The following is a 72089-nucleotide window of genomic DNA, read 5'->3' as shown; positions in this document are numbered from 1 at the left end:
TCCGTATCAAACAGTTAGCATTTCTATCAAAGGTGTTGGCTGGACCCAGAGACTTTGGCGGGCAGTGTATGCTACTCGTGTATTCTCTCCCACACCCGCCTTAACTAGTCAACTGGGTTGCGAGTGCATTGTGCTGGCATTCTGGTGGGCCCAGGCAGTATCTGTGTTTGCTCTGCTGTCTCTCTCCATATTGCAGTCCGGCGGCCATCTTGTGTGTCAAGTTGGCCAACCGATGGCTCAGCGGCCATCTTGTGTGTCCATATGCCTAGTGTAACCCTGCCCCGTGCCATCTCGGTTGTGTTGTCGGTTTTCCCTCCGGGATGACCATCTTGTCCGCCGTTCCTGTCCGTGCCTGGGGAATGGTCAATGACATGAGTTTGGTCACAGGGGTCTCTAAACAGTTTTAGTTGGGTCCAGTTCTTCCATATGCCTTTTCCTTTAATGTCTGGGCAGGCCCAGGTGTCCCACTTATTACACCATCGTATGGCCCATTCTATTTCGGGGCAAAGCCTGGGTTTGTCGGGCAGTGCTCACACCGGCTTCCTGCAGTTGGGACCTCGGGCAAGATTCTGAATTCCCCTGCCCTGTCCTTTTTTTGGCCTGTTTGTCAATTACAGATTTCCGCATCCCTTTCAATTGGGCGCTTAATTCTATCACATATCGCCAAATTTAGTGGGCCCACATCAGTGCCACCTGTGATTATTGACTCTGGCCTTTCTCGGTCGGTCATTAATTCATATGTTATTAGCCCGGTTCCCTGATGGCTCTTAATCTCATTAGTACGGCTGGCAGCTCTTCAGCCCATGTTCTGCCTGAGGCTTGCATCGCCTTAGCTAAAGCATTTTTGAGTGTCCTATTCATTCCCTCTGGGGGTGATAGGGGATGTGAAATTTTTGTCTAATGCCGAGTAATTGGCAGACAGTCTTCATGACCTTGTCTGTAAAATGCGTCCCTTGGTTGGAGTCGATCTGGAGGGGTAACCCCCCCCCCCCAAAACCTCGGGATTAACTCCTCCCTGAATATTCTGGCTACAGTGGTTACAGTGTAGCTTTTGCTCAGGAATACTTCTACCCACTGGGTGAATTGGTCTATGATGACCAGGCAGTACCTTTTCCCACGGGAGCATGGTATTGGCCCTATAAAATCTATCTGAAGGTGTTCCCAGGGTCCCCTAGGTCTGGGCTGGTGTCCCATCCTAACTTTTACGGGTCTCCCTGGGTTATGTTGTGCCCAAACCATGCATCTGCGGCAGTACGTGGCCACATCTCTCCCCATTCCCTCCCACCGCCACTCTCTCCCTAGGCTTGCTATCATGGCCTCTCTACCTGTATGGGAGAGCGTGTGGTGCAGTTCTGTGTACATGTTGGTGCTACCACCTTGCCTGCTTGCCTCCAGACACCATCCTCCCCTTTGATTGCTCCCTACAGTCTCCATTGCTCTCTCTCATCCTGCAGGGTGTCCTCCTGGAGCTGCTGAATTTGGATAGCGTCTTTTGCTAATTCAATAGTGGCTATTGCAGCCTCGTCAATGGTTTCCTGTTCCAGGGCTTTCTGAGCTGCTCGGTCTGCTGCCTGGTTTCCTTTGAATTTTAGCCAACCTGGACTCTGCTGGTTCCTTTTAATGGGCTTTTATTTTTATTACTACAGCCTCTTTTGGCCGTTCACTGGTACGCAATAGTGCCTGCATTTTTAATTGGTGTATGATAGGGGTTCCCCCCACTGCTCCCCCCTCCTTTTACCCCATACCACCATGTCGTCATGGACTACACTGAAAGCATATTGACTGTCTACATATATATTCACGGTTTCTCCTTTTCCTAGCTCCATTATTTTGGTAAGTGCTACCAGTTCTGCTCCCTGTGCAGACTGACTTCCATCAATCCTTCCAGACATAACTGTTTCTAACTTATCATTTACCACAGCCCATCCAATCGGGGCGACCCTGCTACGTATTTCTGTGACCCGTTCATGAAGAGGGTCTCCTCGGCTGTGTCGGGGCAGGGGGGGGAATATCTTTTACTCGTCCCCCTATCTTCATCCCCATCTATATCCACACAGTTGTGCGGTTCCCCCGTGTCCAGAATTCCCTCAGCTGGGTTTTCTCCCGTATCCCTAACTATTACCACAGACCGACTTGGGAGTAAAAGGATTGCTTCCCACTTTGCCTTTCTCATATTGGAGACAGCCCTCAATTTCCCTGTGTTTAGCATCTCTACTTGGGTGTGTTTAGTGTGTAGGGTAACATTCCCTGTCATTACTAAGGGCTCGCTGACTCTAACGGCCCAAGCAGCACAGTCTAAGGCTGCTATGCACCTGGGCAACCCGGTGACAACTGGCCCTTCTGTATTTGAGAAGTATCCCACGGGCTGTCTCCTGCTACCGTGGTCTTGGGTGACCACCGTGGAGTAAAACCCTCCCTCATTATTACAGTGCATGTGAATATCCTTGCTGGGATCTGGCAGCCCTAGCCCGGGGGCCGATATGAGTTGGGTTTTAAGCTGTGCTGCCCTCTGGTAAATCTAATCTCTTCAGAATGTTGCTCATCACCCTGTGAAAAATAGTGGGCTTTGGCAGGCGAGTCCAAGTGTACTGCCTGTCCCTTACTGTAAAGTGAATTTGTTCTGGGACTCAGGGTGTAACGGGATAGACCAGAAACTGTTGACTCTGTCTAAAATTGTAAATATCTTGTGCTCACCATTTAAAATAGTGGCGGGCTGTGCTACAATGGGTGCAATTTGGGGGTGAGCTTATTTAGTCCTGTATAATCAATGGTGAGCCTGAAGCTCCCATCAGGCTTTAGTACTGGCCACATCGGGGAATTAGTTGTACTTGTGGTTTCTTTCAGGATTCCCTGTCTCACTAGTCCTTGCACTATCTCCACAACTGCTTTTTCTGCTTTGGGTTCTATTGGGTATTGCCAGTGGGGCTTATGCTCCAGTCTGGGAACCCTTATTGGGTCTGTGTTAATTAGACCTGTATTTAACTTTGTTTCTGCCCAGGCTCTGGGTACGGAGGCGTAGATGGCTCCGAATCCCCCCTTTTCAAGGTTCGAGTCCCTACTGGTGGCCGTAGCCACTTTGTTTCAAGGTGACTTGTAAGTTTCCCAATCTCGGTCTTTCAACTGACCTGTCTGGGCCAAATCAGCTTCCCTTTTGCACAATCGATTAGAACTTTATATTCTTTCTTGAGATCATTGCCCATTACGGTGCCATCATTATTTTAGCATACATAGAATTTCATGGGGATAGATATTGTTTATTTCTACGAGGGTAGTTTCGTTTAGGTAAGCTGGCGTTTTATCCCCACCTACCCCAGTTAAGTGAATCATTTTATTTGTGTGGGGTAAGGGTAAGATTGTGATGGATACAGCTGCTCCTGTGTCTACCAGCATCTCAAATTTCCTCCCTCCTATTCCTGCGTAAATTTTCCCCTCCCCCTTACCCTCATGAATGGGGACAGCTGGTTGTCAGGTTCCGTGGTGTTCCACGTGGTGTTTGAGGGTGCCCCGTGCTTTTCCCAGCACACTGCTTCTATGTGTCCTGTTCTTTTGCAGTGGCTGCATTATTTTACATTGCTATCTCCTGCTCGTGGGGCCCTACACTCTCTGGCAAAGTGTCCCTATTGGCCACAGTTGTGGCAGAATCGGTTTATTCTACTCTCACCTCCATTCCGGTCGGCTGCTTTGTCAGGTCTTGCCTTTGTTGCAGGAGCTTCTGCCTTCTGCACTCCCCAACCTACTCAACTAGGTCTTCTTAATCCTGGGACATTATTACTCCCATTTTCAGGATGGCTTGGTGGGTGTTAGAGAGCCCATCTTTAAAAGCATGGCTGAATGCCTGGTTCCCCTCCAATCTGGGATCGCTTGCCCTGAGCATTCCTGATAGACCCTAAATAATCATTTCCCATATTCAGAGGCTCCTTCCCCTTTAAGTTGCTTAGTGGTCGTGATCTTGCTCCAGTTCATGGGAGCATTTCCTAGCACCCTCCAGATTTGCTCTTTAAAGTTGGCGAAGGCGCTTGCTGGGCATCTATCTCAGCTGTAAGGGTGACGGCATGTGTCCACCATCCTCTCCCATAGTCTCGGGCTGCTGTGGCTTCGGGTCCGTCTGCTACCTGTCTCCATTTGTCCACTGGGCAGGCTGCCCGGACCAGCTGGTCTATGTCCCACAGGTGTAGTTGGTGCCCTACCCATACACTATCCAGCTCTTTCCAGAACCTGGTGTTTGCACTCCAGGGCTGTAATTTGCCCAGGGAGGCCATAATTTGCTGCCTCTCCTCTGGGGTGAAAGGTTTATAATTCGCTTTGGGCTGTGAGTCTGTTCCTCCTCTGGTAACGGGCGCTAAGTTATACACTTGCACGGTTCGTCCAATAGAGGGAGCTGGATGGTTTTGTAGGAGGGGAGAGAGTCAATCTCCTTTTCCTCTTTTACTTTTTCTAATCTTCGCTCTAGCTCCTTTATCCTGTCCTCCAGCTCCTCAATTTGTTCTTGGCCTTTTCTCCATCTGCTCCATCTCCACCTACTTGTTCAATTAGGCCTGCTAACTGGTGCACTAACATTACCCTTACCTTTTTAGTTTTATTTCATTTCTGTTTATCTACCCACTGTTGTGCTAATGTCTGGGATAGATCCCAACCACTCTTCTACATTTGCTTGGTCAACCCTTGTCTGTCTGCCTTGTATTTCTCAATAAGAGAACCTGCAATATCCCCCTCAAATGGGGTGGCATGGTGGCTCAGTGGTTAGCACTGCTGCCTCACAGCACCAGGGACCCAGGTTCAATTCCAGCCTTGGACGACAGTGTGGAGTTTGCACATCCTCCCCGTGTCTGTGTGGGTTTCCTCCGGGTGCTCCGGTTTCCTCCCACAGTCCAAAAATGTGCAGGCCAGGTGAATTGGCCATGCTAAATTGCCTATAGTGTTAGGCGCATTAGTCACAGGGAAATGGGCCTGGGTGGGTTACTCTTTGGAGGGTCGGTGTGGACTGGTTGGGCCGAAGGGCCTATTTCCACACGGTAGGGAATCTAATAATGTAAAAAAAAACTTCGATCTGCCATTTAGCAGAATGTGTACTCCTGGATATTACCAACAGTAAAATGTACCCAATCCAGTGGGAACTTCTCTACCCCCTGGCCACTAATACTGTCCCAGCACCATCCATCCGGCTGTAGCAGCCTCCTAGCAAGGTGTGCTCTCTACCAGTGGGACGTCTCTACCCTCCCGGCCACCAATGCTAGTTGGTACCTACCGGTCGGCTGGGAATGCTGGCTCAATAGGGTGTGATCTACCAGGTCTCCTCTACCCACCCGGCCACCTCTACTGACCCAACACCTCCCGATGGGCCCAGAAACCTACCTCTAGCCTGGTGTGCTCTCTACCGGTGGGACTCTTTACCCTCCTGGCCACCGCCACTATTCAAGCTCTGTTGTTCTACGATGGACTGACAGGGTATCACGGTTACTCACAGTGTCCACGCTCCCTACCTCGGTAACCTGCGCTCCACTAGTCAGAGTGGTTTTTGGTCAAAGCGATCAGCTCCTCTTCTTCACCACATTGGAAATTACAACCACAGACAACACCCAACTTTTAACTTAAAGCGTTGTTCGCCTGACTTTGCCACTTGTGCTTCATAGCTCCGAGTGCCCTTGGCACCTCAATTTCCATCACGTTTGGGGGGGTGGCAACCCCTCTTAACAAAAGGTTTAGGGCAGAGTCTTTAAGACACGCACAACCTTGTCCTCTGGCTGTTACAGCACAAGCAGCAGGTTCTTACAACAGTTAGCACAGTTAAACACTTATTCTACACAGACATGCACTTAAAATTTTTAACTCAGTACTGGTGCAAATTAGATATTACAATCAGTATACCATTTAAACTGTGTCCTTGGCCCAGTCTGACTCTTCCCGATTGCAGATACAAAATGGTTCTTACCCCAGTTCCCCAATCAAGGCCTTCAACCAGGGCGCCAGTAATAAGAACCCTGCTCGCAGCGCCAGTTGCTATGGGGAGAATGACCAGCCTCAGAGTCAGAGTCGGGGTTCAACGACAAGAGTTTATTGTACCAGGAAATACCGGAACTCCGGGGAGAGAAAGACACCAACAGCACAGTGATCAGCTGCCAGTCTTCTCTCAACCTGGAGCACATGGTTTTGTAATAATAGGTCAGTGATGAGGTTATTGTAACATGGTTTGTTTATGGTGAACATTGCAGAATCGTTAATAGTTTCGGTGCAGTCATTGTCAGTTCCAGAGTTTCAGTGCAGATATTGTCAGTTTCAGTGTCTGCGTGGAAGTCCATTGCTGTGGTATTGGTCACTAATCGCTTTTCCTGAGAAGGACGATTACTGCAGCCCTGGCTATTCGCACTCTGTATTGAGTCCATATCAAACTGTTAGCATTTCTATCAAAGGTGTTGGCTGGACCCAGACACTTCGGCAGGCAGTGTACGCTACTCATGTGTACTCTCTCCCCCACCCGTCTTAAACTAATCAACTGGGTTGCGAGTGCATTGTGCTGACATTCTGGTGGCCCCAGGCAGTATCTGTGTTTGCTTTGTTGTCTCTCTCCATATTGTGGTCCAGCGGCCATCTTGTGTGTCAAGTGGCCAACTGGTGGCTCAACAGCCATCTTGTGTGTCCGTGTGTCTAGTGTCACCCTGCCCCATGCCACCTCCCACTTCAAACTATAACCTGATATCGTGTGATTTCTGACTTTGTCTACCCCAGTCCAACACTAGCAACTCCAAGTTATGTGTAAACTGCAATTACCTAACAGCTACTCCTCTCCCTTTCTCTTTAAGTTATTCACACTGCAAATTTCTGATGAAAGGAAAAGGGCAAAACCATTTTCAGAAGCATGGAAAGCCATAGCCCAGGGGTAACTGTGGCCTTATGATCAACAGAGTTAGCATAATTTCCCATCATGCATGTCAGACTAACTTTATATAAACACCAGATCGGCTTACTGTAAAAGGAAGAAGTAAAATCAGACTGTTGACCAGTCAAGTGGCTGAGGCTAAAGGTTATTCAACCTCTGCGGTTGCAAAAAGGGATAAAATAGGACTGATCAAGAGGAACCATGGAAACAAATGTCTCCTGTTCACACGGGTCTCAGAAAGATGAGCTCAGAACTATGAGGATCTTGTGCAAGGGTGGCATGACATTGACCAGTCTTGAAGACGGGGAGAAACATCTAAAAGAAGGATCAGAGACATCTTTTATGAGACAGAGCATTGAGAAGAGGAGACCTGAGTTCAGAACATAGAGACAAATACAACTTGTTGGAGTGAACCAGCCAGTTCATCACGCATGGGTAGTATCTAGACTCGTCTAATAAATAGCATGTAGGTTGTGTGCTTACTAAGAATTAAAGAGTTACTAATAAACAGGAAGTTGTATTAAATTCTAATTTGGCTGTCCTTATCTGTCATGAAATTTGAGAACCCACTTCTATTCCTAGTTCTTATGAAAAGTTCTTTGCAGAGGCACAGTGGCTCAGTGGTTAGCACTGCTGCCTCACAGTGCTAGGGACCCGGGTTCAATTCCAGCCTTGAACGTCTGTCTGTGTGGAGTTTGCACATTATGCCCGTGTCAGTGTGGGTTTCCTCCGGGTGCTCCGGTTTCCTCCCACAGTCCAAAGATATGCAGGTTAAGGGTGGATTGGCCGTGCTAAATTGCCTATCGTGTTAGTCAGAGGGAAATGGGTCTGGGTGGGTTACTCTTTGGAGTGTCGGTGTGGACTTGCTTGACCAAAGGGCCTGTTTCCACACGGTAGGGAATCTACTTTAAAAAATGAATCCTCAATTGATGAGTGAAAGACTGAGAAACAGTGTATTTGCACCATTAGTAAGGAGTTGAAAGATAACAACTCATTGAGATCTGTGACCCAGACTGGTCCCAGAACTTTATTTCTCTGTTTTCTTTCTTTCCCCACCCATGTTATTCATGTCTTGTCTCTTTATATTTGTTTGTAAGTGTTAGGGAATTTTGACAAAGAGGCAGAATTTAAGTTATTGTATTAGAAATGAGCAATTTAATTGTTTTGTTAACATTTTTAAAAATTTGATTAATAATGGGTTTTTTTTTGTTTATGGAGAAGACCTTGTGTGCACATCTCTTTAACCTGAATCAAACAGATAAAAATCTGACAATTCAGTTGTTTCATCAAATTTTCCATTGCAGACAATTTTGGAATTAGTGGGATTTGATTGCAAATGAATTACTTCAGCAAGCTGTGACAGACTGCTTACTTAATGTCAGTCATGGATAAAGTTTAACTTCCTCCAGCTCAACAATGGGAAGACTGAAGCTATTATCTTTGATCCTTACCACGATTTTCAATTCCTTACCAATACTTTTAAACTCCCTCCTCATCTTCAATCGGGCTCATGGTACCGTTCAATCCTGAGGTGAGCTCCTTATTCCAAATCCTCTCCATTACAAAGACTTCCACGTCTGCATAATCTGCCTCTCTACCGTGCCTTGGACTCTCTACAGCTCAGGCATCTCCAGATTTACTAACAGTAGTGTTGCATTAACTACAGATTGAAAGGTGAGGTCAGAGATTTCATAACTTAAAAAACAGTTAGAATGTTGTGGAACTGTCTGCCAACATCTGTTGATAAAGTACACATTTACAGGACCTTCCAGAAAAGACTTGCTTGAAAAACAATGCATTGTAAAGTGAGTAGGGAACTCAGCCGAAGAGTTAATGAGACAACATGGCTTATGTGGGGTAAACACTTGATAAGTTATACCTTCTGTTTCTGTGCCAAAAAAGGTTTATGGTTCAAATTGTATGGAACGTAAGAGAGATTTGCAACGACTGAGCCAAGTGTTGTCACAGCGAGTCTGGACACAGTAGACAGGTGAAGACAGTTCAAAGGTCCAAAACTAGAGGGGCATCACTATTCGGTGTTTGAGAAAAGAAGCAATGGTTATGTGATAGTTAACCTTTATATACAGTGAGTACTTTAGATTCAGAATGCCCTGCCTGATAGTTTGTTGGAAGCAGGTTCAAAGAACCCTACAGAAGGAAATTTGTGATAACTGTGAGAGAGAAAAAAAATTGTAGTGGGTGAGTGGAATTACAAACATATGAATTATGAGTTGCTTGGCTACTTGAACCTGCTCTAACTGTAAATAAGCTCATGACTGATCTGTCTGTGTTTCAAGTTCCACCTTCCCACCTATTCCTGAAAGCCTTTGATTCCTTTGTCTAACAAGAATATATCTACCTCTATCTTAAAACTACTTGATTACTTCACACCTGCCATCTTCTGAAGCAGAGAGCTCCAAAGTCATAGAACCTGCTGAGAGGAAACAAATTATCTTTGTCTCTATCCTAAAAGGCAGCTCCTAATATTTTTAAGTAATGCCCCAAGTTCTAGATTCACCAACAATAGAGTCATAGACGGAAACAAACCGTTTGGACCAAGCCGACCAGATAGCCAAAACTGAACTAGTCCCATTTGCCTGTGTTTGGCCCATTACCCTCTAAACCATTCCTATCCATGTACTTGTCCAAATGTCTTTTAAATGTTTTAAATGTACCAGCCTCTACCACCTCCTCTGGTAGCTCATTCCATACACGCACCACACTCTGTGTGAAATAGTTGCCCCTTAGGTCCCTTTTAAATCTTCCCCTCTCAACTTAAACTTATGCTCTATAAGATTGGACTCTCCTACACTGGGGGAAGGACCTTGGATTATTCACTTCATCCATGCCCTTCATCATTTTATAAACTTCTGTAAATTTACCCCTCAACCTCCTATGCTCCGGGGAAAAAAGTCCCAGCCTATCCAGCCTCTCCTTCAAACTCAAACCCTCCAGTCTTGGTAACATCCTTTTTTGCACTCTTCCAGTTTAATAGCATTCTTCCTATGGCAGGGCGACCAGATATGTACAACTGTAACATTTTTAAAATTTTGATTTAAATTATTATTGTCAGATGTACCTAGGTACAGTGAAAAGTTTTGTTGTGTGTTGCGATAACATGACTCTTGCACTCAATGCTCTGACCCATGAAGGCAAGTATATCAAATGCCTTCTTCACCACCCTGTCTAACAACAATGACATTTTTGAGGAACTATATACCTGCACCGCTAGGTCTCTCTGTTTGAACAACAGGGTCGAGACTGTGGTGCTGGAAAAGCACAGCAGGTCAGGCAGCGTCCAAGGAGCAGGAGAATCGGCAAAAGCTCTTGGGCCCTCCCATTAAGTGAATAAGCCCTGACCTGGTTTGTCATAGCAAAATGCAACAGCTCGCCTTTATCTAAATTAAATTACATCTGCCATTCCTCAGGCCACTGGCCCAGTTGATTAAGTTCCTGTTGTATCCTCAGATAATTTCCTTCACAGTCCATTGTACTACCAATTTTGGTGTCATCCACCAACTTACTGACCATGCTTTCTATACCCTCATATATAAATGATGAACAACAGCACCGATCCTTGAGGCACACTGCTGGTGATGGGCCTCCATTCTGAACAACCCTCTACCATCACCTTCTGTCTCCTACTGTTAAGCCAATTTTGTATCCAATTGTCTAGCTCTCCCTGGATCCCACGTGATCAAACCGTACTAAAGGCCCTGCTAACGTCCATGTAGACAACATCTACCACTCTCCTTCATCTACCTTCTTGGTCATCTTTTCAAAAACTCAGGTGACAGTGAGGACTGCAGATGCTGGAGATCAGAGTCAAGATTAGAGTGGTGCTGGAAAAGCACAGCAGGTCAGGCACCATCCAAGGAGCAGGAATATTGATGTTTCGGGCAAAGGCCCTTCACCAGGAATGAAGGGCTTTTGCCCGAAACGTCGATTTTCCTGCTTCTCGGACCCTGCCTGACCTGCTGTGCTTTCCAGCACCAGTCTAATCTTTTCAAAAACTCAATCAAGTTTGCGAGAAGTGATTTCCCACAAGAGGAAGCTTACATCCAGCTTGTTAATTGTCTATGCTTCATTCAATCACACCTCGCTCTTCTAAGCTTCACTGGAAACAAGCCCAGTTCATCCAACCTATCCATCATAAGACAACTTTCTCATTTCATGAATCAACCTGGTATACCTCCTCTGAACTTCCTCCATCCTTCCTTAAATAGAGAGACCAAATCTGCATGCAATATCCGAGATGTGTTCTCACCAGTACCCGGTACAAATGAAGCATAACTTCCTTATTTTAACATTCAAGTAACAAAGGATAGCATTCCATTTGCCTTCTTAATTACTTGCTGTACTTGCACGCGAACTCATATACCCATCCAAATTCCTCTCAAATGTTGCTGGTACAATTGCAACCTTTAAGAGGCATTTGGATGGGTATGTGAATAGGAAGGGTTTGGAGGGATATAGGCCAGGTGCTGGCAGGTGGGACTAGATTGGGTTGAGATATCTGGTTGGCCTGGACAGGTTGGACTGAAGGGTCTGTTTCCATGTTGTACATCTCTATGACTCTATAACTCTTTGGTTTTCACCTTATCCCTCTGCACCTTGCAATACTGCAGTTATTCTCCATTTAAGTCATACTTTGCTTTATTACTCTTCCTCCCAAAATGAAATTCACATTGTCCTATATTTTGCTCCATCTGCCAGAATTTTGCCCATTCAACTCAACCTATTTATCCACAATTTCCTTCTGATCTTTTTGTAACATATTTTTCCATCCTATTGTGTCATCAGCACGCATAGCTACCATGCTTTTGCTCCTCTCATCTAAATCACTGATATAAATTGTAAAAACAAACTGAGTTTGATTAGATGATTTGGAGATGCCGGTGTTGTACAAAGTTAAAAAGGAACAGCGCTCCGAAAGCTAGTGCTTCCGATTAAACCTGTTGGACTATAACATGGTGTTGTGTGATTTTTAACTGATTAGATGAGTTGACCTTACAAAGAGCCAACATGAATCAGAGGGTTTGAATCCTTCTGTTGCAATCATTTTATGATATGGTAGTCTGAATGGGACAAAGATTCCACGTTCAACTCCTGCTCTTTTCTGCATTATTTAATTTCAGACTGTACACCAGGTTGTTAAAATTGGCCTCAGCATTGCAGAAGGTGGAGGAAAACTTACTGGCCTACCAATTAAAAATTGAGTTCACATCCCTTTCTGGAAGAATTTAATTTTTTGTAAGAATATTAAAACACTCTCCATTTATTAAATGCTTTAATTCAATCTATATGTTTTAAACAAGATATAATATTCAATCATGGCAATTTCTTTCTATGTCACTGCCTTTAATATTGTATTTTTTTAATTAAGAAAAACACATTTTGGAATGTCAAAGATTGTTTTTTAACCTTCCAGTGAAATGTCCTGGGACAATGTATTATGTTAAATGCACCGTATAAATAGAAATTCTTGCTGTTCTAAGTGAGTGACAGACTGCAGCAACAAGAGGGTAATGCCTGTATTAATTTCACCACTTACCTTGTTAAATATACCACAGAATCCTGAATCAACATGGTATACCTCCTCCAGTGAAAACGAGCAACTGTTGTCAAGTAGGAAGTTAGCTTGTTTATTTATACATTTTTTTTGCTGATTATATTGAGAGTTGCTGTTGCTGGGAAACAAAATTCCTTCCCAGTAAAATCATCATGCACTCCTAGAGTAAAGCTCTCTCTACACTGTCCTGGTCAAACACTGCCAGGACAGGTACAGCACTGGGTTACATATAAAGTTCCACCCTGCCCGCCCCCCCCCACCCCCCAATCAAACTCCCAGGATAGGGACAGCACTGGGTTACATAGAGTGTAAGGATTCGTACACACTGGTTTCCCCCCCACTCCCCAAATCAAACACTGCCAGGACAGGTACAACACTGCGTTACATATAAAGATTCCCCCCCCCCCCAATCAAACTCCCAGGATAGGGACAGCACTGGGTTACATATAGAGTAAAAGATTCATCCACACTGGTCCCCCCCACCCCCCCAAATCAAACACTGCCAGGACAGGTAAAGTAAAAAAAACCCCAGGAAAACCCACTGAGATTGGGTTGAATCATCATCTTCATTGTCCCCAGTGGTTGTGGAGATTCCACCATCGAGAATGTTGAAGACTGAATTCGAAAGATTTCTATAAAAGATGAAATGTACAGGAGATTGTGCACAAATATTGCTGAAATTTAGGTTAAAAAAAAATGGGTGGCCCGGTGGCTCAGTGGTTAGCACTGCAGCCTCACAGCACCAGGATCCCAGGATCGATTCCAGCCTCGGGCGACTGTCTGTGTGGAGATTGCACATTCTTCCAGGTGCTCCGGTTTCCTCCCACAGTCTAAAGATGTGCGGGTCAGGTGAATTGGCCATGCTAAATTGCCTATAGTGTTAGGTGCATTAGTCAGAGGGAAATGGGTCTGGGTAGGTTACTCTTCGGAGGGTCGGTGTGCACTGGTTGGGCCGAAGGGCCTGTTTCCACACTGTAGAGAATCTAATCAAATCACAGTGTTCCTTCTCCCAATATAGGGACAGCACTGGGTTACATATAGAATAAAGATCTGTCCACACTGGTCCCCGCGCCCCTCCCCCCTCAAATCAAACGTGCCAGGACAGGTACAGCACAGCGTTACATATAAAGTTAAGCTCCAACCACAGTGTTCCCTCTCCCTCCTCCATCAAATACTCCAAGGTAGGGACAGCACTGGGTTACACATAGAGTCAAGATCCGTCCACACTGTTTCCCCCCCCCCCCACCAACCTCAAATCAAACACTCCCAGGACAGGTACAGCACTGGGTTACATACAGAATAAAGCTCTGCCTACACTTTTAAACTAAAAATAATGTTCCCTCATCAGACACTCAAAATACAGCTACAGCACTGGGTTAGATTGAAACTCCCTCTACACTGTCCCTGTCAAACACTCCCTTCACATTGTTCCATTTAACACTCCCAGGATCGGTGCAGCAGTACTTGATATTGAGTAAGAACTTTCTATACTGTCTCCATCAAACAATCCCAGGCCAGTACAGTACAAGTTAAAACATTAAGATCCCTTCACTCATTTCACACAACGTGTCTGAACCGATTGTCAAAATGCACCTTTTCCCCACTTTCCACTTTGCCTCTTGGATAATTTTAGTGAAAACAAAGGACTTTGGTCCAGGGTCCTGTAGATTCATTCCACACTCAGTCAACACAAGAAGAGTTTTGTCCTAGCATTCTGGGTCGAATTTGAAACCAAGTCCTAGGAATGAATTGCGAGTATGTACCAACCATGCCCCCCCCACCTCATTTCTAATTTGATTCCAACATCTTTGTCCCATTACGTCAGCACTGGTTCTCTCTGGGTTCCAGCTAGTTTTGTGATTCTATTATTTCTTCTTCCATTATTTTATCAAAAGATCAGATCCCTGGAGTCCTCCCTCTGCACACCTCTGCTGGTTTGAAGGCCCAAGGTATAGTGTGCAACCTGTGGCTACACTGTCTCTTCTCGTACCTGTAGGTTGGTTTGAAAGCTGTCTTTCATGCATATGACAAGTGCTTTGTGCAATATCTGGCTTCAACCTATCCTCCCAAATCTTCCTCTATCTCTCTGTCCTCTTTGTTTGTCAATCGGTGTTGATTGGGAGGCCACGTACACTGTTGTACAGATTGGCAGTTGCACAAATTATTGCTGTTTATTGTGCACAGGATAAAGAAGAGTCATGTGTTCTGCATCCTTGAATGGCAGTTTTTCATTGCAATAGTAATGCACCACCTCTGGAATACTGTCAAAGAGGGCACTGTTCTGATTCAGTGTATACTTATTGTCCTTGGTCTGGGCCAGAATGATGTGAACACATCCTTGGCTGGTCCTGTACAAAGTAGACAAATCACAGGAGTTAATATCAGTACCATCAAGATGATATGAAATAGAAGCAGGATAACAACATTCACCCACTCAAACCATTCAATAAAATCACGGCCGATCTGATTATGACCATAACTCGACTTTCCTGCCTGTCCCCCTCTTGCAGATCAAAAACCGGTTTAACTCAGATTTGAATATAATTTCACTGCTTTCTGTGGAATTGTAAAATAAAACCATCAAAGAGGCATTTATATCTCAACTCTGGCTTAAATGGGAGACCCCTTATTTTTAAGCTGTGCCCCCCCCCTTCTTGAACTGCTGCAGTCCATACAGTGTAAATGCCTCTTAAATGTTGCAATTGTACAAGCCTCCACCACTTCCTCTGGCAGCTCATTCCATACACGTACCACCCTCTGCGTGAAAAAGTTGCCCCTTAGGTCTCTTTTATATCTTTCCCTCTCACCCTAAACCAATGCCCTCTCGTTCTGGACTCCCCCAACCCCAGGGAAAAGACTTTGTCTATTTATCCTATCCATGCCCCTCATAATTTTGTAAACCTCTATAAGGTCACCCCTCAGCCTCCGAAACTCCAGGGAAAACAGCCCCAGCCTGTTCAGCCTCTCCCTGTAGCTCAAACCCTCCAACCTTGGCAACATCCTGGTAAATCTTTTCTGAATCCTTTCAAGTTTCACAACATCTTTCCGATATGAAGGAGACCAGGATTGCATGCAATATTCCAACAGGGGCCTAACAATGTCCTGTACAGCTGCAACATGACCTCCCAACTCCTGTGCTCAATACGCTGACCAGTAAAAGGAAGCATACCAAAAACATTCTTCACTATCCTACACTTTCAAGGAGCTATGAACCTGCACTCCAAGGTCTCTTTGTTCAGCAACACTCTTTAGGACCTTACCATTAAGTGTAAGTCCTGCTAAGATTTGCTTTCCCAAAATGCAGCACCTCGCATTTATCTGAATTAAACTCCATCTGCCACTTCTCAGCCCATTGGCCCATCTGGTCCAGATCCTGTTGTAATCTGAGGTAACCATCTTCGCTGTCCACTACACCTGCAATTTTGGTGTCATCTGCAAACTTACTAACTGTACCTCTTATGCTTGCATGCAAATCATTTATGTAAATGACAAAAAGGGAATGCTGGATGAGTAAAGAAATTGAGGCTTTAGTTAAGAAAAAGGAGGCATATGTAAAGTATAGACAGAATAGATCGAGTGAATCCTTAGAAGAATGTAAAGACAGTCAGAGTATACTTAAGAGGGAAATCAGGAGGGTAAAAAGGAGACATGAGATAGCTTTGGCAAATAGAATTAAGGAGAATCCAAAGGGTTTTTACAAATACATTAAGGACAAAAGGGTAACTAGGGAGAGAATAGGGCCCCTCAGAGATCAACTAGGCTGGGTGTGGAGCCATAGAAAATGGGGGAGATACTAAATGAGTATTTTACATCAGTATTTACTGTGGAAAAGGAAATGGAAGAAATAGAATGTAGGGAAATAGATGGTGACACCTTGCAAAATGTCCATATTACAGAGGAGCAAGTGCTGATGTCTTGAAATGCATAAAAGTGGATAAATTCCCAGGACCTGATCAGGTGTACCCTGGAACTCTGTGAGAAACTAATGAAGTGATTGCTGGGCCTCTTGCTGAGATATTTGTATCATCGATAGTCACAGGTGAAGTGCCGGAAAACTGGAGGTTGGCTAACGTAATGCCAGTGTTTAAGAATGGTGGTAAGGACAAGCCATTGAACTATAGACCAGTGAGCCTGACGTCGGTGGTGGGCAAGTTGTTGGAGGGAATCCTGAAGGACAGGATGTACGTGTATTGGGAAAGGCAAGGACAGATTAGGGATAGTCAGCATGGCTTTGTGTGTGGGAAATCATGTCTCACAAACTTGATTGAGTTTTTTGAAGAAATAACAAAGAGGATTGATGAGGGCAGAGTGGTAGATGTGATCTATATGAACTTTAGTAAGGCATTCGACAAGGTTCCCCATGGGAGACTGGTTAGCAAGGTTAGATCTCATGGAATACAGGGAGAGCTAAGCCATTTGAATACAGAACTGGCTCAAAGGTAGAAGACAGAGGGTGGTGGTGGAGGATTGTTTTTTTAGACCGGAGGCCTGTGACCAGTCGAGTGCCACAAGGATCGGTGCTGGGTCCTCTACGTTTTGTCATTTACATAAATGATTTGGATGTATGTCCACTTTGGTGGAAATTAATTTATCAAGGTGGTGGATGTTGTGTCAATCAAGCAGGCTGTTTATCCTCCATTGTATAGTATCAAGCCTCTTGAGTGCTGATGGAGTATTCCATAAGACCATAAGACATAGGAGTGGAAGTAAGGCCATTCGGCCCATCGAGTCCACTCTGCCATTCAATCATGGCTGATGAGCATTTCAACTCCACTTACCCGCATTCTCCCCGTATTCCATTACATTCCCGACTTGTGCTTCACCAATCATTGACAGGCTTTGGTTGGTCAGGCGGTGAATTACTCACTTTTGGATTTCTAGTCTTTGACATGGTTTTGTAGCCACAGCATTGATGTAATCCAGTTCAGTTTCTGGACAATGGTAACCCCCAAGGGATCAAGCTATTGGTAATCGCATTGAATGTCAAAAGGTGAGGGTGAGATTGTTTCTTTTTGGAGATTGTCATTGCCTGGAATTCATGTGGCATCAATTTTCCTACTTCTAGGCCAAAGCTGCCATTGTAACACCCAAACGTTGAGATCAGCTGTAAGTCTCTGAGACCTTTGATGGACACATTTAGTACCGTATTGGGTAGTGCTCTAAAGTACTGACTAAAGGTTGGACTATTCATTTACAACCATGATGAACACCATTAATTTGTTGGCACTGAACAAGTTCTGTCTGAGTGAGATGGATGTCTGGGATTTTTGTTGCCAAAATAGGATCACTTCTAGTGATTCTGATCGTCTTTGCATTAAAACAAAATAATCTTGTTCAAATCTCAGATTCTTTATTGGTGGGAGACCCTAATCACAGGCCAAGCATTTTCTAATACTTGAGATGACTTGTGACGGCTTCATATGGCATGTATATAGTCATTTAAAAAGGCAATGGATTCCTTTGTTACAGCCAGACACATGAAATGGAAAAGTGAAGAGGTAATGTTAACATCATACAGGACCTCACATTCCTAAGGAACTTGTATTCTGTACATTTCGTCATATCGAGTTCATGGAAACAATGAAAAATTAGTAACATCGATTCAATGGGATGTTACAAGTGAAAGGGTGCATTCAGTCACAAAGTAAGTTTACAAGGTTTAGTCATTTAGTAGGTAACATAATAGACTAGCATCAAGTGGTCCTCACTAACAACTTAGGGAAAATGTAGAAATAGGAGTCTGAGTCCATTAAGTGCCAAGGAAGTGATTGGATTGTCACGAAGCACTGATTCGCTCATCCTTCAGAGAAGAAGACCTGCTATCTTTGCCTATAATGTGGCTCTAGTCCCCACCCCAGTATGGTCAATTCTTAGCTGCTCCCTGAAATGTTCTAGTGAAGCATGCAGTTCGACCAAACCTCTCACCTTGACAAAATAGACTGAAATAATTCAAAAAGGTCCAGCAGAAAAATAGAGGCCTGCATTAATTGCCAGGCTCACCAGTAGCACTCCTGTTCTGAGAATTAATTTGAAGAAAAAAATTAAGATATTAGGCAGTTCACGTGAGCAAAATTGCACTGGAAAGGCTAAATGGGAGTCAGTTCTGAAAGGTAGCAAAACTGCAGGACTGATCAGATTTTCTGCAACATCTACCCTGACTTACACGTTGGTCAGTGAGGAAGCTTTCACCCTATCCCTTGATTTTACAACCATATCCCTTCGTAACTAAATAAAACAAAGAACGGCAGATGCTGGAGTACTGAAACAAACAAAAGCAGGTTTGAACAATGGTCACTGGACTCGAAATACTGTTTTCTCTTCACAGATGCTGCCCGACCTACCAAGTTTCCCCAGTAATTTATGTTTTTGTTTTCCTCAGTAACTACCCCTGGATCAACACCATAAGACCATAGACAATAAGATATAGGAGCAGATCGAGTCAGTTCCACCATTCAAGCATGGCTGAAATGTTTCTTAACACCATGCTCCTGCCTTCTCCTCATTGACTCTGTCCAGGCTTCTCAGTATTCCAGAAATTTCCATGAGGTTTCCCCTCATCCTTCTAAACTCCATACAGTATAGACCTAGAGTCCTCAACCGCTCCTCATGTGACAAGACTTTCATCCACAGAATCATTCCTGTAAACCTCCTCTGGACCCTCTCAAAGGCCAGCACATCCTTCCTTAGATATGGGGCCCAAACCTGCTCACAGTATTCCAAATGAGGCCTGACCAGAGCCTTATACAGCCTCAGCCATGTATCTCTGCTCTTGTATTCTAGCCCTCTTGAAATCAATGCTAACACTGCATTCACCTTAATAACATGCCTAATGAACTCACATCTCAAAGAATCTCAAATTCAGACTCCTAAGTCCTTTTGTGCTTCAGATTTCCAAAACCTTTTCCTGTTTAGAAAATAGTCTTCACCTCTATTCTTCCTTACCAAAGTGCATAACCTCACACTTTCTCATATTGTATTCCATCTGCTGCATCTTTGCCCACTCTCCCAGCCCGTCCAAATCCTTCTGCAACTTCTGTGCTTCCTCAACACTACCTGCTCCTCCATCTATCTTTGTGTCATCTGCAAACTTAGCCAGTTTCTTAGTTCAGATCATTAATGTATAACACACAAAGTTGAGGTCCCAACACTTATCCAGGCAGAACTCCACAAGTCACAGACTACTATCCTGAAAGAGAACCCTTTATCCCTACTCACTGCCTTCTGCTAGTCAGCCAATCCTCCATATATGCCATTACATTGCCCCTAATACCATGGATTCATCTTATTTAGCAGCGCCCTGTGCAGTACCTTGTCAAAGGCTTTCTGGAATCCAAATAGATCATGTCCACTGGTTTGCCTTTGTTTAATTTGCTCATTACTTCCTCAAAGAATTCTAACAGATTGTCAGGCATGACCTCCCCTCAATGAACCATGCTGACTCAGCCCTATATTACCATGCACTTACAAGTACTCCGCAATCTCGTATTTAATAATGGACACTAAAATCTTATCAACAACTGAGGACATGCTAACTGGCCTGTATGTAGTTTCTTGGTTTCTGCTTCCCTCCCTTCTTAAACAGGGGTCAGCCATTTTCCAGCCACTAGGGGCCCTTTCTGACTTTAAATGATTCCTGGAAGATCACCACCAATGCCTCCACAACCTCCTCAGCTATCTCTGGGGTGTAGTCCATCTGGTCAGGGTGCTTTATCCAGACCTTTCAGCTTCCCCAGCACTTCCTCTTTAGTGACGACCACTACACTTACCTCTGCCCCTAACTTTCTTGAAGTTCTGGTATGCTGCTGGTGGTCGTGCACTGTGAAAACTGATGCAAAGTACCTGTACAGTTCCTCTGCTATTTCTTTGTTCCCCAATACCACTTCTCTAGCCTCATTTTTCAGCATTCCAATGTTTGCTTTTCCCTCTCTCTTATATATCTAAAAATCTTCTTTTATTTTGTTTGCTAGCTTATCCTCATATTTCATCTTCTCCCACCTTATTACATTTTTTGGTTATCCTCTGCTAGTTTTCAAAGACTTCCCAATCCTCTGGTTTCCCACTAATCTTCACCACATTGTATGTATTTTCTTTTGTTTTTGTGCTGTCCCTGACATCCCTTGTCAGCCACGGTTGCCTCATCCTCCCCTTAGTACATTTTTTCTTCCTTCGGATGATTGTCTGCTGTGTCCTCCAAACTACTCCCAGTAACCCCTGCCATTGCTGCTCAACCATCTTCCCTGCTAGACTCCCCCTCCAATTAACTCTGGCCAGCTCCTCCCTCATGTCGTTGTAGTTACCTTTACTCAGTTTTAACATGGTTACATTTGATTCCAGCTTCTCCCTCTTAAACTGCAGGGTGAATTGTTTCATATTAAAGTCACTGCCTCCAGCGGTTCCTTCACCTTGAGCTGCCTAATCAAGTCTGACTCATTACACACTATCAAATCCAGAATTGCCTGTTCCCTAGTGGGCTCTACCACAAAGTGCTCTACAAATGTCCTTCCACTAGCACTGACTTCAACATTCCTCTGACCCTGGTGTGCCATCAATCTCCGACCCTAATCGCACCATCTTTATTGGTGTCCTAATCTTTCATCAAAACCACCCTGCCCCTAACCACGCATCATTTCATTGTTTCTGATTCTCTGCCCCTCACATCTAACCCTGTTCCATGCATGCCACTTGTCTGATTTGGGACTTGGACAATGATGTGAACACCTGTCTGCTTAATGGCTTGCTCAGAATCCCAGAGTGTCCTACTTCACCATTGATCCTGGGAACGCGAAAGAAATGCCTCCAAATCGCCCTGACATTTAACGTTAAAGAGCAGGAAGAGTTTCCTACCAATCATTCAGAATAGAAACAATATATTCATTAAGTTGCATCACAATACTTTAATGATGAGTTGGCATGGCAACAGAGATGAAACAAATGCAGCATTCTGAATCTCACTTCCTCATTGAATATCCTGCCCCATGTACCCAAACATCTGTGGATCAAGGATTAGCTCTGTTCAGTCACCTGAAAAGCTATGGTAGAAACTTGTAACCCTGCATAGACATCATCCACAAATCGAAGAGCAGCCAGTCACAAGCACACCCCAGTACTGCACACGGGTCCAGCCTCAGGAATGAGCAAACTCTGTTTAACTGCTGTTGGAACAAATTTCAAGTTACAAACTGATGCCCTGCACAGTTTTCTGAAGCCCCCCCTGAACACTTACTTTAAGGCAAGGGAATATTTGCTGTTTCCTGACTCGCTGTTTCGTACCAGGTAACTGGCCTCCTTGCAGGTCTGCAGACGAGACTCTGCTTCTATCCGGGTGATGGGGCCATGATACCACCTGCAGGGAAAGGGAAACACTCGTTCAAGCTATGTGAAGTCTCAAGGCTCATAGCAGTGGAGAAAATACATAGTATATCAAGAAGTGATGACTAGTTTACACTACTCTGGGGCCTTAAAGCTATGTTAATTGGAGGCAGAACCAAGGAAAGGAAAGGGATTGCACAGTTTGAAGTCAGAAAAGGAATGAGTTACAGTTGGGTATGGCACAACAATTTTATATTTCAGCACAGCGAGGATGAAGGAAAAAGGAAGAAAAATGTGTAGAATGAGTGCAGTTGTGGTCACTTACACTTGTTTTTCTAAGGGCATGCTTGGGTCCACCTTCTCTCCCATTTCGCTGCCCTCTGGGCTCTGTTGCCTCAGGACCTTCTGAGTCCAGCTCGGTTGCCGATGGTGGTGTTTGACGTTTTCTTCTTTGGGTGGAGATGACATCTCTGCAGAATCAAACTGGACTGAAAGGGGCAGACAGAAGGTTACAAAATCTATTAACGTATCCAGAAAGGGTCCTTATTTCCATATCTGCTTTAGTATACAAATGTGTCTTTGCAGAACAGTAGACCACATCCTTTTAGTTTTAGTTCATTTTTCATATGCTGATATCCTGATCTGAGAGGTGAAAGTGAGTACTGCAGATGCTGGAGATTAGAGCGGTGCAGGAAAAGCACAGCAGGTCAGGCAGCATCCAAGGAGCAGGAAAATCGACGTTTCAGGCAAACACCCTTCATCATGAATAAGGGCTGATGATGGGCTTATGCTTGAAATGTCGAATTTCCTGCTCCTTGGATGCTGCCTGACCTGCTGTGCTTTTCCTGCACCGCTCTAATCTTGGGTCCTGATCTGAGAGCCCTCTCGTGCTTCACCTGATTCTTTCAAATGTGAATTTTTACAGGTTACTTGACCTAGAGTCATGTTGCTAGATTTGATGCTCCCCTGCCAATTGAAGACAGGTTTGAAGGCAGGAGGCATATATCAAACCTAATAGATAATTTCCTTCCTGTCACCTATCCCGATCTGTCTGAAATTATGCAGCAGGTGGGAGAGATGGTGGGTAGCCCTTAGGTCTACTGAGTCCCTTAAGTGGACACTTGTACCCACGGCTAGAGAAACCCATTCCCTGAAGGAAGTACAACAGTTTGAGCTGTTTCGACTGGTGCCAGGCAATACTGGCGGAAGACTAAATATAAACAGAAAGAACTGTGGATGCTGTAAATCAGAAACAAACCAGAAATTGCTGGAAAGGCTCAGCAGGCCTGGCAGTATCTATAAAGAGAAATCAGAGTTAACATTTCAGGTCCAGTGACCCTTCCTCAGAACTGATGGTAGCTAGGAAAATGTCAGTCTGTATGCAGAAGATAGGATAGGTGGGGATAGAGCCCAAAGAGAGAGAAAATCAGTTGGATAATGATCTGGCTGGGAGATATTAATGGCTAACAATAGGCAGTGTGTACTGGCAGACTGTGTGATAACAAGGCCTGGTGTGTGGGGTTGGGGGCTAGGACATGGGAGAATTCAGGCCCTAAAATTATTGAACTCGATATTGAGTCCAGAGGGTTGCAGGCTGCCCAAGCGGAGAATGAGATGTTGTTCTTCCAGCCTTCGCTGAGCTTTGCTGGAACGTTGTGTTGGAAACACATTTACTTTCCACAAGTGCCCATTCAATTATTGATTTTCACAATCCCTGTAAAGTGGAAATGTCCAAGTCACTATCATTTCCTGCATAAAAAACATTCTTGCTCACAATCCTCCAGCAGCTTGTCTAAAACTTAAACCCATGGTGCCCAGTGCTTGTATGAACAGCAAATGGAAATAGATGTTCCTGGTTACCTTATGAAACCTGTCATTGTCCTGTAGACCTCCATCAAGTCAAATCTCTTCTCAATCTCTTTTGGTCTGAACAGAACAATCTCACTTTCTCTATTCCCACCTTGTTCTGTTTGGACTTGATAGGCCAAATAGCCTTCTTTTGTGCCATAATAGTTGTTTGGGCTGGACTTGCCAAGTTGCCTGTTGTCCCCCACCATCTAAAAGATCAAGGGAATCTATTCAAATTCCTGCCAACTGCCCTGCGGCACTTTTATAACCATATTGATAAATCTTCTCTGTACCCTCACAGCCTTTCCCAGAATGGGCTGACTGCACCTTTTCCAATTTCTTTTTGAAAGTATTGATTACAATTCTGCTTACATCATCCCTGTGGGCAGCAATTTGCCTGAATCAAAATCTGGTGAGGAAACACCAGCCCTTCCCATATACATGCTTACGTTTGGATATGACTGAGAGCTACATTAGCTGATCCTTTTGTTCTTCTGAACCTCTTGCACAAACAGAGCTGTTCTAACCACCAGAGCTTCCTGCCATACCTGCAAGTGCTTTCACAATCTGTTCCGTCTTCCACTCCCAGGGCTGCTCGTACTCTGCTGCGGGGCGTTCATCATTCTCCGGCAGGCAGCTGTCGATTGGCCTGTGGTTTCCCGTCTTCTCGAGGACAGAGTTCCCAACTAACTCCTGCTTTGACCCCATTTCCGTTGGTTCATAGGGACTGTCATACAACAGGGACTGCTTCCCGAGTGGGTCCTTTGATCCTCGCCTTCGGATTTCTGCATGGAGAAAGTAATCAGTTTGTACAGGAACTGAAAAACATGCTGGAGGGGAGGGGATCTGATCTGCTCAAGGATCAGATAAATTATTGCCAGTCTGGAAACTAATTGAACAACGCGTGTTCAATTAATGTCGGTTTCAAGGACCGTGAAAGGAAGAAAAAAAATAAAATGTTGAAAGAAACCTGTCACAAGCAATCTAAAACACTCAACACAATCAACATGAAAAGCAATTTTGTACTCAGTTAAAAATCACACAACACCAGGTTATAGTCCAACAGAGGTAAAAACAATGGCTGCAGATGCTGGAAACCAGATTCTGGATCAGTGGTGCTGGAAGAGCACAGCAATTCAGGCAGCATCCGACGAGCAGCAAAATCGACGTTTCAGGCAAAAGCCCTTCATCAGGAATAAAAGCTTTTATTCCTGATGAAGGACTTTTGCCTGAAACGTTGATTTTGCTGCTCGTCGGATGCTGCCTGAATTGCTGTGCTCTTCCAGCACCACTGATCCAGAATATAGTCCAACAGGTCTAATTGGAAGCACTAGCTTTCAGAGCGCTGCTCCTACAACAATCTGATGAAAGAGCAGTGCTCCAAAAGCTAGTGCTTCCAATTAAACCTGTTGGACTATAGCCTGGTGTTGTGTGATTTTTAACTTTGTACATCCCAGTCCAACACCAGCATCTCCAAATCAATTTTGTATTCTGCTTTGAATAGCACTCCCATTCCTCAGATGGTTATCAGAACCCTCAGCCCAGGTGGAAAGTACAGGTTTGCCATTTCAAGTGTGAACCTGCTTGGTTGTAATACCTGACCTAAATAGTTATTAGCACTACTACTAATTAGTTGCCAAATAGGTGAAGGAAAGGGAGGGTGGTACAGTCAGTCCAACAAGTAGACATTGCCTTCAAGAAGAAAGACAATAAAGGGCATACGTTAATTCTGCTGACATCAAGATACAAGGGAGAGAGCAAGCAAATGACATTAAGCTTGTGTTATATGATCAGCCATGATGTACAATGATGGAGGAGGCTCAAAGAGCTGAATCATCTACTAGGTGAGGTCAGCAGAGATGCCAGTGGCCAGTGCAAGGACACCAGCGACCGGCAGCTGGAGTGGGAACACTGGCAACCAGCAGCCTGGAGCAGGGACACCGGTGACCAGTGGCTGGAGTGGGGATGCCGGCGACCAGCAGCCTGGAGCAGGGACACCGGTGACCAGTGGCTGGAGTGGGGATGCCGGCGACCAGCAGCCTGGAGCAGAGGCACCAGTGACCGGTTGACCTGAGCAGGGACTTAAGAGACCAGTGGCTGGAGTGGGGACACTGGTGAACAGTGTCTCCGAGTGCAGACACCAACAACCAGTGGCCTAATGCGGGGAAACCAGTGACCAGTGGCCCGGAACAGGGACGCTGGTGTCCAGCGGCCTGAAGCAGGGACGTCAGAGACCAGCGGCCCAGTGCGGGGACACCGGGAATCAGTGCCATGGAGCAGGGAACGCAGTGACCAGTTGCACTGAGCAGGGACACATGTGACCAGTGGCCCAGAGCAGGGATATCAGTGACCAGCGGTCCAGAGCAGAGACACCGGTTACCAGCAGCCTGGTGTGGGGGTAACCAGCGACCAGTGTCTTAGAGCAGGATACCGGTGACCAGCAGCCCAGAGCTGGGATACCGGTGACCAGCGGCCCAGAGCTGGGACAATGGTGACCAGCGGCCCAGAGCAGGGACACTGGTGACCAGCAGCCCAGAGCTGGGACACCGGTGACCAGCGGCACAGAGCAGGGACACCGGTGACCAGCGGCCCAGAGCTGGGACACTGGTGACCAGCGACACAGAGCTGGGACACCGGTGTCCAGCGGCACAGAGCAGGGACACTGGTGACCAGCGGCCCAGAGCTGGGACACTGGTGGCCAGCGGCCCAGAGCTGGGATACCGGTGACCAGCGGCACAGAGCAGGGACACCGGTGACCAGCGGCCCAGAGCAGGGACACTGGTGACCAGCGGCACAGACCAGGGACACTGGTGACCAGCGGCCCAGAGCTGGGATACCGGTGACCAGCGGCACAGAGCAGGGACACTGGTGACCAGCGGCCCAGAGCAGGGACACTGGTGACCAGCGGCACAGAGCAGGGACACTGGTGACCAGCGGCCCAGAGCTGGGACACCGGTGACCAGCGGCCCAGAGCTGGGACACTGGCAGCCAGCGGCCCAGAGCAGAGACACCAGCGACCAGTGGCTGGAGTGGGGACACCGGTGACCAGTGCCTCAGAATGGAGACACCGGTGACCAGTGTCTCGGAGTGGGGACACCAGTGACCAGTGCCTTGGAGTGGGGACACCGGTAACCAGTGCCTCGGAGTGGGGACACCAGTGACCAGTGCTTCGGAGTGGGGACACCAGTGACCAGTGCCTCGGAGTGGGGACACCAGTGACCAGCGGCTAGAGTGGGGACACCAGTGACCAGCGGCCCAGAGCAGGGACACTGGTGACCAGCGGCCCAGAGCTGGGACACCGGTGACCAGCGGCACAGAGCAGGGATACTGGTGACCAGCGGCACAGAGCAGGGACACTGGTGACCAGCGGCCCAGAGCTGGGACACCGGTGACCAGCGGCACAGAGCAGGGACACCGGTGACCAGCGGCCCAGAGCTGGAACACCGGTGACCTGCGGCACAGAGCAGGGACACCGGTGACCAGAGGCCCAGAGCTGGGACACTGGTGGCCAGCGGCCCAGAGCTGGGATACCGGTGACCAGCGGCACAGAGCAGGGACACTGGTGACCAGCGGCCCAGAGCTGGGACACCGGTGACCAGCGGCACAGAGCAGGGACACTGGTGACCAGCGGCACAGAGCAGGGACACTGGTGACCAGCGGCCCAGAGCTGGGATACCGGTGACCAGCGGCACAGAGCAGGGACACTGGTGACCAGCGGCCCAGAGCAGGGACACTGGTGACCAGCGACACAGAGCTGGGACACCGGTGACCAGCGGCCCAGAGCTGGGACACCGGTGACCAGCGGCCCAGAGCAGGGACACCGGTGACCAGCGGCACAGAGCAGGGACACTGGTGACCAGCGGCCCAGAGCAGGGACACTGGTGACCAGCGGCCCAGAGCTCGGACACCGGTGACCAGCGGCCCAGAGCTGGGACACTGGCAGCCAGCGGCCCAGAGCAGAGACACCAGCGACCAGTGGCTGGAGTGGGGACACCGGTGACCAGTGCCTCGGAATGGAGACACCGGTGACCAGTGTCTCGGAGTGGGGACACTAGTGACCAGTGCCTTGGAGTGGGGACACCGGTAACCAGTGCCTCGGAGTGGGGACACCAGTGACCAGTGCCTCGGAGTGGGGACACCAGTGACCAGTGCCTTGGAGTGGGGACACCAGTGACCAGCGGCTAGAGTGGGGACACCAGTGACCAGTGCCTCGGAGTGGGGACACCGGTGCCCAGCAGCTGGAGTGGGGACACCAGTGACCAGCGGCTGGAGTGGGGTCACCAGTGACCAGTGCCTCAGAGTGGGGACACCAGTGACCAGTGCCTCAGAGTGGTGACACCAGTGACCAGCGGCTGGAGTGGGGACATCAGTGACCAGTGCCTCGGAGTGGTGACACCAGTGACCAGTGCCTCGTAATGGGGACACCAGTGACCAGCGGCTGGAGTGGGGACACCAGTGACCAATGCCTCAGAGTGGGGACACCAGTGACCAGCGGCTGGAGTGGGGACACCAGTGACCAGTACCTCGGAGTGGGGACACCAGTGACCAGCGGCTGGAGTGGGGACACTAGTGACCAGTGCCTCGGAGTGGTGACACCAGTGACCAGCGGCTGGAGTGCGGACACCAATGACCAGCGGCTGGAGTGCGGACACCAGTGACCAGTGCCTCGGAATGGGGACACTAGTGACCAGTGCCTCGGAATGGGGACACCAGTGACCAGAGGCTGGAGTGGGGACACCAGTGACCAGCGGCTGGAGTGACACCAGTGACCAGTGCCTCAGAGTGGGGACACCAGTGACCAGCGGCTGGAGTGTGGACACCAGTGACCAGTGCCTCGGAATGGAGACATCAGTGACCAGCGGCTGGAGTGGGGACACCAGTGCCCAGTGCCTCAGAGTGGGGACACCAGTGACCAGCGGCTGGAGTGGGGACACCAGTGACCAGTGCCTCAGAGTGGGGACACCAGTGACCAGCGGCTGGAGTGGGGACACCAGTGACCAGTGCCTCAGAGTGGGGACACCAGTGACCAGCGGCTGGAGTGGGGACACCAGTGACCAGTGCCTCAGAGTGGGGACACCAGTGACCAGCAGCCCAGAGCAGGGACACCAGTGACCAGTGCCTCAGAGTGGGGACACCAGTGACCAGCGGCTGGAGTGGGACTGTGATGTTTGTCTTTGTAATTTTATTTCTTGTTCTTCTATCCTATGGTTATACTGTGTATAGCCGTAATATAACTGTCCTATGGTTATACTGTGTATAGCCATAATGTAACTGTCCTATGGTTATACTGTGTATAGCTGTAATGTAACTGTCCTATGGTTATACTGTGTATAGCTGTAATGTAACTGTCCTATGGTTATACTGTGTATAGCTGTAATGTAACTGTCCTATGGTTATACTGTGTATAGCTGTAATGTAACTGTCCTATGGTTATACTGTGTATAGCCGTAATGTAACTGTCCTATGGTTATACTGTGTATAGCTGTAGTGTAACTGTCCTATGGTTATACTGTGTATAGCTATAGTGTAACTGTCCTATGGTTATATTGTGTATAGCTGTAATGTAACTGTCCTATGGTTATACTGTGTATAGCTGTAATGTAACTGTCCTTATGGTTATACTGTGCATAGCTGTAATGTAACTGTCCTATTGTTATATTGTGTATAGCCGTAATGTAACTGACCTATGGTTATACGGTGTATAGCTGTAGTGTAACTGTCCTATGGTTATACTGTGTATAGCCGTAATGTAACTGTCCTATGGTTGTACTGTGTATAGCTGTAATGTAACTGTCCTATGGTTATACTGTGTAAAGCTGTAATGTAACTGTCCTATGGTTGTACTGTGTATAGCTGTAATGTAACTGTCCTATGGTTATACTGTGTATAGCCGTAATGTAACTGTCCTATGGTTATACTGTGTATAGCTGTAGTGTAACTGTCCTATGGTTATACTGTGTATAGCTATAGTGTAACTGTCCTATGGTTATATTGTGTATAGCTGTAATGTAACTGTCCTATGGTTATACTGTGTATAGCTGTAATGTAACTGTCCTTATGGTTATACTGTGCATAGCTGTAATGTAACTGTCCTATTGTTATATTGTGTATAGCCGTAATGTAACTGACCTATGGTTATACGGTGTATAGCTGTAGTGTAACTGTCCTATGGTTATACTGTGTATAGCCGTAATGTAACTGTCCTATGGTTGTACTGTGTATAGCTGTAATGTAACTGTCCTATGGTTATACTGTGTAAAGCTGTAATGTAACTGTCCTATGGTTGTACTGTGTATAGCTGTAATGTAACTGTCCTATGGTTGTACTGTGTATAGCCGTAATGTAACTGTCCTATGGTTGTACTGTGTATAGCTGTAATGTAACTGTCCTATGGTTATACTGTGTTTAGCTGTAATGTAACTGTCCTATGGTTGTACTGTGTATAGCTGTAATGTAACTGTCCTATGGTTGTACTGTGTATAGCCGTAATGTAACTGTCCTATGGTTGTACTGTGTATAGCTGTAATGTAACTGTCCTATGGTTATACTGTGTATAGCTGTAGTGTAACTGTCCTATGGTTATACTGTGTATAGCCGTAATGTAACTGTCCTATGGTTATACTGTGTATAGCTGTAGTGTAACTGTCCTATGGTTATACTGTGTATAGCTGTAGTGTAACTGTCCTATGGTTATACTGTGTATAGCTGTAATGTAACTGTCCTATGGTTATACTGTGCATAGCTGTAATGTAACTGTCCTATTGTTATATTGTGTATAGCCATAATGTAACTGTCCTATGGTTATACTGTGTATAGCTGTAGTGTAACTGTCCTATGGTTATACTGTGTATAGCCGTAATGTAACTGTCCTATGGTTATACTGTGCATAGCTGTAGTGTAACTGTCCTATGGTTATACTGTGTTTAGCTGTAATGTAACTGTCCTATGGTTATACTGTGTATAGCTGTAGTGTAACTGTCCTATGGTTATACTGCGTATAGCTGTAGTGTAACTGTCCTATGGTTGTACTGTCTGTAGCTGTAATGTAACTGTCCTATGGTTATACTGTGCATAGCTGTAGTGTAACTGTCCTATGGTTATACTGTGTATAGCTGTAGTGTAACTGTCCTATGGTTGTACTGTCTGTAGCTGTAATGTAACTGTCCTATGGTTATACTGCGTATAGCTGTAGTGTAACTGTCCTATGGTTGTACTGTCTGTAGCTGTAATGTAACTGTCCTATGGTTATACTGTGTATAGCCGTAATGTAACTGTCCTATGGTTATACTGTGTATAGCCGTAATGTAACTGTCCTATGGTTATACTGTGTTTAGCTGTAATGTAACTGTCCTATGGTTATACTGTGTTTAGCTGTAATGTAACTGTCCTATGGTTATACTGTGTATAGCTGTAGTGTAACTGTCCTATGGTTATACTGTGTATAGCCGTAATGTAACTGTCCTATGGTTATACTGTGCATAGCTGTAGTGTAACTGTCCTATGGTTATACTGTGTTTAGCTATAATGTAACTGTCCTATGGTTATACTGTGTATAGCTGTAGTGTAACTGTCCTATGGTTATACTGTGTATAGCCGTAATGTAACTGTCCTATGGTTATACTGTGCATAGCTGTAGTGTAACTGTCCTATGGTTATACTGTGTTTAGCTGTAATGTAACTGTCCTATGGTTATACTGTGTATAGCTGTAGTGTAACTGTCCTATGGTTATACTGTGTATAGCCGTAATGTAACTGTCCTATGGTTATACTGTGTATAGCCGCAATGTAACTGTCCTATGGTTATACTGTGTATAGCTGTAGTGTAACTATCCTATGGTTATACTGTGTATAGCTGTAGTGTAACTGTCCTATGGTTATATTGTGTATAGCCGTAATGTAACTGTCCTATGGTTATATTGTGTATAGCTGTAATGTAACTGTCCTATGGTTATACTGTGTATAGCTGTAATGTAACTGTCCTATGGTTATACTGTGTATAGCTGTAGTGTAACTGTCCTATGGTTATACTGTGTATAGCTGTAATGTAACTGTCCTATGGTTATACTGTGTATAGCTGTAATGTAACTGTCCTATGGTTATACTGTGTATAGCTGTAGTGTAACTATCCTATGGTTATACTGTGTATAGCTGTAGTGTAACTGTCCTATGGTTATACTGTGTATAGCTGTAGTGTAACTGTCCTATGGTTATACTGTGTATAGCCATAATGTAACTGTCCTATGGTTATATTGTGTATAGCTGTAATGTAACTGTCCTATGGTTATATTGTGTATAGCTGTAATGTAACTGTCCTATGGTTATACTGTGTATAGCTGTAATGTAACTGTCCTATGGTTACACTGTGTATAGCTGTAGTGTAACTATCCTATGGTTATACTGTGTATAGCTGTAGTGTAACTGTCCTATGGTTATACTGTGTATAGCTGTAATGTAACTGTCCTATGGTTGTACTGTGTATAGCTGTAATGTAACTGTCCTATGGTTATACTGTGTATAGCTGTAGTGTAACTGTCCTATGGTTATACTGTGTATAGCTGTAATGTAACTGTCCTATGGTTATACTGTGTATAGCCATAATGTAACTGTCCTATGGTTATATTGTGTATAGCTGTAATGTAACTGTCCTATGGTTATACTGTGTATAGCTGTAATGTAACTGTCCTATGGTTATACTGTGTATAGCTGTAATGTAACTGTCCTATGGTTATACTGTGTTTAGCTGTGATGTAACTGTCCTATGGTTATACTGTGTATAGCCATAATGTAACTGTCCTATGGTTATACTGTGTATAGCTGTAATGTAACTGTCCTATGGTTATACTGTGTATAGCTGTAATGTAACTGTCCTATGGTTATACTGTGTTTAGCCATAATGTAACTGTCCTATGGTTATATTGTGTATAGCTGTAATGTAACTGTCCTATGGTTATACTGTGTATAGCTGTAATGTAACTGTCCTATGGTTATACTGTGTATAGCTGTAGTGTAACTGTCCTATGGTTATACTGTGTATAGCTGTAATGTAACTGTCCTATGGTTATACTGTGTTTAGCCATAATGTAACTGTCCTATGGTTATATTGTGTATAGCTGTAATGTAACTGTCCTATGGTTATACTGTGTATAGCTGTAATGTAACTGTCCTATGGTTATACTGTGTATAGCTGTAATGTAACTGTCCTATGGTTATACTGTGTATAGCCATAATGTAACTGTCCTATGGTTATATTGTGTATAGCTGTAGTGTAACTGTCCTATGGTTATATTGTGTATAGCTGTAATGTAACTGTCCTATGGTTATACTGTGTATAGCTGTAATGTAACTGTCCTATGGTTATACTGTGTATAGCTGTAGTGTAACTGTCCTATGGTTATACTGTGTATAGCTGTAATATAACTGTCCTATGGTTATACTGTGTATAGCTGTAATGTAACTGTCCTATGGTTATACTGTGTATAGCTGTAATGTAACTGTCCTATGGTTATACTGTGTATAGCCATAATGTAACTGTCCTATGGTTATAGCCATAATGTAACTGTCCTATGGTTATACTGTGTATAGCTGTAATGTAACTGTCCTATGGTTATACTGTGTATAGCTGTAGTGTAACTGTCCTATGGTTATACTGTGTATAGCTGTAGTGTAACTGTCCTATGGTTATACTGTGTATAGCTGTAGTGTAACTGTCCTATGGTTATACTGTGTATAGCTGTAGTGTAACTGTCCTATGGTTATACTGTGTATAGCTGTAATGTAACTGTCCTATGGTTATTCTGTGTATAGCTGTAATGTAACTGTCCTATGGTTATACTGTGTATAGCTATAGTGTAACTGTCCTATGGTTATACTGTGTATAGCTGTAATGTAACTGTCCTATGGTTATTCTGTGTATAGCTGTAATGTAACTGTCCTATGGTTATACTGTGTATAGCTATAGTGTAACTGTCCTATGGTTATACTGTGTATAGCTGTAATATAACTGTCCTATGGTTATACTGTGTATAGCTGTAATGTAACTGTCCTATGGTTATACTGTGTATAGCTGTAATGTAACTGTCCTATGGTTATTCTGTGTATAGCTGTAATGTAACTGTCCTATGGTTATACTGTGTATAGCCGTAATGTAACTGTCCTATGGTTATTCTGTGTAAAGCTGTAATGTAATTTCTCTATGCTGTAACGAAGGACTATACCTAGGTACCTTTGTATGTAAGAAGGCACTGTAACTGGTGACTTATAAACAGTGACAATAAAGCTAATTCAATTCAAGAGACACAGGTATGGTGCAGGAAAATGACAGTAAGCTTGTGTAATGTGACCAGTAACGATCTACAAACATCTAATGGCCTACTCTTGTTTCTAGGTTCTTATCTGCTCTACACACCAAGAAGCTGAATTCCTGATTTCAAGAAAAAGGCTTTCCATAGCCAGAATAAAATAATAGGTTTATTTTGCTATGATTTGGAGGTGCCGGTATTGGACTGGGATGTAGAAAGTTATAAATCACACAACACCAGGTTATAGTCCAATAGGTTTATTTGGAAGCACTAGCTGGTGGACTATAAACTGATGTTGTGTGATTTTTAACTTTATTTTGCTAAGCAGTGCAAGAACCTACCAAAACCCAATTCAGTTATGTTTGCAATCTGTTACACCAATGGTTTTTAGGCGAAAGTGAGGACTGCAGATTAGAATCAAGATTAGAGTGGTGCTGGAAATGCACAGCAGGTCAGGCAGCATCCGAGGAGCATGAAAATCGACGTTTTGGGCAGGAGCCCTTCATCAAAGTCTTAGAGAGAATTGTAAGGGATAGGATTTATGAACATCTGGATAGGAATAATGTGATCAAGGATAGTCAGCATGGTTTTGTGACTAAGGAGGTAGACGAGGGTAAAGCGGTAGATGTGGTGTATATGGATTTTAGTAAGGCGTTTGATAAGGTTCCCCATGGTAGGCTACTGCAAAAAATACGGAGGTCTGCCATTGAGGGTGAGTTGGGCGTTTGGATTAGGAATTGGCTGGCTGGAAGAAGACAGAGGGTAGTAGTTGATGGTAAAGGTTCATCTTGGAGTGCAGTTACTAGCGGTGTTCCACAAGGATCTGTTTTGGGACCATTGCTGTTTGTCATTTTTATAAATGACCTGGAGGAGGGGCTAGAAGTTTGGGTGAGCAAGTTTGCGGATGATACGAAAGTCGGTGTGGAGTTGTTGACAGTGAGGAAGGATGCGTCAGGTTACAGCGGGATATAGATGAGCTGCAGAGCTGGGCAGAAAGGTGGCAAATGGAATTCAATGTAGGTAAGTGTGAGGTGATTCACTTTGGTAAGAGTAACAAAAAGATGGGGTACTGGGCTAATGGTCAGATACTTGGTAGTGTGGATGAGCAGAGGGATCTTGGTGTCCATGTACACAGATCTCTGAAAGTTGCCACCCAGGTAAATAGTGCGGTGAAGAAGGCATATGGCGTACTGGCTTTTATTGGTAGAGGAATTGAGTTCGGGAGTCCTGAGGTCATGTTGCAGTTGTATAAGACTCTGGTGCGGCCGCATCTGGAGTATTGTGTGCAGTTTTGGTCGCCATACTATAGGAAGGATGTGGAGGCACTGGAATGGGTGCAGAGGAGGTTTACCAGGATGTTGCCTGGTATTGTAGGAAGATCGTATGAGGAAAGGCTGAGGCACTTGGGGCTGTTTTCATTGGAGAAAAGAAGGTTTAGGGGTGACTTGATAGAGGTGTACAAGATGGTTAGGGGTTTAGATAGGGTTGACCATGAGAACCTTTTTCCACGTATGGAGTCAGCTATTACAAGGGGGCATAGCTTTAAATTAAGGGGTGGTAGGTATAGGAAAGATGTTAGGGGTAGATTCTTTACTCAGCGAGTCGTGAGTTCATGGAATGCCCTGCCAGTAGCAGTCGTGGACTCTCCCTCTTTATGGGCATTTAAACGGGCATTGGATAGGCATAAGGAGGATAGTGGGCTAGTGTAGGTTAGGTGGGCTTGGATCGGCGCAACATCGAGGGCCAAAGGGCCTGTACTGCGCTGTATTTTTCTATGTTCTATATTCTATCAGGAATGCATGATGAATGGCTCCTGCCTGAAACGTCAATTTTCCTGCTCTTCGGATGATGCCTGACCTGCTGTGCATTTCCAGCACCACTCTAATGATGCCAATGGTTTCTGCCCGCCCATACTCTGGGGGCCTGCAGTGTCTGCAACCCTAAGCAGCTGTCAGGCAACCTGAAGGAGTTTCAGACAGCAGGTCAGAAGGCAAGGTTATCGCTGGTCCTTTCCAATATAATTTTACCACACATAAGTAGTGCACAATTTTCAAAAGATGTTGTTTCAGTCAGATCAATGGAGTAGCAACTGAAATCATGTCTCAGGATCTGTACAAACATCTCACATCTGACACTGCAGCACACAGCAGAAAATAGAAACAGACAGCAAGACTCTCAGAGTCATAGAGATGTACAGCATGGAAACAGAGCCTTATCTTGGGTGGAAGTTCTTCACAAGACCTGTTGTGCATCTGAATAACTCTATTTTGCTTTGTCTATTTTTTTCCCTTCCTCTCCCGAAAGTATTGACAACTTTTCAAATATGGCTGTCTGAATACTGAACACCTCTTCTAACCCCTCCCCTGACATGGAGAGGACTGAGGCTCATCACAGCTCAGCCAATCCTCTCCAATACACACACACACAGAGCAAGATCCCAAAAGCAGCAATAAGATGGCTGAATGTTTTTCATGGTCCTGAAATGAGGAATGTTGGCCACTGGGTGAAAAGCACCGCACTCCCTGCAATTGCTGTCACCAACACCACCACCCCCCCTCCACCCATCCATCCACTCTCTCCACAACCCAACATACTCCTCTTCCTGAAGAGGCATTTGGCATCTCAGAATATTGTCTCATTAAATGGACACCACCTCTAACAAACAGCAACCACGCTCTGTACAACACTGCAACAGAAGGTGAGTCCACATAGTCATGTCCAGTAGTGATGTCCAAACCTATACCCTTCTATTCACAGGCAAGCTGAATGAACATAGATTAGTGGAAGATCCATGTGTTTTTTTAATCTGTATGGAAAGCAGTGTTTGGCAGGAAAATGGTTAATCCTATGTTCTCGGAAACCTGTCTCCTGTCCAGAAGATTTCCAAATGTGGATGTGTTGTATTGTTTCCAGGGTGCAGTTTCCTCAGCATGTTTCCTCCCTCTCTCTCCCACTTCCTCTCTGGGCTACACATGCCACATTCATACTGAGGAAAGGAAGTCTTCGCTTGCAGCAGTGGGATTGTTGCTGTTAGCCCGGCGTCGCCCTTGCTCTGGCGACACTGGGCTCACATGCTCAGGAAGTCGTGCTGTGACGAAATAATCCTGCAGCCACCAAACAAGCCACAGTGCATCACTGCACAATTATCAACAAGCACTGGTTTAGGACCACAGGCAGGTGGCTGATAGTTGAGGAACAAAAGTTGCCATCTCTAAGCCCTTTCGAGCAAAAAGGTCATGAGTCCACTTCCTGCTCCATGCTGAGTTATCTGATTCCAGCAGGAAAAACACAAGGAATGCTACAATGGAACTCAATGCCTATGGATTACAGAAAGAGAAAGTCACAAAGTGTTCCTGCTCATGATACCCGTCCAATAATGTCTGCTGGCAAGGGGTTGTATATGGATGTCAGGTGAAAACAGAATTGCATGAAACTTGGATTTTTCTTCTCTGCTTCCTCATAACTCAGTTCCAGAGTTGTTGTTAAAAATATCTAAACAAGATGTGCAGAAGTACATTCAATTTGCAAAGTTCCCTGTTTTCCCTGCTGCCTCTCTTTAGATGTTTCTGGGCTAAGTGCTTTCTGTTTACTGTGGCTCAGATGTTAGTATTCTTGCTTCTGAGTCAGAACATTGTCAGTTCAAGCATCACTCCAGAGCCTTGGAAAGAAAGTGTAGGCTGATACCGCAGTACCACATTGCACAGCGTAAAGTGCTGTCTTTTAGGAGAGATTTTACATCTTTTCAAAAGAGGTTAAAGAGTCAGTGGTAACTTTGAAGGAGAGCAGGGAAGTTCACTTTGGTGTCCAGATCAATACTCTCCTCAACCAACATCACCTGTTAATGTTGATTATCTAGTCATTATTGCTGTTTCCGAACAGATAATTCTTCAATGAAATATGACATTAGTTTCAGGTTGTTTTTTCCTTATCTTTGGCCTAGAACATAGAGAGGTACAGCACAGAACAGGCCCTTTGGCCCACGATGTTGTGCCGAGATTTAATCCTAATGTAAAATATAGTAACTTAACCTACGCACCCCTCAACTCACTGCTATCCATGTGCATGTCCAGCAGTCGCTTAAATGTCCCCAGACTTCACTTCCACCACCTCAACTGGCAACGCATTCCATGCATTCATAACTCTCTGCATAAAGAACCTACCTCTGATGTCTCCTTTATACCTTCCTCCTAATATCTTCAAACTATGACTTCTTGTACCAGTCAATCCTGCCCTGGGGAAAAGTCTCTGGCTATTGACTCTATCTATTCCCCTCATTATTTTGTACACCTCGATCAGGTCTCCTCTCTTCCTCCTCCTCTCCAGAGAGAAAAGTCTGAGCTTATTCAACCTTTCTTCATAAGGCAAGCCCTCCAGTCCAGGCAGCATCCTGGTAAATCTTCTTTGTACCCTCTCCAAAGTCTCCGTATCTTTCCTATAGTAGGGCGACCAGAACTGGACACAATATTCCAAGTGTGGTCTCACCAGGGACTTGTACAGCTGCAGCAAAACCTTGCAGCTCTTAAACTCGATCCCCCTGTTAATGAAAGCTAAAACACCATATGTTTTCTGAACAATCCTATCCACTTGGGTGGCAACTTTGAGGGATCTATGTACTTGCACACTCAGATCCCTCTGTTCCTCCACACTGCCAAGAATCCTGTCTTTAATCCTATATTCAGCATTTGAGTTCGATCTTCCAAAATGCATCATTTTGTATTTATCCAGGTTGAACTCCATCTGCCATTTCTCAGCCCAGCTCTGAATCCTGTCTATGTCACGCTGCAGCCTGCAGTAGCCCTCTGTACTATCGACGACACCTCCAACCTTTCTGTCATCTGCAAATTTACTAACCCACCCCTCAACCTCCTCATCCAAATCATTTATAAAAACTACAAAGAGCAGAGGCTCAAGAACAGAGCCCAGCGGGACCCCACTCAACACTGACCTCCAGGCAGAATACAACCATTCTCTGCTTTCTGTCAGCCAGCCAATTCTGAATCCAGATAGCCAAATCTCCCTATATCCCATACTTCCTGTAGTCCTGCCAGTCTTGTTTCAAAATATCTAAACTCAATAATACACATATACATTGCAAAGAACAATGAAGACATGAAAGCTTTCAGTGATCACAAATCCTTCATCTGTTCTCTTCAATATCTATGATCCCAGTAACGAGAGGATGTAGGTGGATTTTAAATGGTTCAGAAATAATAAATACTGTGTTGGAAGTTCCCATTGTCAATTACGCTGGAGTCAAGAACCATGCACCAGAAAAATTATAGCAGTAGGGTGTGAGGGTGAGAAGGAGCTGGAGAGTTATAATTTTGACTTTGTGCAATAGTGCATTGTGGGCCACAGCCCATTCCACACCTTTCCTGCTTTTAATTTCCATTGTAATAATTTTCAAAAGCAAAGGATAATCTGGGCATGTAATGACATGACTCTAAAGGGCTATCTTAGCATCTCTTTAACTGCACAGCAATGAAATCACATCCCCAGGCATTACTTGGTGGAACACACTCCTGCAATATTCACAATTATTAGACATTTTTCATTCCTACAGGATGCAGCAACAGGAACCTTGCCTGACTTTTCTCCCCATTCCAGGTTTAGGGTAAAATGAGATCCCTGACTGCCACTCTGAGACTTTCTGTTCATCTGAAGTGACATGATCTCCACATTCAGCCAGACCCACAACCCATCTACAATCATTCACATCCCAATGTAGAAATAAATCACACTTTAGCCATACAAAATACTAGTTAGAGCACAAGCAGACTTCACCAGATGCATTTTCCCTGGAGGAAAGACAATGTAAATTAATTTAAATTTAATTGATCAGCTATAAGGCAGGATTTAATACTCCCTGCATTTTAGAAGGTTGAGGAGTAATTTGATTCAAACTTAAGATATTAAGGGAACAGATAAGTTAAATAGAGAGAAACTATCTGTCCAAGTTTAGGAATGGAGGACTTTCTTGAAGTCCAGGCAAAAAAACAGAATCGGTTTTCAGTAATATAATTAGGATACACTTATCAGACAAAAAGAATGGCACAAGTTTACAACTCTCTTTCACAAACAGCAATTGATGCTCGATCAATTACTAATTTTAAAATCTGAAATTGATAGATTTCTAACAGCCAAAGCTACAGAGGAATAAAAGGCAGAAGTTAGTACACTGGGTTATGTCACAGATTAGCCATGACCTCTTATAAAAATGGCAGAACAGCCCTGAGGGATCAAATAACCTACATCTGTTCCTACACTCCTACGTTTACAAATTGTGTTTCTAGCTCAGTTTGTACAACAGGATCAATATTAAGGGATCTTTGCACTGCTGGATGAAATGTTAACAAGGGTTAATAGGGGTTAACCATCTCCATCTGCCCTCTCAGGAGGATGTAAAAGATCTTACATACACTGTCTCAAAGAATAGGAGAGGACTATTGCTGGTGTCCTGAGTCAATCTTTGTTCCTTAACAAATTTGAACTTGTATGTTAGCGAAAGGGGTCGTAGAAATGCAAATCTTCCTTTTTCTGCTGCTAGTTTTATACATTATGCAGCAGATGATGGTTTGCATGGGGTTAACATATTTAAAGGTAAATCTTAGAATTACTGTTCCATAAATATCAGTGATCAGGAACTCGGCACAAACAACAGGCAAAAATTACATTAATAAAAAGAACAAAATCTTTTATTCTGGTCTTCCGTTGCCTGCCTGGTGACTTCCTGACATTCTATGCAGCTGGAGAATTATTAACTCTTTCCAGGACAGACACTGAGCCCTCCTTCCCTAATGTTTGAATCTCTGGCTAATTTTCTTTCTTTCCCATCTGAGGGCACTGAATCTCAACGGGGTTGCAGTCCACAGGCTATGGCAGTCCCACCTCCCTTAACTGGTAACCTTCTTTGTGTCTGAGCCTGAGCAGCAAATGTTGGTTTGACTGGTCTCAGCAAAAATCTTATTCTAGGCTCTACCGAAATCCACAAACCCATAATTGAGCGGCACAGTGGTTAGCACTGCTGCCTCACAGCACCAGGGATCCAGGTTCGATCCCAGCCTCGGGCGACTGTCTGTGTGGAGTTTTCACATTCTCCCCGTGTCTGCGTGGGTTTCCTCCGGGTGCTCCGGTTTCCTCCCACAATCCAAAGGTGTGCAGGTCAGGTGAATTGGCCGTGCTAAATTGCCCATGTTGTTCAGGGATATTAGTCAGGGGGAAATGAATCCGGGTGGGTTACTCTTCAGAGGGTCTGTGTGGACTTGTTGGGCCGAAGAACCTGTTTCCACACTGTAGGGAAACAAACCTAATCTAGACGCACACTGTTCAGTATTTATATAGAGTCTTTAAAATAAAATGTCCCATTTAAGTTCCACACTGAGCCACAGACGGCAATATTAAGATGGGTGACCAAATGCTTGACAGAAATAGGTCTTAAGGACCCCATCTTAAAGGGGGAGAAATGGATAGATTTAGGGAGGAAATACTTGTAGGGCCCAAGAAGCGTTAACGTAATCCTCCTTCCAAGTGATGGAGCAATGGAAATCAGAAATGTATAAGAGGTCACAAAAACAGAGATCTTGGAGGGTTGCATGGCTGAAGAAGACCATAAACATAGGAACTGAAGCTATGGAAGGATTGTTTAAAAAGAATACAAGAGGCATATCAGAATCACTAGCTGGAATCCTCCCTGACATTCATGTCCTAGTCCAGGAGACTAGACATCTTACTGCTGTCAGTAAGATATGGCTAGTGAAAATAATAGTAAATATAAATAAAAGCAGTAAAAATCATTTCACAGTCAAACAGTTCCAGAAACATGTAATCATATGTGGTTACTGATGCTCCTCATTTACACAGAATTTGGATAAATGTTTGAAAAGGTAAAGGGATCAGAGAGCTTCACTAAAATAGACAGATTTTACCAGAAAGTGGCAAATATGAGGACTTTTGATTGAAAATTTATCCCAAAAATAAAGTGCACAATTTAAATCACAGTAACATATCTCTCTAAAATATCCTGAAGTACCTCAAACACAATGGGCCAAATGTCATTCTTGTGATTCTACATGGTATACTTTGATCTCAGAAAGTTCCTAGTCATATCAATTGGGCTTTCTGGTCACCAGAAATGCATTAACGTGAATGCCCCCTATCAAGGTTACAAACTCTGTGTTACACAGTATACATCTCCTCATATTACAACTCACCCTCATTCTTGAGATACATAACAATTCCATAAGTATACAGAAGCATTGTGATCATGTCACTGCTTGAGGAAACCACAGGCCTGGACCAACAAGTTGGAGACTTGAGTTCAAATCCAATGACAGCAGTTGGAGAATATAAATTCAATTCATTAAATAACTCTAGAATAAAAAGCTAATCTCTGCAATGGAGGCCATGAAACCAGCTGATTGTTGTAAAAGAAAACCAGTTCATTTGTGTTCTTGGGAAGGAAATCTACCATGTTTTCCTTGTCTGGCTTACATGTGACACTAGAATCACAACAACGTGGCTGAATCTTAAGTAACCTTAAATGATCTTAAATATGGTTGAGCAAGTCTCTCAGTTGAATCAAAGAAGGCGACATCTCAATGTCTTTCCAAATGCAAATACAGAGGAGCAATAAACCGTAGGCCTTGCCAAAAATGCCTACATTCCATGAGTGAATTAAAAAAAGAGGTCAGAATAAAAACAGTATCGGATGCCTCTCTCTTTAGGCTTCCAAAACAATTAATAAGCAATTATTGTACCAGCGTTGTTGCAAGGCTCCTGAAGTTGTAGTTAAAAAGCACTGTAAATATTAATGTTGTTGAATTTGGATTTAGTATTATTAAACTGTTAGGAACATGACACATTGAGACAGTCTCAATCTTCAATGGATTACAGATGAGACTGTTTGGATGAGCAATGAACACAGCCCCTCTTTGGCAATGAAAGCTACAAAAGGAATAATCCAATCAGAAATGGGAGGCAACTTCTACTGCAGATTTAAGGAAAAAAGTTGGAAATTTGAAAGTACCATACAACATTGTTCAGATCAGAAACAACTCAAACTCTTTCACATGCAATGAGGCACTTTGAAATGTAGAAAACAGTTATGTGCACTATTGGAAAAGAGCAGAGAATTGGGAATAGTTGTGTGTCTCTTTCAAAGGATAGTCATAGGCATGTCATAGGTTGGGGCTATTCTTCCTGGAGACAAGAAAACTAAGAGAAGATCAGATCATCTTTCAAAATCATGAACAAGGTTGATTAAGTAGATGGGGGGAAACTGCTCCCATTAGTGAATGGATCAAGAACTGGAGGGCACCAATTTAAAAAGTGATTTGCAAAATGAGCAAATGTGTTATGAGGAAAAACCTTTTCACACAGCGAGTATTTAGGGTATGGAATGCACTGCATTGAAGTGTGGTGGAAACAGCTTAAATTGAGGCATTTAAGAGTGTAATTGATGATTATTTGGAGAGAAATAACATGCAAATGTAATGGGAAAAAAGCAGGACATTGGTACTAAGTAATGTTGCTGATTTGAAGAGCTGGTGCAGACATGTATGGGCCAAATAGCCTCCTTCTGCACCTATTGGGATTTGATTGTCACACAATGCGCCAAATGGCCTTCCTCTGCTCTGTAACATTCTATGACTATATAAACTAATACAGCAGCTATTTCCTATGCTGCAAAGTCACAGAAGCAATGATATTATCAGTTAATTTGTTTTTTGGTCAAGGGAGGTATTTTGCTAGGATACCAGAATGCCCTGTTGGTCTTCATATGGAGTAATGGGATTGCTGATTATCACACAACTGCACCAGCAGAATAGGCAGAAAGATCCTTGGGTTAATATTTTATCCAAAGATCAACATCTGAAAAAGCAAAACATCCCGTTGGTACTGCAATAGAATGATAGACTGGATTACAACCTCTTAAATCCTGGACTGGGATTCAAAGCGGCTAGGCGAAAGTGAGTACTGCAGATGCTGGAGATTAGAGTTGAGAATGCGGTGCTGGAGAAGCACAGCAAGTCAGCCAGCATTCGAGGAGCAGGAAAACTGACGTTTTGGGCAAAAGCCCTTCATTAGGAAACTGCAGGAAATTCCTGATGAAGGGCTTTTGCCTGAAACGCTTGATCTGTGTGCTTTTCCAGCATCACACTCTCGACTGGGATTCAAAGCTACAATCTTCTGATATGGGGTGAAAGTTCCATCAGTAGAGACAAGTTAAAAAACACAAAGGTATCCTGGTGAGAAGTCGGGATTTATTTTGAAAAAATGAGGAAAAAAATTGATATACTGATCAAGACATTGCTATTCAAATCAGCTGATCCAAAGCTGCCTCCAGCAAGCAGTAAACACCTGAACAAAGTGGATGAGAAACAGAACTAAGTGTATAAGAATCCTTCATATTTTGAGAATGTGGAAACAGATATGAATGCAATTTTCTTCAGGCAATCTCAGCAGGAATGTGGGGTGGGTGGTGATGGGGACATTTTTAAAGAGACTTCATGAGCTGTATAGTAAATCAGTATCTGACTCACTGCAGCTGGGTTCAGAAGTCATGACCTCAAAGGTCAGCACTGACCTTGTCATTTCCCCCTCCCCTGGCGTCCTTATCTCTCCTTCACACGAGGGCAGGAAAAAAAAACTCGCCGCCTTCCGCCAGCAAGGCGTCGCTTTTTGAAAGCCACCCCTGACCCGGTCACAGGAACTGGGCTGCAAGGAAGGGAACATTTGAAGGCTTATATCAATGCCAGCTTTCTGTGATTTGTCTCATCAACACGGTATCCTCCCTTTTTCGTGGGATTACAAAGCAAATTTACAGTGCTCTGTTCATACCAAGGACTGGGTCCTGATGCTTCTGTTTAATGCCCAGATCTGTACTTTGAGGATTGTCCTCCTTGAGAATTGAGAAATGAATGATTCACATTACAGAATACCCAAGTTACTAAGAATGGAAGAAGAGGCAAAACAAATCAAGATGGAGCAACTTGGTAGAGCCACAATAACATTGTAAAAGCCCGCAAATTCATTGTGAGTGACAGTTTTCAGATCCTGTGGCAGATTAAACTGAAATTTCCTTAATTGTTTGTCTCACTGTTACACTTCCCTCTTTTACCCCAAGAATGTAGGTCTTGTTAGCTGCTGAAAAGCTGCTGAACTTTAATATACTTCATGATGTGAAAGTTTAATCTGTGAATGTCAACAGCTTTTCTCTCAAAAGGAGGCAGACTGTCATCCTCATGTGTGCATTTTGAAGTAGGAACCCTGATCCAACCCATCACTAATCCAGGGGTTACAATAGTAATTACAATGTCTTCAGAGCTGAAGGACAGAAGATCAGAGAACATTTCCCTAATCATTCCGTTCAAAAAGTAAAACAGAAACGGTTGGAAATACTCAACCAGTCTGCAGCATTAGTGGAGACAGAAACGGAGTTAATGCTTTGAGTCCCAAACGACTCTTGGACTCTGAAGAAAAGTCATATTTGATTTGAAATGTTAACTTAATTTCTCTTTCCACAGATGCTGCCAGACCTGTTGGGTTTCTCAAGTCCTTTTTTTTTTGTTTAAGATTTCCAGCATTTGTAATATTTTGCCTATTTTTGCGTGCTTCAGGTTGTTCAATTAGTAAAATTTACCATACCATAGGGGAAACCACCAAGGAAGGAAGAAAAATCCATGGAATTTTTAAAAGAGAAAATAAAATTCAGTGTTCAACATTAACGAAATATCACTCATTAGGGCAGCAATGTGTGGCATCACTGAGTGGGGTGCTGCAAGTTAACTCCTCCCCCACATTCCCAAATTCAGAAACATGGGATAAATGTGAAGGGCATATTCTATCAAGCTTCTCTTACCCAGTAATTAATCAACAAAAGCACAGGTAATGGTCTGACAAGGAAAATAGGATACTATTTCCATGATAGCTCAGTGGGTAATTACACAGTGTGATGTGGTATCAAGCCACACAGCTTAGGATGCTCCCTGTTTGTGTCCTTGCCTGTGCTGAATTTGCTGACCTCAGCCAGATAGGGCTTGGATTCCCACTTTCAGTTTCATAGGGACTGGATCAGGGTGTAAGAAACAAGGCACCGGTTAGATTTATAAACCTAAGCGAGAAGATTTCTTCACATCCAAGTTCTACATGGCTGAACCTTTATCCAGAGGTATGGGACTTGATGTTAACTCACTCTAAACTCACCCACTTAGACAAAGTCAAAATAGAACCTTATCACCCTAAACTCTCTAACCATTGGAAACAGCCTCTCAGCATCTACCTTGTCAAACACCCTCAAAATTTTTATATGTTTGAATTAGAACACCTTTTAATCTTCTACATGCCAGCCCATTCTACTTAATTTCTACTCACATTACAACACTCTCATCATGAGACTCAATCTGGTAAACCTTTGTTACACTCCATTTAAAGCAAGTATATCCTTTCTGAGACACAGAGACCAATATTGTTGCACTACAGGTGTGCATTCACCAAAGACAATTATACCAAGATTTCATACCGTCATACACCAACCCCTCTCACATTCTTCATTGTCAAATAATTTACTAACGTTGACTATCTAGATTTACACACATAGGTGCCTTGCTGCCACCTTCTCAATGAGAATTCTGAAAGGATAGCAAACACTATCCTTGCATAAGTTCCATGAATGAATAAAACCAAGAATAGTTGCTAGTTTGAGGTAAAAACAATGACTGCAAGATGCTGGAAACCAGATTTTGGATTAGTGGTGCTAGAAGAGCACAGCAGTTCAGGCAGCATCCAAGGAGCAGCGAAATCGACGTTTCGGGCAAAAGCCCTTCATCAGGAATAAAGGCAGTGAGCCTGAAGCGTGGAGAGATAAGCTAGAGGAGGGTGGGGGTGGGGAGATAGTAGCATAGAGTACAATAGGTGAGTGGGGGAGGGGATGAAGGTGATAGGTCAGGGAGTGGAGAGGGTGGAGTGGATAGGTAGAAAAGGAGATAGGCAGGTAGGACAAGTCCGGACAAGTCATGGGGACAGTGCTGAGCTAGTTTGAGGTACCAAGTGCTGCTGCAAGGATGACCCCATAATTCCTTGTCTGGGTTTGTCCTCTGTCTCAAAAATTAATCAATGCCTTCAGGAGAGGAGGAGAATGAACTGTGTCTCAAAGAACGGACATAATTTCAAAAAGTAAATGAAGTAAGTGCCTTGTTGGTACCAAAGTCAATTTGGGTCTTACTGTGGTCAAATTTATGAGACTGCAAACTGTTGTTGGAGTGAAAATACATTCCAATAAATAACATAAATACTACAGTGCAATCCTCTAATAGATCCTGCAAGTTTCAGAATAGGCAATGAAATATATCTGTCTCCAGTAGCGTAGAGCAAGGGAATGTATTTCACAAATTATTACAATCACAAAGTATTTCTAGCTTAGTCACCCTACCTGTGATCATCTGTTGTGCATCATATGGTTCCATGTAGCCATCATTTTCCCCAACTCGTTCTGCATCATTTTGTCCTGTCTCTCGTTTCTTGGCATCATAGGGATCTGCATAATCCTCTACAATGATGACCTGTATGGAGAGGGGTTGAGTCAGATACATAGTATTCAGAATGGAAGAACTTGACTTCATTAACACATTAGTTTTCTGTGATGTGATCCATTTTTAGTTGACATGTTTCATCTCTTTAAGACTCTATTGCGCATCTGCTCCTCCTCCTCTGCAAAGCTCAATTACAGCCTAACATGCGCTTCAGTTTCCCTTTCCTTTGAGCAGGGGAATATTTACATTCTGCTTAATGCCTTTCATGGAAGAATTGGTCTCCTTTTGTTCCCAGATGTGTGAGACTCACCAGCTGTAGCGTAATAGCCACAGGCCGAACTACCAAGTCTTTTTTGATTGGGATTGTGGTTGACGCATAAATTATGGCAAACTTTCTCTTAACTGGCATTTCTGGGACCAGGAGTGTGCCAGTTGATCAAATACTCTGGATAATCAAGAGTTCCACAAAAACAAGTAATAGAAACATAACATAGGGCAAATACGCGTCACTGTAATATTTTACTGACAGCATAAATCACGTAAATAATAAGGCAACTTTGCCTTAAATAAAACTTACCAACAAAGAGTCTTCTCACTTGCACCCTCAACTGACTACTCATACATCGTGGTATTTGAGACAAATTAACTTAAAATTGAATCAACTATTGATATTTCATGTGTCCATTCGTTTGAACAACAAGTACATTTACTTTGAGGTTAATACGTTAAAAAAACTATAATAATTGAACAAAACAATACACTAAACTTCACTCAACTAAATTTGAAGTGTATCATTTTTTGCAGGTTTATCAAGAGTGCCGATTCATAAGACAGCAGTTAAAATGAAATTTGCTGTCATGTATTTTCTTATGCAGGATTGAGCACAAGTTTTGTGCATAACCTATACATTTATCAGTACTGTAATTAGCAATGAAGAACAAGTGTGGAAAATACAACCCAAAACCTGTGTTAAACTAACTGATTATCAGAAGAATAAAATGTAGCTGAGCATGCTTCTGCAATGAACTGGTTCAGAATTTGATGCCTGAGACTCCCACATGGTGGGTTAACAATCTCTCCAAAAATCAATCTTGCAATAGAGAGGGACCAGGAAGAAAGGGAAAATCGTCAGAAAGCCTAGACATACAGAAAGTGTGGCATTGGCATTACTTCCTGTCCAGTATACTTTTAGGATTGAGGTGCACATACATGTGAAACAAGTGTATCTGGACTTGTACGATTGTGAAGCTGCTTTGCATACTCATGTATGTGGGAGCTTTGTTACAGTTTGTAAACTGGAATGTAATGATCCCATTTTCAATTATGAAGATTCCATTAAAAGCTAAATGTCGCACATCATCTACTAAATGCCAACTAGGGTTCAGTGGGTAACATGCTCATCTTTAGCCAGGAAATTGTGGTTTCAAATCCCATGCAGTGACTTGAACATAAAATCCCAGTTTACTGTCTCAGTGTAGTGAGTACTACATTGCCAGAGATGCTAATTCCCAGAGGAGTTGTCAAATCAAGGCCCCATGTTGCATCTCAGATCCCATGGGACAATTTCAACAAACAGCAGGGGATCTCTCACTGGAAGCCAAAATTTATCCCTCAGCCATATCTTTGAAATTGATCATCTAGTCACGACTCCACTGGTGCTTGTGGGATCTTGCTATGTGCCTGTGCGCCACATAAATTGCCTTTTTCCTCCATTGCAACAAAAAGTACCTAACACGCTGTGAAAAAGCTAGGGTCTTCCTGAGGATGTGAATGGTGCTGTATGACTGCAGTTGAAGGGTGAGGTTTATAAAATCATGAAGGGCAGAGACAAGGGTTTTTTCCCTCAGATGAGGAAGTTCAAAACTGGCGGGCATATTTTTTAAGGAGAAAGATTTAAAAAGGACATGACAGGCAACATTTTTCCACAGGGAGTGGTTTGTGTGTGGAATGAACTGCCAGAGAAAGTGGTGGATGCGGGTACAGTTACAACGTTTAAAAGCCACTCTAGTTCATGAATAGGAAAGGTTTGGAGGGAAATGGGCCGAGCACAATTAAGTCGGACTAGGTTCGTTTGGGAACATGATCAGTGGGAACTAGTTGGACCAAAAGGTCTGTTTCCATGCTGTATGACTCTACAAGTCGATTTTTGTTATTGATTGGGAAGTAACAATAATTAGATTTTGTCCCTAATTTCTCCTCCGCTCCTTTTGAGGCCAATTCTTGGTGGGGTATGATTCTACAACTCACCTGAACCTTATTCAACTGGCTAGTTTTTACGTTTTAATACTGGAAGAGAGTATTAAAGGCTACTCAACTGTGGAAGGCGTCTCAGATACTTTCCCAACCCACTTTCTACACAATACATAGCCCAGCAAGAGTCGCTCATCAAGAGCAGTTTCTAGATTAGATTAGATTCCCTACAATATGGAAACAGGCCCTTCGGCCCAACAAGTCTACACCGACCCTCCGAAGAGTAACCCACCCAGACCCATTCCCCCTGACTAATGCACCTAACACTATGGGCAATTTAGCATACCAATTCACCTGACCTGCACATCTTTGGATTGTGGGAGGAAACTGGAGCACCTGGAGGAACGGGGAGAATGTGCAAACTCCACACAGATAGTTGTCCAAGGCCAGAATCGAACCTGGGTCCCTGGCACTGTGAGGCAGCAGTGCTAACCACTGAGCCACCGTGCCACCCACTCATGGATTTTTCCCTCATGGATATTGCAGATCACTGCAGTGCAGCCTTAGCTTAGATAGAACTTGGAGCCATCCAGCTCTATTTAGCTTAGCAGCAAACCAAACATCCCACTTACACAGGTTGTGAGTGCTCATTCAATGGCTCAGTGAGTATTCTCACAATAAAATAACTGGCTCAATACAAATCTGACATCCTTTTCTCATTTTGTCTCTGAGCTGAAACGTCCATTCAAGTCCCATTCCAAAGCCTTCAGCACAAAAATCTAAGAAAACACTTCAGTAAAATACTGAGGGAATGCTGTCAGAGATGCCACCTTTCGGATGAGCTGTTGAACCAAGGTGCTGTCCTCCCTCTCAGCTTAAGATAAAATACTCTGCAAAAGGATCTGCAAATGAACTGAGCATTCTCCCCAAAGTCATGCACTAATATTAATCCCTCAACCAAATAATTAAAAAAAGATGATTCCATTGGTGTTTTTTGGGTGTTTGCTGTGCACAAATTGGAAGCTGCTTTTGTAACATGATACACTGGTGATTGCATTTCATTGGCATTTAGGAATTCTGGAATGTCCCATGGTTATGAAAAGTGCTATAGAAATTCATGGTTATCTTTATTATTTGCAAAAAAATCGAGGTCCTATGTGTCAATCCAGATGGATGAACTGAAGGCACAAAAATTCTGCTGTCCGAGGCAAATTACTCCCTCAACCTGCACCACCACAAAAAACTACAAATCACCATTCATCTAAAGCCTTCTGCGGGTTATTGTTCATGCATAATGTATTTGCTTCCATAATATGTCACTGTACTATAAAAGTAGTCCAACGTGTGGTGTGCTAAGTTGCTGTATAAAGTTAAGGTATTAAGCAGTTCCTTACCGTGTCTTGTTTGGCGTTTCCATTTTCTTCATTCTCCACTGAATTCTGAATCCTATTCATAAGGTTTTTCCCATTTTTCTCTTGATTTTCCACTTTGATCAGTCTGTGTTTTGGTAAAATGTAGCTGGGTCCTGACAGTTTTCCAGGGTTTAGTCCTGCTTTTCCAGAATTTGTCCCAGTTAGTTTCCCCAGGTTCAATCCAGTCTTCCCTGGACTTTGTCCTGTTTTCCCAGATTTCAGTCCATTTTTCCCAGCGTTCGTCCCAGTTATTTTTCCAAGATTTAATCCCGTTTTTCCAGGATTTTGAGTGGGTGTTTTGCTAGCCTTTGGGTCAGGTTTCTTGGTTTTCAAATCAGGCGTCTTCCCAGTTTTTGCTTCAGGCTTCGCTGTTTTCAGATCTGCCTTCCTGGTTTTCATGTCTACTTTTCCACTTTTTATATCAGTTTTCCCTGTTTTTGAGTCTGTTTTGTCAGTTTTTGAATCTGTTTTCCCAGCTTTCTGTTCAGGTTTCGATTCAGTTTTGACTGGATTCTTCGCAGTAATTTTCCCTGGATTCAAGCCAAGTTTCCCAGAAAAACTTTGTCCTGACTTAATGGGATTCTGTCCCCGTTTCAACGATGGGGTTTTGACTGGTTTTCCAATTTCTTCACCATTCCCAGGATCAACGTTGGAATTTTTGCTGTTTTTTCCAGGGATACTGTTTCCAATTTCCCCAGATCCTTTGGGCAGTTTCCCATTATCCTTCTTTATCGTCAATCCATTTTTTATCAGTCCTGTAGGATTTTTCCCCTGAATTAAATTTTTCTTCGATTCAGTTTTCCCTCGTATTAGTGTGCTGCTGCCTGTCTTTCCTTGAGTCCCCACAGATTTTCCCTGCATCCCGGCATTTGGTGCTTTTCCGAGTTTTCCCAGCTCTGACTCATTGTGTCCTCTCTCTACAGCCCCTTTTGCCTCTCTTCCAGCTCCCCGAGGGTTCACCTCACCTTGAGTGGCACGCCGGTTCCTATTTGTTCCCTCACCATCTGTTCTGGTCCGGGTTGCACCCATGCCCTCTGGCTTTGGTCGGGTCTTCAAGCTCAGCTGGAAATCCTTGAACCACTTTGCCATAATGAGCAGCAATAGCACAACTTGCGCGGCCACAGGCTTGGGTTCTTATCAAGTACAGCGCAACTGGTCCTGGAAGTCTCCAACCTTAAATTAAAATGCAACTCAAACAGAGGATGCAGCAAAATCCTGGCGTTATCAAAAGTGTGAACCTAGTCAAAAATAAATGTTAAAAACATTCAGGGTTTTTAGATCAGCACAGTCTGCTTTTCATCCAGCAATTACATTTTCTTCGACTCTGTGTTTTCCTGGGATTCCAGTCTAAAAGCTCCCTCTCTCCCTCTGAAGATCTCCACTTGTTGTAGACGTGGGCTATTCCACACAGCTTGCTCCTCTCATTAGCCTTCAAACTCCACCTTCCTGCCATTGTGAGTTTGAGTGATGACACAAGTACAGCCACTTCCACTTCTATGGACACCTGATAATTCAACAGTGGCTGAAAAAAAAAGCCACGCAAACATTTTCCATCTCACTGCCATTGTACTCATTCCTGTTTGAATTGAACACAATCAGTCTGAGAATGAACATTCATGGCAGGAGCCAGCTGACACCTTTTTGAAAAGTTTTCAGACACATCTTTTATTAACTTAAAATACAGTATTTCGTGTCAAGCTGTGAATCATAATTCTGCCCAATACTTTTATCTACACAATTGTGATCTCCATGTCATACGGTACAATAAACTGATTGTTAATCCCCAACCCTGCAAAACAACTTTTGCACGTAACGTTCCACAACTTAAAAGTCTCTTGCCTTTCAAAATTGTTTCTTCATGTGTAGTACGGCCATTATTTCCACATCATGTTCCATAATTACATGATCCTAATATGGAATAAATAGGTGATTTCGCTTACATGAGTGAAACTTTATTTTCATTCTTTCAGAGGATATGGGTGTCACTAGCTAGACCAGCATTTATAGTTCATCATAAATTGCCCTTGAGAAGGTAATGGTCAGCTGCCTTTTCAAACTGCAGCAGTCCTTGTGGGTGTATGATATCCAGTGTTTATAAGGAGGGAATTCCAAGATTCTCACCCAGCAACAATGAAAGAATAGCGATATAGTTCCAAGTCATGGTGGTATTGTTGCTGTCAGGTTTTGCTGGCACACTAGGAGAATGCTATGCTCCCTTCATTGCTTTCTTCCCAGCCCTCCAGCTGCCGTCTTCCCTCGAGATTAGTGTGAGATTTTAATTGGCGTGGGACCTGATATCTGACTACCCCTGATATCTGTCCTAAATCTATTACCTCTCAATTTAGAGCTATGTCCCCTTGAGCTAGCCTTCACCATCTGAGGAAAAAGGCTCTCATTGTCCACCCTATCTAACCCTCTGATTATTTTATATGTTTCAATTAAGTCACGTCTCAACCTTCTCTCCAACAAAAACAGCCTCAGTTCCCTCAGCCTTTCCTTGTAAGACCTTCCTTCCATACCAGGCAACATCCTAGTAAATCTTCTCCGAACCCTTTCCAAAGTTTCCACATCCTTCTTATAATGTGGTGACCAGAACTGCACGCAGGTGTGGCCTTACCAGTATCCTGTACAACTGAAGCATGACCTCGCGGCTCTGAAACTCAATCCCCCTACTAATAAACGGCAACACAACATTTGCCTTCATAACAACCTTATCAACCTGGGTGGCAACTTTCAGAGATTTATGCATCTGGACACCGAGATCTCTCTGTTCATCTGCACTGCCAAGGATTTTACCATTAACACAGTACTCTGCATTCCTGTTACTTCTTCCAAAGTGAACTACCTCACACTTTTCCACATTAAACTCCATTTGCCTTGATGGTTTTTTTTTCTTTATATATAAATGTTTTATAAAATATTTAAAAAAGATTTTCAATAAAAATATTTATTAAAAAAAAACTCCATTTGCCACTTTTCAGTCCAGCTCTGCATCTTATCTATATCCCTCTGTAACCCACAATATCCTTCAGCACTATGCCTACCTTAGTGTCATGAGCGCATGATGAAGAGCTCATGCTCCAAACATCGACTCTCCTGCTCTTCAGATGGTGCCTGACCGTCTATGCTTTTCCAGCACCACATCTTTTGAAACTGAGCATTACTAAGTTTGTTTAATTAAAAAAAACATATAAGGTTGGGAGAAAGGCTTTTCTAATTTCCCTACCTTGCCTTGATTGAATATGGCATAGGATATGGTCTTGAGTGATGCAAATCAGAACATCCCTCCCTAATGGCATTGTGGTCTCTCTTCAGCAGATTGTCTGCAGCTATTCAAGAAAGTACCTCACTACCACCTAATCAGGTGCAACTGGGCACAGATGATAAATACGGGCCCAGCCAGTAATTGCCCACATCCCATGACTTTTTTTTTTAAACATCCATGACTCAATCCCCTACCTGTATCAACTAGGATTGTAGGTGGTGCACTATAAAGTGAACTTAGTCACTAGCTAGAATACAGAAGCTAGAAAGGGTTCGCATTCTAATGTTTAGGCAACAGTGAAGAGAGGAGGAAAAACAACAATAAAACATAGGAGTGATATTTACCAGTCCAAATCATCTTGTATACCTCAAAATGGAGCTCAGTACAACTGGCATGTTCATTTCCAAGTATTAATGCTTTTTTCCCTCTGGAAGGGGTATAGATAAAGACAGAAAGGAAGTGAGAGAAAAAGGATAGAAGGAGAAAAGACTTTTTGTATCTTTTATCACCTCAGGATCTCACCCAGAGCCAATTAAATGCTGTAATAATCTACACTGATGGTAGTACTGGACAAGTCAGATTCCAAAGTAAAACCTGGCTCAATGGACAATAAGTTTAATTTTACTTTTTAGTGTGGAGATCAGTTATTGAGCATGATCACTAGATACAATCAATGTACATTAAATAAAATGTAAGAGTTTCTCATTCAAAAGGGAAAGCACCAACAACATTACAGGGACTATTGAAACTATTTCATTACAAACATCAGAAAGGAACATTCATCCCTTTTTATCACAATGATATCCTTAGTGATACTCAAACCTCAGTGAAGAGTCACCCTTTCCTTGATGCTAGAACTTCTAGTACATCTGGCATGGCTGTAATCATAAAGATTGGATGAAAAAAGGAAAACAAAGAAATATAAAATAAACAGAATGGGAAAACATTCTCATGCCATTTAGGAGCTTCAGCAGCTCATTTGTTGGCTGGTTAGGATTATATAGAATATACAATATAGCAATTGGCCATTCGGCACAATCAAACCATGCTGGTGTTTATGCTCATCCTAAGGGTCCTCTTGTTGTTTCATCTAAATTTACCTATTTAGAACATAGAACATAGAAGAATACAGCGCAGTACAGGCCCTTCGGCCCTCAATGTTGCGCCGATCCAAGCCCACCTAACCCACACTAGCCCACTATCCTCCATATGCCTATCCAATGCCCGCTTAAATGCCCATAATGAGGGAGAGTCCTTCTCCCTTGTGTATTTATCTAATTTTCTCTTAGATGTATCAATCCCATTTCCTTCCACCATTCCCTGTACTATAGTTCCTCATTCTTACCATGCTTTGGATAAAGAAACACCTTCCTAATTCTTCATTGGATGAATTAGTAACTATCTTGAAAGCATTGGTAATGCTCTTACCCACAAGGGGAGATATTCCCTCATCTGTAACAACTCTATCAAAACCACTCACTGAGCTAGACAGATCACTGATTGAAGAGGGAGTCCAGAATTATGGACAGCAGGTGGAAAAATGGGGTTAAGGTCATAATCAGATCAGCCATGATCTTATTGAATGGCAGAACTCCGAGGTCCACACACAGCAGCAGCTTTTAGGAAGTAGCGGCTACACATCAGCATGCCATTTGGTGAGCATACGTCCCAGTGATGGTCCTTAGAAGGAACAAAAAACTGAAGAACTGCAGATACTGGAAATCAGAAAACAGATATTGCTGGAAAAAAAACTCAGCAGGAGAGAACCAAGAGTCATTGTTTCGGGTCCAGTGACCCTTCTTCAGAATGGATCTGTGTTCTCTCCACAGATGCTGCCAGACTTGAGTTGTTTTCAGCAATCTCTGTTTTTGTCTTAAAGGGAATGATGGATGGATGCGGGGAATCAAATGAACAGTGATCTTTGCTTTGCCTAACAGACTTTGAGATGACAAAACAAACCCAATTTAAAACAGTGGAGAAGGCTTGAGGGCTGAATGGCCTAATCCTGTTCATGTTCCTTATGCTCAATAAGTAAAGTTAACTTTCATTGCAACAGGATTTGATTTCAGAAGTAAGGATGTATTATAGCAACTTGATGAGACCACATCCAGAGTTCAGTATGTTGTTTTTATCTCCTTACCTAAGTAAAGTTATACCTGCCATAGAGGAGGTGCAGCAGGGATCCAGTTGGCTGATACTGGGGATGACAGTATTCTCACTGTCCTGTGAAGAGAGATTGGTTTGACTGTACTCAGTAGAGTTTATAAGGATGAGGAAGGATCTGATTGAAATGTTTAATGATAGCATTCCTACATCTGAATCAGGAGACCCTGATATAATTCCTACCTACTCCAGAAGTATGTAATAATATATCTGAACAGGTTGTTTAAAAATATCTAGTATTCTAACAGGACTAGGCAGACTAGATACAGGGAAGATGTTTTCCTGATTAGGGAGTCTAGAATCAAGGGTCACAGTCTCAGGATATGGCAAGACCATTTAGGACTGAGATTTCTTCACTCAAATAATAATAGACCTGTGGAATTCTCTATCACAGAAGGCTGTGGAAGCCAAGTCATTTAATATATTTAAGAAAAAAATTATCATTTTTAAGATTGGGGTATGGGGAGAAAGCTGGGAAATGGCATTGAGATAAATGATCGGCCATGATTCTATTGAATGGTTGAGCAGACTTGAAGGGCCAAATGGGGGTATAATGGCCTAGTGGTATTATTGCTGAACTATTAATCCACTGATGTTCTGGGACCAAGATTCGAATCCCTCCAGAGCAGATGGTACAATTTGGTTCCAATAAAAATCTGGAATCAAAACTCTAATGATGACCATGAAATCCTGACAATGGTTGAAAAACCCACCTGGTTCACTAATGCCCTTTTAGAAAGGAAGGTGAAAGTGAGGACTGGAGATTAGAGTCGAGAGAGCGGTGCTGGAAAAGCACAGCAGGTCAGGCAGCATCCGAGCAACAGGAAAATCGATGTTTCGGGCAAAAGCCCTTCATCAGGAATGGAAAATCAGCATTTCAGGCAAAAGCCCTTTGTCCTTACTCAGTCTGGGCAATGGGGTCTGACTCTTTCTTAACAATTAAGGATGGGCAACAAACACTGACCGAGCTGGCGATGCCCACATCCCACCAACCAACAATGGAGGAAGAGCTTAATAAGGAAACTCCTGCTCTCATAGCATCATAGACCTATACAGCAAGGAAACAGACCCTAGGGTCCAACGTGTTCATGCCAACTAGATATCTTAAGTTAGTCTAGTCCCATTTACCAGCATTTGGCCCATATTCCTCTAAACCCTTCCTACTCATGTACCCATCCAGATGTCTTTTAAATGCTGTAATTATACCAGCCTCCACCACGTCCTCTGGCAGCTTGTTCCACACATGTACCACCCTTTGCATGGAAAAGGTTGACCTTAGGTCTCTTTTAAATCTTTTCCCTCTCACCTTTAACCTTTGCTCTCTAGTTTTGGACTCCACTACCCCGTGGAAAAAAGATTTTGCCTATTCACTCTATCCATGCCCCTTGTGATTTTTGTAAACTCCTATACAGTTCCTATGTTTCGCAACACAAAAAACGGGGAGACAGAGAGAAAATAAAAGCAGAATAATCATACAGAACAAAGAACCGCAGGTGCTAAAGATGTGAAACATAAACTGCTGGGGAAAAAATCTGTGGAGGGAAAGCAGAGTCAGCGTTTTCAATGCGGTGAGAGGATAATAATAAAATTTAAGTAAAGGTTAGATAAATAAGGTTGAAGAGGTTAATGGGGAGCAGCTGCCATCGACCAAAGTGGGAGGCAATGGCACAAGATGGCGACGGTCACCCCACGCGCGCGGCTTTCCCGCCCTGACGGGGAACGTTCGCCCGCTGTTCCAGGGCCGCCTTGCGGGGCGGAAGTGGCCTCCGATTCCGCCAACCCCTGCGGGGCGCAAACAAAACGCGGGAGGGGGAACATCCGGTGGAGGGGCCTACTTTCGGTGGCTGAGGGCGTGTGCGGGGGAGTCACGTGGGGCGATGGAGCGCGAGGCTCATGGCGGTTCGAGCCTGACCAGGCTTTCTCCGCCTCTTCATCTTCCCCTGTCCCGGCTGGGTAAGGCCGGTATCTGATGCTTACCTTACCACTTTGCTACGACCTTCTTCTGGAAGGGAAGCGGGGCAGACCCCAGTCCTCCAGTGGGGACTGGAGTCACCTATAATTGAGCAGAGGGTTAGAGTAAAGAAGGCATGCCCCAATGGGGACTGTAGTCACCTATAATTGAGCAAAGGGTTAGAGTAAGGAAGGTGTGCCCCAATGGGGACTGGAGTCACCTATAATTGAGCAAAGGGTTAGAGTAAAGAAGGCGTGCCCCAATGGGGACTGGAGTCACCTATAATTGAGCAAAGGGTTAGAGTAAAGAAGGCGTGCCCCAGTGGGGACTGGAGTCACCTGTAAGGATTGAGCAGAGGGTTAGAGTAAGGAAGGCATGCCCCAGTGGGGACTGGAGTCACCTATAAGGATTGAGCAGAGGGTTAGAGTAAAGAAGGCATGCCCCAGTGGGGACTGGAGTCACCTATAATTGAGCAGAGGGTTAGAGTAAAGAAGGCATGCCCCAATGGGGACTGGAGTCACCTATAATTGAGCAAAGGGTTAGAGTAAAGAAGGCGTGCCCCAGTGGGGACTGGAGTCACCTGTAAGGATTGAGCAAAGGGTTAGAGTGAAGAAGGCATGCCCCAATGGGGACTGAGTAAAGGGTTAGAGTGAAGAAGGCATGCCCCAATGAGGACTGAGCAGAGGGTTAGAGTATAGAAGGCATGCCCCAATGGGGACTGAGCAGAGGGTTAGAGTAAAGAAGGCATGCCCCAATGAGGACTGAGTAAAGGGTTAGAGTGAAGAAGGCATGCCCCAATGGGGACTGAGTAAAGGGTTAGAGTGAAGAAGGCATGCCCCAATGGGGACTGAGTAAAGGGTTAGAGTGAAGAAGGCATGCCCCAATGGGGACTGAGTAAAGGGTTAGAGTGAAGAAGGCATGCCCCAATGGGGACTGAGTAAAGGGTTAGAGTGAAGAAGGCATGCCCCAATGAGGACTGAGTAAAGGGTTAGAGTGAAGAAGGCATGCCCCAATGAGGACTGAGTAAAGGGTTAGAGTAAAGAAGGCATGTCCCAATGAGGACTGAGTAAAGGGTTAGAGTGAAGAAGGCATGCCCCAATGAGGACTGAGTAAAGGGTTAGAGTAAAGAAGGCATGTCCCAATGGGGACTGGAGTCACCTATATTTGAGCAAAGGATTAGAGTAAAGAAGGCATGGCCCAATGAGGACTGGAGTCACCTGTAAGGATTGAGCAGAGGGTTTGAGTGAAGAAGGCATGCCCCAGTGGGGACTGGAGTCACCTATGAGGGTTGGATAGAGAGGGAGATCAGAAGGATTCAGAAGAAGGATAGGGTAGAGACCAAGGGTGAAGAGGGGATGCCCCAGTGGGACTGGAGTCACATATAGGGATTGGCTAGAGGGTTTAGGAGTTCAGAAGGATTCAGGAAAAGGATTGGGTAGAGGGTTATGGTAATAAAGGCATACCCTAATGGGACTGGAGTCACATGTAAGAACAGGCAGCAGGGTTAGGGGGATGGAGTGGGTGTGTCTACATGGATTTGGAGTGAGCAAAAACATTAGGAGGGTGTTGGGGAGAAATGTGTAGATATGGTGCCCCAGTGGGGCTGAAATCACATGTAAAGTTCAGGCAGATGTTTTGGTGTGAGGTTGGTGGTGTTGACCTTATAGGACTGGAGTCATTTATAAGGAATGGGTAAAAGATTAGGGATATGGAAGGATGCCCCAATGGAACTGGAGTCACTTATGAAGAAGGTTTCTACATGGAATAAAAGAGCACCCTGCAGTGAGTTATACACTGGAATCTAATTGAGGGGTTCAGGGGCTTTATATACAAAATAGATGCTCAGGAGTGAGTTAAGGTAGGGAGTGGATGGGGGGCTGTGGAAGAGAGGTTATGGGCACCACAAATCTCTGCCTCACGTGGTGTTGAGGGTCCATTGCCAACTGAACTGCTCCAATAAGCTGCATGATTGCATCCTGCTCTACCTAGATCTTGCTTCCCAACCCTTCTGACTGTGAAACTTAGTGGCTGTTAGGAAAGGCCCTCCATCAGATCCAGGCTTTTAACCTCCTCTCGGGATATCAGTTTAACTGTGCTTTAATCACTTTGATGCAATTCTACCAGGTTCTGGAGATCTGTGGAATTCCATTATTTCCCTCTGTCAGATTCCAGTCTATAACTCCTTCCTGAGTAACTTATTCGATATATAATTCACCTGAGCCCTCTGATTATGTCAGCTGGGAAATCACTCCTATATATCTGTTATTTTCTATCTAAGCTATCCCCACACCCCTTGATTATATTCTAATCTGTAACTCTCCCCTAGTATGTTATTCTATATATAAATCCTCTGAACCTCTTTATTAGATCTGTTTTCAATATATAAATGCCCATTTCCCCCCAATCCCTACGCTGGATACCAGCCTGTAACTCACTTCTGAGCATCAGTTCTATATATAAAGCCTCTGAACCTCAATTAGACTCCAGTCTGTAACTCACCGCATTCTATGTAGCAAAGCTTTGAAGCTCTTGACTATATTCCAGTTCATCTCCCTGAACCCTTGATCAGATTCCAGTCTGTAAAACATTGCTGAGTATCTGTTATTGAATATAAAAGCCACCGGAATGCCTCATTTGATTCTAGTCTGTAATTCACTCCCAGGTATCTTATCTAAACATACCTCTTCTTCTCCCACCCCCCACCCCCTCCCCCCATCGATTCCAGAACCTCTAGATTAAATTCTAGTCTGTAACTCACTCCTGGATCTCTGCTATTCTATCTATAAAGCCCCCGAACCCCTTGATTAGATTCCACTCTGTAACTTACTCCCATTTATCTGTTATTTTGTAGATAAGCCCTCAAACGTCATGATTAGATTCCAGTCTGTATCTCTTGTCTGGGGTTACATCCTTAGTTTAATGTACTTATCACTTGTTCTTTTCCAATAGATCATGTATATTAGTTCAACAGCACTTTCAGGGAGTTCTGGGGTATTATAAGCTAAATCTATTGAAAGTTGCATTGTTTAATTCTGCAGTTGTTTAGTTGGTGGAACTTCAATTGCTGGAACCTTTGCTCAGAATTGAAACTAACTGGCTGCTTGAATTCCTTCAGGTCTTAGGAAGCCTCTGCAGAAAATGAAAATGTAAGTTTCATGCAACATTATTTTATTTCCTTAAGGACGTATAATCTTGGGTAGGGAGATTTAATGATGTTTACAAACAGAAGTATTAGTTGCCAGCCTCATGAACTTCCTTCACCATTCAGCAAGATTGTGGCTGATCTGATTAGAACTGAACTGGTAGATCTGTGGGTTTTGGGTTGCTCATGGACTCTAGGGTGCTGGCCGCATGTGTTTCCACGGTGATATGCCTCACTGCCCATCTTTCATGTGGGAGCAATGCAGTCGATGTGGATGGATTATTTGCCTGCAGGGGGTGTCACAGTTGAGTGATCTTGGCTTGACATCCAGTTGTAACGGTGGAATTTGATTAGATAACCTGCAGTATGGAAACAGGCCATTTCGCCCAACAAGTCCACACCGTCCACACCTACTCAGACCGTTCCCCTACCCTATATTTACCCCAGACTATTGCACCTAACACTATGGGCAATTTAGCATGACCAGTTCACCTGACTAGCACATCTTTGGATTGTGGGAGGATACCAGAGCACCCGGAGGAAACCCACACAGACACAGGGACAATGTGCAAACTCCACACAGACCGAGGTGGGAATCAAACCTGGATCCCTGGCACTGTGAGGCAGCAGTGCTAATCACTGATACACTGTGCCGCCCTATTGAACTCATGTAACCAGTACATTTTCCCAGGCCTATGGATTACTAATCTAGTGACAATACTGCTCTGGAACCATCTTGCCTCTGTTCATTGAATTTAATTTATTGTCACATGTACCGAGGCACAGTGAAAAGCTTTGTCTTGCGAGCAATACATGCGGATCACGTAGTTAAGTAGCATAGATAAGTAAATACTAGGTAAACAGCAGAAACAACAAAAACACAGGTATAGGCTTCATCTGACTGTACTCCCCAGTGTTCAGGTTGTCATAGAATTGTACAGCATGGAAACCCTTCGGTCCAACTTGTCCGTGCTGACCAGATGTCTAAAATTAATCTAGTCCCATTTACCTGCATTTGGCATATCCCTCTAAACCCTTCCTATTCATGTATCCATCCAGATGCCTTTTAAATGTTGTAATTGTACCAGCCTCCACCACTTCCTCTGGCAGCTCATTCCATACACACACCACCCTCTGTGTGAAAAAGTTGTGCCGAAGATCTCTTTTAAATATTTCCCCTCTCACTTTAAACCTATTCCCTCTAATTTTGGACTGCCCTACCCTGGGAAAAAGAGCTTGGCTATTCTGGGCTCTTAAACAGTTAATTGACCTGCCATGAGCACAAAATGCTAAAGGAATGCAGGTTACAGGCAGTTGAATTACTAAGAATACTGCTGTCTTATCAGGCATTAGTGTGCTTCTGGAATTGAAACAAGATTGGATTTGTCTGTTCCTATATTGATCCCAGGGCGACAAATGAAAGCAGTGAAAAGCAGGTAGCAAGGAGGGTGATTCACCGTGAAGGAGCTTCTAACAGAAGACAGGAACCAAAGAATTCGAAAGGTACGTGGAATATCATTTTTTATTCTTCAGATATTCTCTTCCCGAGTCTTCAATGAACAAAGAGATTTGTCATTTTGGGGCAAGAATAAATGAGCAGTCAGAAATACTGTATGACGTCCGGTAGAGTTTTGAAAAGAAAACTGTATTAAAATTGTTCTTGGAGTTATGCAAGGCCAGCATTAACTACTTTTCATTTTTGTCCACTTGAGAAGGTGTGAACTGCTGCAGTCAACTGGTAGCAGAGTTGCTAGCAAGCTATTACAGAGGGCAGTTAAGAATCGACCACATCTTTGAGAGCCTGGAAATGGTGTGCAGGCTGGGCTGGGAAAGGATGGCAGATTACCCTCCTAAAGAAGCAGCTTGGTTTTTCTGGCGATCCAATAGTTTCATGATTATTTGTATATTTAAATTTCCACCAATGTCATTGCTTGGATCAGAATGCGCGCCTCTGGATTATCAGTTCAGACTTTTGATTGACAAGGCCAGTAGCATTGCCACCGTCAAGTGCTATTAAGCCCTTCAGGCCTGTGATTTCCAAAGCTCTCCATTGTTGGGGTATTTTTCACCTCGGGTCCTGTCCGACAAACAACAACAGACAGGAAAGGATGCTTGAAGTCACCCAGCCTGTCCATGCATGTATTCATCTGCAGGAGGTGTTACAATTCCATTTAATGTAGATATATGAACATCCATACTGTCCTGACGAAACTTGAGAGAGGTGAACCCATTCAGAGCTCAGTAGTGAGCTAGTTTTGGATATCTCGTGTCAGACGCGCAGAGAATGTGGCTCATTGACCATAATCAGTGCTGGGAAAATTGGCTGGAGAGATGACAATGATGTTGGAATGCCAAGCCTGTCAGTACATTTGCAGGATTTTGCATCTGGGATTAGCAGGATGGGAGAGAGGGAATTAAGGGTGGAACATGGTTTTTCTTTCAACTAACAGTCACCTTGTTCCATTGCGGGGGGGGGAGTGGGGGGGGAGAAAATCCAATTTGGAAACCTGAATTGTACAGTATGATCTTTGGCATTCACCCAAGTTGGACTGGGAAGTTCCTAGTTTCATCCCTATTTTATGGTGAGTTTAGTAAATAGGTAAGGAAAGTGCCTTGGGTCGACCTGTTTCAGCTCTGCTTCCCTTGGCTATGGAGCACGGGAGAATGTTGCCTGAGTTCCTGCTGTAGTCACTGATTCCCGTGTGCAGAAATCATATGGAGTTGAGGGTGGGGTGGGGCTTGCTTGCTAGTGATGCATCCCCTTGTCTGAATTTCCTATTGATTCAGCTAATGTACTAGTGGAAGTCAAATCCCAGAGGAACCACATCCTAGCTGGATTGAACAGATGTGGTAGTGGGGGGGGGAGGGGGTTGGGCACCTTTCACGGTCTCCCCTTTAAACATATATGGGAATGGCTTTGTATTATCGCTAGACTATTATTTTAGGTAAGGTTTGAACCCCACTGCACCTGATGGAATTCTTAATTCAATAAAAATCTGGAATTAAGGGTCTAATTGTGTTCATGAACTCTTGCCAATTAGAGTCATGGAGTCAGACAGCATGGAAACACACATGTTGGTCCAATTAGTCCATGCCAACCAAGTTTCCCAAACTAAAGTTGTCCCATTTGTCTGTGTTTGGTCCATTTCCCTCTAAACCTTTCCAATTCATATACCTGTCCAATAGTTAAATGTTGTAACTGTACCTGCGCCCACCACTTTTTCTGAATTGTAGGCAAATAATGTTTTTTAGGGAAGGAAGTGTTTTGTCCTCACTTGGTTTAGCCTCCACATGACTCTAGGCCCACAGCAATGTGATTGTCCATCACTAGTTGAGATTCCGTAAATGCTGGCCCAGTCAGCGGCACTGTCATCTTGTAAATGAATAAAACAATTAACCCTTTTTATACTTGTTTTTCCATAGGACCCAGAAAGAAGGGCATCTACATTGGGAACCTTCCATCCGAGATTGCGGAGGTGCGTCGGGACACAATGATTCCATCCTTATTAAGACCTATGGTTTTGAATGATCAGCTTTGCTGTGTGCAGGAGCCTGATCTAGATTCTTTCAACCACACATGATTGTTGATCACGGGAGAGAGAGTTTGTGTTTCAGTTATTATCCCCGTTGTGTATTGTCCTCGCATAATGGTTACTGTAAACCTACTGTTCAGAGTATTTGGGAAACTAAACCTAGAGAGCATAATTTAATCCCATTAAATCGGATTTTTGTTCTCTCAAAGTCATGAATCTATGGAATGCAATTTCTGGAGATTGCTAAATGCAGAGTCATTGAATACTTTTAAGGCTGAGTTAGATTCTTGATTTGGAGAAGGCAGTCAAGGTAGAAGACAGAAGGTGGTGGTGGAGGGTTGTTTTTAGACTGGAGGCCTGTGACCAGTGGAGCGCCACATGGATCAGTGCTGGGTCCACTACTTTTCATCATTTATGCAAATGATTTGAATGTGAGCATAAGAGGCATAGTTGGTAAGTTTGCAGATGACACCAAAGTTGGAGGTGTAGTGGACAGCGAAGAAGGTTACCTTAGATTACAACAGGATCTTGATCAGATGCGCCATCGGGCTGAGGAGTGGCAGATGGAGTTTAATTTAGATAAATGTGAGGTGCTGCATTTTGGGAAAGCAAATGTTAGCAGAACTTATACATATAATGGTAAGGTCCTAGGGAGTGTTGATGAACAAAGACCTTGAACAAAGACCTTGAACAAAGACCTTGAACAAAGACCTTGAACAAAGACCTTGAACAAAGACCTTGAACAAAGACCTTGAACAAAGACCTTGAACAAAGACCTCAGGTTCATAGCTCCCTGAAAGTAGAGTTGCAGGTAGACAGGATAGTGAAGAAGGTGTTTGGTATGCTTTCCTTTATCGGTCAGAGTATTGAGTACAGGAGTTGGGAGGTCATGTTGCGGCTGTACAGGACATTGGTTAGGCCACTGTTGGAATATTGCGTGCAATTCTGGTCTCCTTCCTATTGGAAAGATGTTGTGAAACATGAAAGGGTTCAGAAAAGATCTACAAGGATGTTGCCAGGGTTGGAGGATTAGGGAGAGGCTGAACAGGCTGGGGCTGTTTTCCCTGGAGCGTCGGAGGCTGAGGGGTGACCTTATAGAGGTTTATAAAATCATGAGGGGCATGGATAGGTAAATAGACAAAGTCTCTTCCCTGGGGTCGGGGAGTCCAGAACTAGAGGACTTAGGTTTAGGGTGAGAAGGGAAAGATATAAAAGAGACCTAAGGGGCAACTGTTTCACACAGAGGGTGGTACGTGTATGGAATGAGCAGCAAGAGGAAGTGGTGGAGGTAGTACAATTGCAACATTTAAAAGGCATCTGGATGGGGACATGAATAGGAAGGGTTTGGAGGGAATTGGGCCAGGTGGGGCTAAATTGGGTTGGGATATCTGGTTGGTGTGGACAAGTTGGACCGAGAGGTCTGTTTCTGTGCTGTACATCTTTGACTCTATGACACTTAAGAGTATGCGACAATAGATAGAAAAGTAGAATCCATGGTCAGATTAGCCATGATCAAATGGCAGAGCAGGCTGAGAGAGAAGGGAGAGGAGGGAGATTGGACAGAGAGAAAATGAGTTATCTTTGCTGCTGAGGGCGATTGTTTGTACTTTACTCCAGCCATCCTTCATTATTACATTGTTCCTGGCTGCATAAACTCCAGAATGTGTTAGTACGCCAGCTGCAGTGGGCAATGAATTTGAGTCCTGGTGCCGGGGAAGGAGAGAGAGACTTAAGGAGCAAATGATGGACACACCTGAGTAGCTCACCCACTAACTCTGGATGGAGAAACAGTTAACACAAATGCTTGCCTTCTCCAGAGACACGTGCTGCTTGAGTTGCTGAATATTTTCAGCCTATGCTGATTTCACTTTCAATTTCTTGCATCTGCAGTGTTTTTTGATTTAGTTCACTGGCATTTCTCAACTAAAAAAAGTCATCTGCACATTCTGCTTTTCTCTCCAGTTTTGACAAAGATTTCTCTCTCTGCCCCCTACCTATCTCTCTGCCCTGCTTCTCTCTCTCTCTCTCTCTCTCTCTCTCTCTCTCTCTCTCTCTCTCTTTCTCTTTCCCCCCACCCACTTCACTCCTTTTACTCCGCCCTCGCTCGTTCTCTCCCTTTGCTCACCCTCCCTGCTCTCTTTCTCTCTAGCTCTGCCCTGTCTCTCTGCCGTTTCAAAAAATAATCTGTTGCCCTTATCCATCTGGCCTACAGCCAGTGGGGCTGTCAACATCTGAAATTGCCAAATGAGCCATTCAATTCGAGTGCAGTTAGCAATGGGCAACCAGTTTTATTTTTGCTGGTGAACTCATTCCCATGAACAGTAACAGACTCTACTTGTATTTTATCTTGTGTTTGGTTCCTAGAATAGAAATGAAGGAAATGGGTGAGGTATGGGGAAATTGGGGTTTTGGCCTCGTTCTGCTCTCATTAGACATTCTTTGGAAAGGGCTCGGAGATGTGATGTCTGACCACTGTTTCCATTTCTTCCAGGAGCAGATCCAGAAGCTGTTTGCTGCATTTGAGCCTGTGACAGTTCGCAAAATAGTGTCAGGGCTGAAGTGGTAAGCTGCAGATTGGTGGTTCGGGAACAGCTTGCACTTAGAGAGCATCTTTATCCTTTAGCGTAGTAAGACATCTGGCAAAGTTTCACACGGAGAGAAAATTTGCTAACATAATTTGACCAAGAGGCACCAAGGAGGTAGAAAGATCAGGCTGTATGGAGATAGGGAGAAGTATAGGGGCTGAAGGAGATTATAGAGGTGAGGATATAGAGAGGATTAAAAACAAATGCTCTCCTATTCATTTCTGGCTCTTGCACGATGAGTAACAGCCCACTCTAGTGTTCTCAGCCAACAGATTCATAGCTCCTTGAAAGTGGAGTTGCAAGTAGATAGGATAGTGAAGAAGGCATTTGATATGCTTTCCTTTTATTGGTCAGAGTATTGAGTACAGGAGTTGGGAGGTCATTTGCAGCTGTACAGGACATTGGTTAGGCCACTTTTGGAATATTGCGTGCAATTCTGGTCTTCCTATCGGAAAGATGTTGTGAAACTTGAAACAGTTCAGAAAAGATTTACAAGGAGCGTCGGAGGCTGAGGGGTGACCTTATAGAGATTTATAAAATCATGAGGGGCATGTATAGGATAAATAGACAAAGTCTCTTCCCTGGGATGGGGGAGTCCAGAACTAGAGAGCATAGGTTTAGGGTGAGGGGGGGAAAGATATAAAAGAGACCTAAGGGACAACATTTTCACGCAGAGTGTGGTGTGTGTATGGAATGAGCTGCCAGAGGAAGTGGTGGATGCTGGTACAATTGTAACATTTAAGAGGCATCTGGATGGGTATATGAATAGGAAGGGTTTGGAGGGAATTGGGCCGGGTGCTGGCAGGTGGGACTAGATTGGGTTGGGATATCTGGTTGGCATGGACGAGTTGGACCGAAGGGACTGTTTCCGTGCTGTACATCTCTATGACTGAGCAGAGTTTGCACATTCTCCCTGTGTCTTTGTGGGTTTCGGTTTCCTTCATGTGGGGTGGGTGGGGGTGCCGGGGGTGGGGTGGGGGGAGAGAGAGTGAGAGTGAGTGGAGTGGTGTTCACTGTGATGTGGAGAAAAAGCAGGACGCCTGGTGACATGGAGTAGTAGAAAGTGAGGACTGCAGATGCTGGAGGTCAGAGTCGAGAGTGTCGTGCAGGAAAACCACAGCAGGTCAGGCAGCATTTTAGGAGCAGGAGAAACGTCGTTTCGGACTTAAGCCCTTCATCAGGAATGTAGGGGAGGGCTGAGAGATAAATATGATGGGGTGGGTCTGGCAGGAAGTTAGCTGGGAAGGTGATGGGCCGATGCAGGTGGCGGGTAATGGTGATAGTTCAGAGCGGATAGGTGGGAAGGAAGATGAACAGGTAGGACGGTTCACGAGAGCAGTGCAGAGTTGAAGGGTTGGATCTGGGATGAAGTGGGAGGAGGGGAGATTAGAAAACTGGTGAAATTGGTGTTGATGCCATGTGGTTAGAGGGTCCCAAGGTGGAAGGTGAGATGTTCTTCCTCCAGATGTCAGGGGACTAGGATTTGGCGGTGGCGGTGGAGGAGGCCCAGGACTTGCATGTCCTTGGCAGTTGGAGTTGGAGTTGAAGTGTTCAGCCACAGGGCGGTGAAGTTATTTGATGAGATGTTCTCTGAAACATTCTGTGAGTTGGCATCCTGTCTCCCCAGTGTAAAGGAGACAGCATGAAGAGCAATGGATAAGTAGATGAGGTGTTTGGGTGTGCAGGAAAATCTATGCCGATGTGGAAGGATCTTTAGGGACCTTGGATGGAAGTGAAGGAGGGAGGTGTGGGTGCAGGTTTTACACGTCTTGCAATGGCAAGGGTAGATGCCAGGAGTGGAGGGTGGATGTGGACCTAACGAAGGAGTCGTGGAGGGAATTGGTCTCTGCAGAATGCTGATAGGATGAAGAAGGAAATATATCTCTGATGGTGCGGTCTGACTGTAGTTGGCAGAAATGGTGGGGGATGATGCGCTGCATCCGAAGGTGGAAGGTGAGGACCAGGGGAGCTATATCCTTGTTGTGGTTGGAGGGTTCAAGGGCAGAGGTGCGGGAAGTGAAGGAGATGCACCAGGGGACATTGTTGACCAAGTGGGAGGTGAAATTGCGGTCTTTGAAATAACAGGCTGAATGGAATGTTCTGAAGTGGAATTGCTTCTGCTGGGAACAGACCTGTCAGAGGCGGAGGAATTGGGAGTAAGGATAGTGTTTTTAGAGGAGAGGGGAATGGGAGGAGGTGTAGTCCAGGGAGTTGGTTGGTTTGAACTAGCTATCCGTGTTGAGTCGATCTCCAGAAATGGAGATGGAGAGGTCCAGGAAGGGGAAGGAGGTGTCTGAGGTGGTCCAGGTGAACTTGATGTCAGGGTGGAAGATGTTTGTGAAGTTGATGAACTGTTCAACCTGCTCGTGGGAGCACGAGGTGGCACTGATACAGTCATCAATATAGTGGAGGAAACGGTGGATATGGTGCTTGTGCATCTACGAAAGATGGAGTGTTCCACGTATCCAACGAAGAGGCAGGCATAGCTGGGGCTCATGCGGGTGCCCATGGCTACCCCTTTGGTCTGAAGGAAGTGGGAGGATTGAAAGGAGAAGTTGTTCAGCCAATCGAATGAGTGTGTCAGTGGAGGGGTACTGGTTTGGTCGGTGGGAGAGGAAGAAATCGAGAGTTTGAAGGCCTTTGCTATGGCGGATGGATGTGTACAGGGACTGGATGACCATGGTGAAAATGAGGCATTGGGGGCCAGGGAAACAAATGTCATGGAGGGTGTGCGCCAGGGATCCTGCTAGATTGTGGAATCAAATTCCAGGTTTCATCTGAACAAAAATTAGCATGAAAGTGGCGAAAAAGCACCAATGGATTCACTGAAAACAAACCCTTACCTGGTCTGTCCAAAATTTTAGACATGGGTAACTTAGCAAGTTACTGTTGTGTTGGGTATTGTCAGCAACCTCTTCAGGAAACCTTGGGATGGGCAGTAAATGTGAGAGTTGTGGTTGATTGATTTTTTTGGAGGTGATAGTTGTTCTTGCAACATTCCCGATGTTCCCATCCTTTGTTGGCAGCTACGCTTTTGTTGACGTAGGGGATGCTGAAAATGTGGCGCTGGCTATCAGTCACTTGAACAACACCATCTACAATGGGCGACGCCTGGTCGTGAGAGAGCTGTGCGAGTCCCGGGGCAGTGAAAGATTGACAGAAACAACAGAGGTTGAATTGCCGGTAGGATTTGGTAGCTTGCCGTGGACGGTGGCAGTTCGCACTGAGACGGTCAGGCCTTCTCTTTCACCTTGCAGACACTCATCAATAATGCATAGAGTTGCCAACTCTCCAGTCTTCCTTTGGAGTCACCAGGAATTGTAGATTAGCTTTGTGGATAATTGTTGTATGCAGACCCATGAGAATAACAACACTGAAGAAGCTTTACACCATCCAGGATAAAGCAGCATCTTGACTGGTACACCACTTACCATCTTCAACGTTGACTCCCTCCACCCTGATACTCAGTCACAGCATTGCGCATCATCTACAGTAACTCACTAAAGTCACCAAACTCTTACAGCACCTTAATTAGCTGAGCAGTTTTCCCTTCCAAACCCCTTCACCATCCTGACTTGGAACTAGATCAGCCATTCTTTTAGTATCGCTGGATCAAACTCAGAGTTGTATAGCATGGAAGCAGTTGGATCCTTTAGTCCAATCTGTCCATGCTGACCAGATATCCTAAATTAATCTAATTCCATTTGCCCCATATCTCCCTAAACCTTTCCTGTTCATGTATCCATCCAGATGCCTTTTAAATGTTGTAATTGTACCAGCCTCCACCACCACCTCTGGCGGCTCATTCATATGCATGCCACCCTCTATGTACAAAGGTTGTCCGTCAGGTACCTTTAAATCTTGGAACTCCTTCCCTAACAGCACTTTGGCTGCACTATTCCCCAAGGAGTAGAACGGTTGGAGAAGACAGCTCACCACCACCTAAGGATCATTTGGGGATAGGCAATAAATTGCAGGTCTAGCCACCGACACCCACATCCTATGAACAAATCTTTAAAAGAATGCAAGTAATCCACTAGCACATCAAACAGACATTTGTTGATTGTTTTTCATTTCAGTGATAGGAGTGTTGGAAATGGGGAGGGGTGAAGTTTCCTGATACTGCAGGACTGTTGGCAGTGGAAGGCCATGACAAAGCTAGTTGGTAGCCTTGGAAAAGGGTAGAATCCAAGTTGTTTGGGAGAAATGGGCAGGAGGGCTGTCTTGGAGAAACCATCTAAGCCCTTGCTTTAAACAAAACCTATTCTTGGGAAGTAGCCAGTTTCAGCAATTGCCCCTCCCCAGTTGTCCCTTGAGAAGGTGGCAATGAACTGGCTCCGTGAATTGCTGGATCCTGTAGTGTAGTGTAGGTGCATCCATCATGCTGTTCAGGAGGCAGTTCTGGCAAAGAAGTATTT

At 44.2% G+C, this 72089-nt stretch overlaps 2 protein-coding genes across 4 annotated transcripts in view; one reads left to right on the top strand and one right to left on the bottom strand.

Annotated features, from left to right (window-relative positions):
* Positions 1 to 12921: 12921 nt before the first annotated feature.
* On the bottom strand, positions 12922 to 52432 carry LOC122544717 (uncharacterized). Its single transcript, XM_043684006.2, has 6 exons — positions 51015 to 52432; positions 47331 to 47460; positions 24152 to 24388; positions 22081 to 22243; positions 21670 to 21789; positions 12922 to 14794 (listed from the first exon to the last, which is right to left on the bottom strand). The coding sequence occupies exons 1-6, from the start codon at positions 52119 to 52121 to the stop codon at positions 14608 to 14610; spliced, it is 1944 nt and encodes a 647-aa protein (XP_043539941.2). The 5' UTR covers positions 52122 to 52432; the 3' UTR covers positions 12922 to 14607.
* A 5905-nt stretch (positions 52433 to 58337) lies between these two features.
* Positions 58338 to 72089, top strand: part of LOC122544780 (tudor domain-containing protein 10-like) — a 33336-nt gene continuing 19584 nt past the window's right edge. Inside the window, exons 1-6 of one of the 3 annotated variants that reach the window (XM_087984992.1) lie at positions 58338 to 58413; positions 61527 to 61557; positions 62962 to 63056; positions 64977 to 65029; positions 67578 to 67648; positions 70698 to 70854. In XM_087984992.1, coding sequence (XP_087841118.1) covers positions 58338 to 58413; positions 61527 to 61557; positions 62962 to 63056; positions 64977 to 65029; positions 67578 to 67648; positions 70698 to 70854 — 483 coding nt within the window. Of the gene's footprint in view, positions 58414 to 61457; positions 61558 to 62961; positions 63057 to 64976; positions 65030 to 67262; positions 67476 to 67577; positions 67649 to 70697; positions 70855 to 72089 lie in introns of those variants that run through there. The other 2 variants (XM_043684108.2, XM_043684109.2) reach the window with 2 other exon arrangements.

This window comes from Chiloscyllium plagiosum, unplaced genomic scaffold (genome assembly GCF_037043375.1).
Source record: "Chiloscyllium plagiosum isolate Xiang-an unplaced genomic scaffold, Cpla_swu_hap1 HiC_scaffold_50, whole genome shotgun sequence".
NCBI lineage: Eukaryota > Metazoa > Chordata > Chondrichthyes > Orectolobiformes > Hemiscylliidae > Chiloscyllium > Chiloscyllium plagiosum.
Note: the sequence above shows the minus strand (reverse complement) of the source record. Positions and strands in the feature narration are given on the sequence as shown.

Coding starts and splice junctions, on each gene's coding strand:
- LOC122544717 (XM_043684006.2), bottom strand. CDS start 52,121: ATGGCAAAGTGGTTCAAGGATTTCCAGCTGAGCTTGAAGACCCGACCA. Junction 24,389..47,330: donor TGCACAACAGATGATCACAG/GTAGGGTGACTA, acceptor TTCTCCATGCAG/AAATCCGAAGGCGAGGATCA. Junction 22,244..24,151: donor GATTGTGAAAGCACTTGCAG/GTATGGCAGGAA, acceptor TGCCCCTTTCAG/TCCAGTTTGATTCTGCAGAG.